This window comes from Dermacentor silvarum, chromosome 7 (assembly GCF_013339745.2).
Source record: "Dermacentor silvarum isolate Dsil-2018 chromosome 7, BIME_Dsil_1.4, whole genome shotgun sequence".
NCBI lineage: Eukaryota > Metazoa > Arthropoda > Arachnida > Ixodida > Ixodidae > Dermacentor > Dermacentor silvarum.
Window position 1 is genome coordinate 111531634 of NC_051160.1, and position 72089 is coordinate 111603722.

The 72089-nt window shown below is 46.2% G+C and overlaps 1 long non-coding RNA gene across 1 annotated transcript; it reads right to left on the reverse strand.

The window, feature by feature from the left end:
* Positions 1 to 3801: 3801 nt before the first annotated feature.
* Positions 3802 to 58175, reverse strand: LOC125946926 (uncharacterized). The gene is made up of 6 exons (XR_007467999.1): positions 58052 to 58175; positions 57670 to 57746; positions 46483 to 46583; positions 15911 to 16120; positions 15235 to 15442; positions 3802 to 4315 (listed from the first exon to the last, which is right to left on the reverse strand). It is a non-coding gene; the product is annotated as an uncharacterized LOC125946926 (long non-coding RNA).
* Between the last annotated feature and the right edge of the window lie 13914 nt (positions 58176 to 72089).

The window sequence follows — 72089 nt, forward strand, 5'->3', positions numbered from 1 at the left end:
CTTCCACCGAAGGCTTACTTTGTAGCGATCGTCGCACTGCTTGACATTGTTGTTAAATTCTTTCCAAACAATATTATGATGTTCAGACGAATCTGGCTGATCAGTTATACCCAAACTCTCAAGCTGCCAGAATTTCTGCAGTGATGTTGATAGATCGTCGAACATGCAACACGAAGTACGGAGCACACACACATTCGTCTGCGTCCGTCGATTGAGACATCTGTCGTTGCTAATTGGGCCTTGCAATACCCATCCAAGTGCCGATCTCCTAGCAACCAGTTCTTTGTGGGCCTCATCCCATGTTACTTCTTCTCTTAATATTTTCCAACTCTGGTCTGCCCCGATTAGCAAACTAATTCCTGGTTCCTGTAGTGTTCCAGGATAATCAACCGCGTCAGCGAGGGGCCTACAACGACTCTTTATTATCTTCACAAAGTCGTTGTCATGCGGAATCTCCACAATATCCTCGCTAATGTGCGGGATTACAATAGCCTCAATTTCCACAAGGGTCCCGTCAAACTGACTCTTCAGTGCAAGCTTAACTATCTTTCGTCGAGCAGTGCGGCTGTGACTTTGATGGCCAAAGACGCGTATGCATAAGTCGACTTCATCTATGACTTCGAGCTTCAGTTTGCGCGATAGTTCTTGGCTAACAAAGGTACGTTGGCTGCCGCTGTCAAGAATGCCTCGTACGTAGCAGCAAAGATTGCTGCCCCGCATCCAAGCTCTAAATGTCTGAAGTAGAATAGCAGTGTCAAATCTGCAACGGTTCTTGCTGCCTACTTGTGTAGCATGCATCGACGCACTGCTGAGAGACTGCTTTGGTTCAGGTGTAACCGCCTGTGATCTGTTCTTATAAAACATAGATGAGGCATGTCTGCCAGCGCAGTGTGTGCAACTAACCTTGCGGCGGCAATCCTGGGCCCGATGCCCCTTGGTAGTGCACCGGAAACAGCTGCCGCTTGCCATGAGCAGACGCCTTTTCTCGTTGTGGTCCAAGGAGGAGACACACTCTGATGTTGCATGGCGCTTCTCGCAAAAGACGCACGTTCCAGAGGTACTGTTTTTAAGCACTGCTGCCGATGACGCGGGTGTCTGTCGGCGACCGGATCCGGGCAGCAGGTACTGTCTGCTGGATCCCTCTAATAGACCGTGAGCTGTTCTCTCCCTGCAGTCAACCTCGACGCGAAAATACTGCAGGAGATCTTCAAGGTCTTCCTCCGCTGTTGGCCTTACGTTCCGATTGTCATTTGCCTTAAGGCTTCTGTGTCTATGGTAATTTACCATGACGTCCTTGAGGGATGGCTTTCGTTAAAACTTCGCCGAGCATTGCTGCATACGACGACGCAGGAACTCCGAGACCTCTCAGTCCTCTTATATTCACCTGTACTAAGTCGTACAGGTTCCGCAATCCCGTGACATGGGTCGAAGAGCTCACCGGAGTGAGGGTACGCAGGTTCTCAAGGTACTTTGCCTCGATGATCTTGGCGTTCCCGAAACGTTCCTTGAGAATCTCAATGGCATCGGCGTAACTGTTCTCGGTGGTAAGGATCCCTGCGATAGCCTTGGCTGCCGGGCCGTCCAGAAGAGAGCGGAGATACTGGAACTTCAAAATGTCACTGAGACGGGAGTTCTGATGCACGTTGTGGCGGAACACGTCCCAAAACGACTGCCACCTCATCCTTAATCCATAAAATCTCAGGAGGTCCAGTTTGGGCAGTCTTGGTCCAAGTGCGGCAGGGGCACTCACTTGGGGATCGTTCTCGCCAGAAGGCAGCGCGCTGGTAGGTTGTATGGGCGGCGGCTCTACACGAACACCTGTACCAGTGGTCGGAGGATTAGACAGCTCCAAAGTATGGTGTCGCAGCAGTCCCAGGGCGCCGGCGGCCTGGTCTTCATATTCCAGTACGGAATCGTAGTCGGCTGCGACCTCATCGTCAGACATCTCGGCATGAAGCTAACCGTTGATCTTCGTGAGCTCATTCGTGCTCTTCTCGAGACGCTGATTGATAGTCCGGAGCGTTGCCAGGTTGAACTCGTTGGTTTCAATGAGGTCACTAATCAATTTAACAAGTCGCGTCTGCTGAGCTCTTCGAGCTGCACGCATCTTCTTCAAGTGCTCCATGGCCCATCCAAGTCGAAGTCTTGCTCCCGGGTTTCCGGCACCAAATGTAAAGGCGAAAGCCTTTTGGAAGGAAAGAGCATACTTCGTCGTCGGCGACGGACAAGCCTTGATACAAAGAGACAATACGTCAGCTCGTCTTCGGGGTTTCATTTCTTCTTTTCGAGTCCATGCACCGAATTCCGCGTGCCACGCTCCCTCCTCCAAACCTCTTTCTCGTCGGCTTTTATGCGCCGCACAGTGTAGTCTGCAGACGACGCTACCACTATATTTGAAACAGGCGTTTCAACAGATGCACTGATCTATAATGAGCTTCTCGCGGCCCGATAGCTTCTGAATGGTTTCCTGCATGCCACGTTGTTCATTTGCCTGACGCCTCCACTTTTTCGAGCTTCCGCTGACACGAATGAAGTTGTTGCTTCACACTGCGAAGTTGGGCCTTCACCCTTTGCAGCTCTGAAGCAAAGCAAACGGCGTGCTCTGTTAGGCACTCTGCATCAGCACCGCCAAGGCGATTCACAGTTCGTACTTCATCTGCAAAGAGTGACCAAGAACGAATTTCGTAATGAGAGTGATGCCAGTTTTCCTGCATAATGAGCAAGTAGCATACTCCAAAGGTGTGTACGAGACTTACCATGAATTTCTTCTTCGACTGCATCGGTGACTTCTGCAGTTGCGACGGCCGCAACTTCGGCTGTAGCGCAGTTTGAAGATACCTCTCGGCGCCTTTTCGCAGGTGGGCGCCGTGTCGGCGCACGCGACGCCTTCGAAAATCCTCGGAATGGCGTCTTCTACCAGTTTGGGTCGATCGCTTGGCAGTGACACAACGTTTCCATTAACTGTACACACGTCCGCACGAATAATCTCTCCGGCATCAAAATGTTTTTCGCACACGCGAAAGTACTTTGATTCGAACGAGAACCCGGTAGTCTCTTGTCGCGGGACTGCTAGCTTCCACCTGTCGCGTAGTTCCGGGTTGGCTGGTAAACAGAATTAGGAGACTTTTTCGTCGACGCCCTTGTATCCGGAGCGGCAGCTTGGCGCACAGCAAGTGTTAAGCATCACGGATATGGTGAATTACGAAGTGTCATGTCACTACATGGAGAGACACGTTCAGACGAAACAAAGAACAACCACGCACAACGGCACGCCGCGCCGACACTCCGCCATAGACTCCGCTTTCCGGCGGCAGCGGCCGCCTTCCCGTCGCCCTTCTAGCGACGCCAGCGACGCGGTGCCGCAACTGCGGGAGCTATATGAAGCTCTCCCATAGCGCTACGCGGGAGTTTCATGACCAGGAGAAAAGTATTGAAGGACCCTGGTGATGCCTAAAGAGACTAAGGCAGCATATTTTTTCTGACATCGAGCTAGTTCAATAGGACTTTCTATGTCAATATGGGAACACAAAATCGAGCAACCACGTCGGTAGCCAATTTGGCATGGGCTTAAAGTCATATTTTCTATCAGCCAATTTTCTACGCGGTCATGTAAGATTCTTTCGATGAGTTTTACTAGGTTAGATGTAAGAGATATTGGCCTAATGTAAGGTAAGACATAACCGGCACCTTGCTCTTTTTATTTATGGGATTACTTTTGCAAGTCTTCATCCCGGAGGAATCCATGAATTTTTAATAGAATGGCTTATCATAGTAAGTAATGCGTGAGACGATATCTTAAAGAAAGTTTTTATTATTGCCGTAGTAATGCCATTGGGACCTGCCACTGAATTAGGGAGCTGGCTTCGTATATTTTTCACGAACTTCTCGAGGTCTTCACCATGAGTAAGCGGCGTAGCCTGATAGGGCAAAATCGACTTAAAGCGACATTATAGACCTTTAGCGATATCCTCTAGTAATTTGGACAATTCGCAGGGTGTTGGAACCACATAGGCGACGTTTATTTATGCTGGAATGGCCTTTTTCATTCTCAGAAATCGAAAGAGTGCTTTTCTGTTGGTGGCCTTTGAAGGAAAGTCGAAGTACTTGCAATCAAAGCGGTCTTTCGCATTTGCAACTGTTCTTTTAAGTGTTGGTGCCGCGAGCTTATAGTCTCTCCAATTGCTGGGAAACTGGTTATGAATTAGTTTTCGCAACGCTGATTTCCTTATCTTGTAATCGCGTGAGCACTCTGTGTTCCACCAAGGATTAGAAGACCCACTTTTAGTGGAGCTCCTACTCGCCGAAAGGGAACCCCCTGAAAAAGAAGAAAAAGTCAGCGGTAACAATCAATACCTAAGGAGAAAAAAAATAACTCTGCTGCAACCAGTATTTCATTTCATTTGGATTTATTGCACGCACTTTAGAAAGCGCAGTTTTAGACTTTACACCTATTACAACCTCAATCTTAGCATGCAACCTGAGAAAATGAGAAACATTGACCAAGACTGCTAAAAACGATTTCCACGAGGTTGTATAAAAGATTGCTGCTCTTACGCCTGGTGTATGTAAGAAACTCTACCCGATCCTAAAATTGAGCAGAAAGCAGATTTTAGGCCGGGACATGTTACCGCGCTCAAGTTGATAATCATGGACCTTGTTTCGGTACAAAATGCTTCTCACATTCTAAGCGGCTTGTAGTAAAGATGACGCATAAAGAAAACAGTGCCTATGTTTTCTAATTATTCTTTACCTCAATACTAATCACTCCTAATGCCTTGTGGTGCACTTTAATGACAACAGTGACGCTGCATCGTGCATAATAATTACAACATGCGCAATGAATAAATAGTGAATAAAAACGTCATCGTAAAATACGTCCCAAGATTGTTTTTGCCATCGACGCGTTTAAGCAGCAGTCTTTTACGAATGACAAGTCTTCTGCATGCACGATTGAGTAAGGACACAGGCTATCTACTATTACTCCTAATTTTTGGGCACCTAGGTCTTGACGCTTGCAATACAGAGCTCAGACATGGCACAAAATGTTTTTCGAGTGCCTTCTAGGAATCGCCAAATCTGTTGCGACGGCTTTGTGTACCATAATTAGGATCACCACATAAACGTGATTCGGCCTTGTAACAGAACTGCAGAAGCGTACGCATTTGGAGTGCTTGGTTTATCACTTCAGCAGAAAACAGCGCAAAAAATAAATCGGACGCAAGGATGGAAGAGACAATGTGCCATTTTTTGTCCCCTGCTTCCGTCTTGTTCAGTTGCGCTACTTTATGCTCACCTTTATCTAAATATATTGCGTGTTCGTGCCCAAAATTTGCATAGAGAATTGATTTTGAAGTGATGCTAACTTAACCTTAACTTTGTAATGTTTGACTCAGTTCGACTTGGAGGATCAATTGAGGGAACGCAGAGAATTTGATGTGACATATTCTGATTCCAGTCTGCAGGACTGTATCTCTTCTCGACTGCTGTTGCATTCGGATTAGTAAATTATATTTCCCTGAAATGTCTTAAATGTACGCCCCTGCGGGCAGCTAGATCCGCTTTTTCATTTACGCATATACGGCCGTGTTCCGGACTCATCTGGAATATCATAGCATAGCCAGTGACTGGGGTCATATGATGAACGTAACCAATTTCTACATCATGATATTAGAGAGTTATAGCTCAGAGGGTTTCCGGGCCAGTGGGCCCAGCGGGCGAGTGGAAACGCTATTGCGCATGTGCGGTACGCTGGCTCGGCCAGCGTGTTTACCGAGCGGGCCCTTCGCTCCGCTGGTTTCCTCTCCCCATGGGGAGAGGAAACCAGCAAACACACTGGTCCGCTGCGCGCGCTTCGCTGCAGCGAAGCGCGCGCAGCGGACCAGCGTGTTTGCGAAACAAACATGGCGACCACCCGCGCGAACAGCCCTATGTCGTCGTCGTCGTATTCAAACGCGGCGCTGTCTCGCCTGCAGGCGAAAAAGTGTCGGATGTGTTTCACCACTGATGAGGACTTCTGTATACTGCGAGAGGTTTCAGCAACGAGGCCGTTTGACGACGATTTGAAGTGGATGACCGCGATCGTGAAACCGAAGCGAGCGCTTGGCCGCGAGCTGACGCTAACTCCAACCTTGTTCGACAGGTGGCGCAGCAAAGCGCTCAGTTCAGAGAAATCAGGGATTATGATCTTTAATGAACACACGAGTAACTTCGTGGTGTCAATTCAACAGCAAGTAATACCCATAGTGAAGCAATATAAGTACCTCGGCGTACACATAAACGAAGGAAAGAATTACTCAAGCAACCACCAAGATAATCTGAAAATAAAGGGGAAGCGGAATGCAGCATTAATGAAACACAGAGCACTGTGGGGCCACAATAAGTATGAGGTGGTGCGTGGAATCTGGAAAGGAGTAATGGTGCCAGCGCTAACATTCGCAAATGCCATTATATGCTTAAAATCGGATATATTGGTGGGTTTAGAAGTTAACCAAAGATCAGTAGGCCGGTTGGCTTTGGGAGCACACGGTAATACGAGAAATGAGGCAGTGCATGGAGACATGGGTTGGGCCTCTTTTGAAGTCAGAGAAGCACAAAGCAAAATTAGTTTTGAAGAAAGGCTCAGGAACATGGATGAAAATAAATGGGCGGCTAAAGTGCACAAGTATCTCTACATGAAAAGCGTGGACACAGAATGGAGGAAGAGGTCAAGGAAGTTGGCAACCAAGTACAGGATAATCGAAACTGTAAATAGACAACCAGGGGTCATCAGAAAGAAAGTAAGAGAAATAGAGACCGTGAATTGGATGCAAAGAATGGAAACGAAAAGGACAATGGAGATTTACAAGAATGAGAAGAAAGAAATTAGAAGGGAAAATCTGTACGATAACACAAAGGGCAGTGCCTTGCTATTTGAGGCTCGAGCCGGTTGCCTAAGGACGAAAACATATCGGAACAAATATTCGGAACTAGATGAGACATGTGTATGCTGCAGTAAAGATCCAGAGACCACTCAGCACATCCTAATGGAATGCGACGGGATCCACCCAGCGAGAACCGTAGGTAACGTGCAACTCCCAGAAGCGCTTGGGTTTAAAGTGGAAGGAAACATAAACAGATCAGCCGTAGAGATCAGCAAGAGACGATTAGAGTAGTGGTGGAAAAAAAGCAGGGAAAAGATGGATACGACCTGATCTCTTAACTCACCCGTTTCAAAGGGGATGCCAATAAATCATCATCATCATCTTCTTCTTCTTCTTCTTCTAGGGTGCCTCGATGCCAGCGCCGCCGTTCAGGGTGGTGCCAACCTTTGACCGCCCCCGCGCCGCCGCTTTCTCGCTGCGACGCCATATTGTGTCACAGCGAGCCGTTGGGATTGCTTGGTGCCGGTGCTGAGTTCGAGGCACAGTGCGCGCGGATGCTTCGCGGACGCTTCTACTTGCTAGACAGTGTTCAGCCGCATGACTGACAAGCTATCAAGTGCATCGTGTCGACATGACGGGCTGTTGTGTTCCCAAGTGCGCCGGATCGACGCGTAAAGGACTGCGTTGTTTTCGCTTCCCCCGGGACCCAGAGCGACGGAAGAGATGGGAAGCCCAAGTAAAGCGCGATCACTGGAAGGCAACGGATAACTCCTGCATTTGCGAGGTAAGTGTCAAGAATGTTTAGACTACCGCACCGTGTTTTTCATTTAAATAAGAAAGTATTCTCTGATCCGCGCTCACGTATCTACGTTCGCTCACGAACTAAGTAAGCACTGCACCGATGCTGTCTGAGTAGCGTATGGTTTGCGAGCGCGCGTCGCATAGGCTTTTTTCGTTTTGATGGGCGCAGTCTGTACCCTTATTTTAAGGACTGACGAAGATGCTTAGCCGCGAAATAGTCTTACATTAGCTACGAATCGTCACGTAAGCCACCTATTTTCCTTTTTCACGGGAAGCACACATCGTGTGTGTCTCTTGTTTCTTTTTTTTTTCTTTTTTCGGTACTGGTTATTTGGGACTAAAGAACGCAGTGCTTCGTCTGGGGAGAGCGGCTGTTTTGTACGTGGTAAGCGAAACATTGTGATTTTCTCTGATTTCTCAGGAGATATCTTGCGGACCTCAGGGTGTTACGTTACATAGCTGATTTTTTAGACTTGTACATATTTGTAGCGTGGTGATCGTAAGCCGATGGTCATTCGTGCTCATTCCCGATTGTAGTGGGTACTGTGACGGTCTTTAAATGCCTGTGCACGGTATGCCCAGGTGTAGTAGAGTTAAGGGGCATCATGGGACCAAAATGTTTCGGCGCTTTCTGGCATGGTGTCTGTTGTAGCCTGTGCATTTCTTCGAAACGTGTGAAGCGAGGTAATACAGCATTGCTTCCGCTAAAATTTATTTTTAAGCACTGTAATGGGTTCTCTGTATTTACAAGGCAACTTTTCATATCAATAATCACTTTTGTTGTTTTACCTGTACTTAGAAACACTTTGAAGAGGACCAGTACGAGGGAAATCGACAGGATGGGCGCCGTCTGTTAAAGTCAACAGCCCTACATCATCATGGACTATATTTTCGAAGTGAAAAACATTGCTAATCTGTATTTGACTGTCTTAGTTTCATTTACGGTTTTTTTACGTGATATGTATGCAGTGTTGTTTATTTTTTCAATGTAGTTATCAGTGTTCTAATGGTTATTTATGAAATGTTCTGTACTCGCCATCGATGTGTTTGGCTGATGCGACGTATTCGATGGTAGCTGATGCATGTATTCTGGCTAGATATCTGGCTGGATATCTCGATTAATATTACCCGCGGTTGAGTTTTCTTGTTTGCATTCTTGTTTTCGATTTATATTCTGTGTAATAAGGTTGCTGTACTCACTTGAACCCCCCTCCCCCCCATGTAATGAATAAATTTAAAAAAAAAACTCTCTATCCCGAATTCTGTGTCGAGCCTACCTTGCGAATAAATTTTTTTATCTCGTCTTTCAACATAACCTTCAGGCGCCACACAGTACATATAATTTTTCATGTACATATCTCTTTCATGATTGATTGTACTAGACATTATAAGTAAATGTATTTTGTGCATCGTTTGATTTCTTGTGTGTACTACGCAAGATTGACACAGACAAGTTACGTTACATTTTTCTCTACAGCACTAACTAAACCTTATTTTCACATCGCAGTTATTTTTACACCAGCTTAATCCTGTCAGCACACAGTTTTGTGGGCAAAAAAAGCAAAAATTGTGCGTAGATATCGTCAAATAATTGCAACGAACGCGAAGAGCACGCGCAACGCAAGGGAAACTAACCGCCATGCGCGAGTGACTGGCTACGGTAAAGGAGGCGTGACGTGTAAACCAAAATACAACAGCGAAAAAGAAAAACTTCCACACACAGGGGGTCGCAAACCTTATATACCAAGCATCGAAGCGCAAAAAAAATAGTGCGTATTTTAAACATACACACGGCATATTAAATGTGATTGAATTAGGCAACTTGGAGCATGTTCCCGGCGCCATACATTTACGTCTTCGACCTTAGACGAGTTAACGGCTATTGGTTATAAAGATATGCAGATGGGACACCGATAAAAAAATCCTCATCAAGGCAAAGCACTTGGAAGCGCGCCGCGAGTAACACTTTATGAACGCAAGCGTAGCTGAGTCTCAGCTCGTGTGACACAATATGGCGGCGCCAGCGGGGTTGTCTCCACCCTGGACGGCGGCGCTGGGAATCGAGGCACCCTACTCAGTTCAACTGAGCGAGGGATCGCTGAGCTAAAGCTCTTTTCTTCGTGTGGCGCTTCGCTGCCCTCTCCGCTCGTTCTGCTAGCCCGTAAACCCGCTGAGCTATAACTCCCTATTAACAGCAACACTGACCAAAAGGTGATACGTAAAATCTACCCAATGAACTTTGCTGAAGACAAGACCCATCCGTGAAGATGTGTCGAACTGGAGTATTACTTGGTGGCATGGCCTAAGGCAATTCGTGGAATTTGACCAAGACTTCCAGATCTGCTTCCTCGTCACCTTGATACAATGTGCCATCAGTTTCACCTGAACGCGTTCTCACTAATAGCTAGCAGTTCCGTCGTAGATTTACCAACAAAGAGGGATAACTATGGGGGCACGTTGCAAACTGTGCAACACATTTTGTTGGAATTACCAGGTCGCAGAGACGAGAGGACTTTTGTTTTCAGTGGAATTCACTCTGCTTCACCCGAACCACTAGACCTACAAAGAATACTAGGTCTGATGCCTACTCTGTCTCAGCAGCGTCAAGCTTAATTTCTTTTGTTTCGTATTTCTTCATGACATTGCTTCAATGAGGAGATTTAGCCTGTATACATCACACCATCAAATTTGCCTCATCTGTACATGCTATGATCATAGAATTTCTCGTCTGGTTGACCTACCTGCCTTTCCTCTCATTGCTTCTCTCTCTCTCTATTCTCGCAAATGGGCACCTATATTTACGCCGACTGATTTTTCTACATTTCGACGATGAGCTCTTTCGCACACAGCCTCACACATCGACCATAAGTACTTCTTGTTCACTTGAATTTCTGACCAAATAGGAATTTTAATGATTTAGTCAGATATAGGTTTTCTGAACTATTTGCTTGCTAAAAACAAGTAAAGTTGTTTTGGTTAGTAACTCAATAAAACCGATCCCACACGGTGTGTGTGTGAAAACTTTTCTTATTTACAAAACTCCTGAGGCCCCAGGAGATATGGAAGGGAGAAGATGTACGCGGGCTAGCCGACCAGAGAAGCGGTGCTTGAATGTTCTCGTAATCATTAAACACTGGCTTTCACTTTTTTTACAGCGTTCTGGAGTAGCTAGATACCACCAGCGAAACATTTTTTTTTCTTTTGCAGAAGGTCACGGTTGCCACCTCTCCAAATGGTGCATTTATCGCGATTAACACTGAGTGTACAGGAATGACCGGCTTCTGTTTCACAATTGCAATATGTGCGCAAATTAGGTCTGTGAGAAGGGCATTAGTGAGGTTGGGTGTACACCCCTGCTAACAATTTTGCCAAAGATAAAATCTTTTTTTTTATTTGGTCGCTGATGACTTTCTTAGGACAACAGCAAATTGTCATCGCTGACGCGACCTGTATGTTGCGGTGCAGTTCTATTTATTTCGAACATGATTTAGACGAGTCGTTCTTGATGTTCCTACGTACTAACTTCCCTTTTCATTGGTTTACCCTAAGCAAATCACCTATTCAGCTAATAATTCCTATTTATCTCCCGGGAAGTTCTATAATAAAAGTTATTCCGGCGTTAATTGTTTGTCGAAAGCTATTATCAACTCACTTTTACGGAAGGTAATCGCTGATTGGAATTCTTTGCGCTTTGCAAGTTGTGCCTAAATAGCGGGAAATGGCTATCTGCAAATAATGCTCTGTTCTAAACACAGTAGAATACTCTGAGGTATTCATAAACACATATACTTTTCGTTATTACGTAAAAATGTTTATTTCTTAAACAGAAGAAGCTCAGAGTTTTTACATTTCAACACCACGTTGTCATTATGAAGCACGCTGTAACAGGTAAGTCCAGAATTATTTTGACCACATGAGGGCTTGTTGAAGTCCACCTAACTTTAGATACATCAGCACTTTCACATTTCGCCCTCATTTAAACGCGCCCGCGGCAGCCAGAAGCGAACCCAGGACCTCAAGCTCGGCAGTGCAGGGTCATAGCCACTGAGCTATCACGGCTGGTGTTAGGCGTGCACATGCTGCGCAATGAATGAAACACAAACAGTTTCTTTGCGCATCATCGTGGTGTGGAGGCAGTAATAGTATCGCCCAAATTGCAATACATTGATAGCGATAACAAAGTATTAGACTATTACGCGTTGCAAGGCTCGAATATTTGTGGCCAGTGTAAATTGCAGCCAGCATTCACTGACTAAACAAGCATGTAGTCACGCGCCCATAGACACTCACAGTGATTGCATTTTGGGAGTGTTGGTGTTCCAAAACATTTTCGGGAATTAGCGCAACTAACAAGAGTGAAGAAAAAAAGACGAACACGACGAAACAGGAGAGAGAGTGGGGCGCTAAACTTTCAACTGGTTTATTTCATGACACCTGTGAAAGCTATATACTCAGTTCATACAACACGTACACACACAACTCATTGTCAAGTGCCGTCAGGCCAAGAAACGCGAATTGTCAACATCATAAAGCTATTTACGGCGAGGTTACACACATCTGTCCATATCTTGCTGTAGCTTCAGCTACTTTTATTTCGCGCGTCAACTGATTATAATAACGTCTCCTAGCCACACATTTGTTGAAGCCGGGGATGTAGCCACACCTCTCGCAGTGATAAGCAAGAGAACACTTACTGTGATTTTATTTTTAATATTCTTATGCTCGTACAATCAGTAATTAAGACAGCTGCCCGTTTGCACAAAGTATTATTAGCCACGGGATAAAGCAAACCTATACACAAAACATGGTGCACAGTCTGCTTATTTGACTCGATGTCTTTTGCGCAACTTACTAGTTTATTATGATATGTGAGCCCATAAAGTTTCCGAAGCTTATTGGGAACCGAAAGAACCACGCGAACGCCCCCGCGCTGAGCAATCTTCTTTAAACTGTGGGACACAGTGTGACTGTAAGGGATCACGCTTATTTTGCTACCCGAGAGCGCTGAATTTGCGCCTTGCCTATTGTCCTTGCAAGAATGTTTAAGGATAGGTCCAGCATTTGTACCAACATTTGTACCGACCTGGGATGAGCAGCGTCAGACAGACTCTTGCTCTGATCTTCAAAAGTGGAAACCACTGCGCGATGGCAGGACTTACAAGCATTCACAGATGCACTGTGTGATCACAGCTTTACAAACATTAGCAGATCTTATGAAATAAATGAGTTGGAAGTTTAGCGCCCACGTGTCTCCTGTTTCTTTGTGTTCATTTTGTTTGCTTCGCGCTTCTGAGAGGCGCTAATTCATGAAAACGACACACATATTGGCGTGCATGAAGAGAGATCCCCCCCCGATATTGATGCCTATTAGAAAAGGGGGCACAAATTAACGAACACACAGACCCCCTTTTTTAATAGCTATTCATCATCAAGTAGTGCAACAAGAAGTAGACTATGATGGCCGTCACAATGTTGGCGTTAGGAGGGTGGGTGTCCTGAAGCAAACGCTCCGTCCAGCCGCTGGCTTAACCTTTTCAAATGTGCTCAAATGTACCCACAGTTCAGCATATCATTGTGACGTGCCGCCGTAAAACAGCTGCATGAAGCCTCTAGCCTTCTCGGCTCGTCCGCACCCTGGCACCACGTGACCTCCATACACGGCCATGCACGCGACGAATGCGCTGGGATTTGCGGGCAGAGTGGCTTCGAACGCTCGACCTCTGACATAAGGCGCGCGTGAAGACGGCCTGCATTAAGCCCACCCATAAAGTTATTATAACTTAATGTTAGAGGAAAAGCATTCCACAGCGCGCTGTTGTATTCATTCGGCAACCGCAGAGGCGCTGTTCGATACATCTATTTAGCAGCTCAGATGGATGCCCCACGTTTCTATTTAGCTTATCCCTTCTACCTTTCAATAAAATCTACTCATAATTGTCCCTTCACTTTACTTGGCTTCATTATCTGCTGACTGTAAATGGTGTTTTCTTTTAGGTCCACCTATTTTTTTAATTGTCTGTGGCAGTGAGCACAATTCTAACTCTTGTTCTAAATTACTCGATGAGGTGACCATTACATCTACGAGAAACCAGGATGCCTACTTGACTATACAACATATTTACGCTAATTCATTTTTGCTTGCATAGCATAGGATGCCAGTAGCAAGCATAGCATGTCGCAAAGCAACAAATTGGTTGCTCGAAACCAGGAATTGCCTCAGACTTCCTTCTAAGTTTATATGCCTTGAAAACTCACTAGCTACAATTCGCCAATTAAAATATGAGCCGTGAATTTATTCATAAAAACTTGAATAGTGTAATTATGTCAAATATTTAATTAAGCATTTTGATTTCTCGTAGAAGTACTGGCCGCTTCATCTACTAATTTATATCAAGGACCAGAACTGTGCTATTTGCCCCAGGCTATATTAAAAAATTCGGTGCAGCTAAAAAAATGCACCCATATTTTTAACTGCACGCAACGACACTTCATATATAATGTGGAGCAATAATGGTTCACGGTATTTAATGAACGTCCAGCACGGGTAACGTTCAGTTCTCAGTGCGAGTCTTCAGTAAGCGCTTGCTACGAGATGCGCTCAGGGCCAAAGCGCCATTTCGCGCCTTCCGGCGCCATCAGATTGCGTCATTGATTCAGGGCGCATGCGCTTTCCAACTCTGGCGCACACCAACCTTTGAGGAGTCATTAGAAAGTTTTCTTTAATAAATAAACGGAAGCAAGTTCACTTACTACAGTCCATTCGTAGGTGCCTCACGCAGATGCTTATTTTTAAATTATACTTGAGGTAGTGCAATATACGAATTATTTCAGCCGTTCTCAAATCATTTGCACAGGCAAAAATGAGAATTGCCTCATGGCGGCACCTTAGCGGTAGTCAGCATTTCGCGCAGCTTTTTCCGTAGAGCTAGTAATAGCTCATTTTTGAAGCCAGCTTTCTCGGCTCGCCGTCGCACCAGGTGCAGACCACGTGGCCGGATCACGTGACCATCAACACACGGCGGGCGCGCAGGTCGCGCATGCAACCTGCACTATAGGGAGAGCACGACAGCCCCAATGGCGACGGTGAAAACGTGTCTCGGTTGTCCGTATAATTCGCAAACATGTACAACGGATTGGTGCATAAAAGTGCAATAGCGGAATAGGTGGCACCTAGAAGGTTGAATTGTTATGCGTTGTCGAAATTTTGCTAGGCGCTTTAAGGCAATATAAATAAACGTTTGTATGATGAAATATGTTCATTTTCAAAAAGTTTGATCATTTCATATTTCTATCTCATTCGCATATTTAGTAACGTGCTAACGTGCAAACCATGCGAGCGTAAAGTGTGTGTCATTTGTAAACAACCGTTTCAAACAATGCGACACAGTACACAGCAATAGAACCGTGTGTAGCGCTATTTAAAGCTGTTTTGTGCATTATGCAGCGAGCAGCCCAAATGAAGACGCTGTTAATGCGTTTTTTTTGTGCCACGAAACATTCCTGTAGTGTATTGGGCAACAATAGATTGGTGGCCACAAACAGCGTTTCTGCGCAAAGGCCAGTTAGTACTTACTCGCATTCCATTATGCACATTGTCAAGCTGGTGAAAAAATTTGAGTCTGGTCCAAGTGGTCGCCCACAGTACTTGAAGGAGTTACATGTCCTTGACTGGGTATGGTAATAATAAGCGGCCAGTTCATAGGCATGTCCTCTATTTTGAGATTCCGAGTCTTCAGCGCAATCAGTAGGTGGGGGTAGTCCGCAAAATGCGGCTTGTTCTCCTGAAATGAGCAATACCAAAAAAGTTGTGTTTTCTTTAAAGGAAATATACATGCGGGCCTGAAAACCACGCTGGAAATGCGTCATGGCTTTGCTAACTGCCTGCCAGATCATTGGAAGCAGAAAGTGTCTCTACGAGCACTAATATCTACCTTGAGTAGATAATCAACATTGCCGGATCCAGAGTTGTCAAGCAGCTTCTGTGGCATAGCCGACAAGCAGCTTTATTTTAATTTTTTAGATGAGTGGTGCGCCATCACTGCAGTTACCTATAGCGGGATATCGGAAGCGATTGCTTTATACTGTGGACCTGTCTAGCTCGATTCAATTCCATGGTACCACCTCCACCTCCAAAATAGGGGCATGCATCGCTGGATTGCTATTGCGAGCAGCGCTAGTTAAGTTATGTTATTTATTGTTTCCCACATGGACCTATTCAGCGCCATGTACACAGCACACAATCTACTCACCTACGTTGCAGCTCAATGCGCATTCGAAGCGGGTTTGGTAGACGCCTCTAGTCAAGCAGCCATTCCAGTAGAACTTCTGGCACATGTTAGCAGTATCATTAAAGAAATACTTATTTATCTGGGCAGTACAGTCCCCCACTGGTTCCATAAGGGGCATCTCGCAACTGTACTTCCACGTTCTTCTCAAATCTTGCACTGCCTTTGGATTTCCTGCCAAAGAAACAGTTAAAAGTGTGCAATGGCTGAGTAGGCCTAACAGAAAACACTGTTGGGTGAGTTACAGACACATTGTGATGAAAGGGAACTTACAGCGAAAACAAAAAGCACACACGTTGAGGAAGACATCAAAGAACCGCGGTTACTAACAGCTACTTATTGTCATTGAGATACAGTAATACAGTAGCCGACAAAATGCATGCGCAGAAATTGTATAAATTATCGGGCAGAGAGAAAATTTACGTGCACGTCACAGGTGTTGTAATTGAGCGAGATGTCATGCTTTATTAAGCATAATCTCTCCGATACAGCCTTGCTTTCTTACTCACTTTTATGAAAGTGTGTGAGCAGACACTACGGCTAAAATTTTGCAGCGCGATTGGGGCTTTCTTCGCGTAAACGCATGTAATCTTCTTCTACAATGCCAGCATCGAGAGATAGCAAGACGCTGACCTAAACTCTCTTTAACGATATTAAAACGTCGGTCACCCAGGTTTAAAAAATCGTTTGGCTTGGGGCCACCAAATATTTATAAAAAATTTTTGTTTAAAATATCTTAAAAACAGCTCCATCTGCGGCGTCACTTACGCACGTAAAGAACATGTTTCGTTTATAAGAGCATTCTTTATTTGTTTTGCCGCTGTGTATATGTTCTTTATGTTGTATTACATTGTTGTTAGTTGTTGGTTATTTCATTGTTTTTCTCGCGCACAACAACATACCCATGTAATTGTGTATAATGAGTCTCGAATGTATAACTTTTATCTGCGGCGAAAGTACCAACTTTGTTGTGCAGTTGATATATGTATGTACATCTATTCACTCCATCGTTCACAAGCTATACCAAAATGCCAACTCGATCAGGGGGACGCACAGTGTGAGGCGCATGCGCAGTCATGTGACAAGGGCGAAAGCGATACGCCTCCTGCGCAGATGTTTTGGAATAAGCGTGGCGCCACCTTCTGGCGTGAGGAGTGGAATCGAGAAGTGCGGAGTTGGACTACCTCACGTGACTGCTTAGCTATTGCATGCGAAGCATGCATTTCTCTTGTTCTTGGCGCGTATTGCGAGTTTTTTTTTTGCGTCTGTAGCACTCAGAAGAAAAGCTAACAACCGATCTTCATTGGTAAGCGACGCTACAAGGCCACCATAAAACAGTTCCGTATTGAAAATTTTGTACGCGAATTGTGCGAGAAATGTGCGAGATGTATGCATATCGCACAGAATTGACGAGAAGTGTGCGATGTGCTACGCACATTCCACAAGATATCGTAGAAAATGTGCGAGATCTATACGCATGAGCTGCGTAGACTTCACGAAGTGTACGAGATCTATGCGAGGTGCTACGCCAATGCATGTGCGAGATGTGTGCGATGTGCTGCGCCAACCTAACGAGATTATGTACGAGGTGTGCGAGATAGCGTGTGATGTGTACGCACTGTAGTCATATGAGCAACGATATCTTTGCCGATGACTACGAATTGCATACAAAGTACATGCACCTAAGTCGTAGTGTATACAAAAGCTCGTGAATGACAGCAAGATTTTATGATGAATCGTTTGTAGCACATGCAAGGACATAATCAATGTGCTGTATGATGACGTCGAACCATTGTGCCACATATAGCTTATCAATTGCAGAGTGAATAAGAGCTCTAGTGTTGAATTTATGCAATTTCATATAATGGACACACACATCCCCATCAAAGCTCATGTCAGTCCTAATGATGCAAAGATTTTCACTTGGGGACATATTCTCGGATAATCGCTTACGGCAATACTATTGCCTTCGTGTGACGCATTGCTCAACCAGCCAATAAGCGCGCACTGACAGTGATATAGCCAAAAGCTGTTTTCCGAGAGTACGTCCCTTGTTCAGAGTGGATCACCCGAAGCTTTTAATGCAATATAGGGTTGAGTACCTTCACAGTGTCGGAAAAAAATGCTATATGTTGGTTTTTATGCAGAATAAAAGAAGCTGGCAATGCGATTAAAGCTCACTGAAAACACATCCAACAAGGACGAGTTGGCAAATGATTTTATTGCATGCAGTTTGATCAGTAACAGAAGATGCAGGGGCTTTGTCACACCCTAATCATATTGCTTGCGTCAGAGCTGTCAGTCAGACGTGGCAATGCAGAAATTTCAAGCTGCACATTTTCCAAACAGCTAAGTGTGCCCCCCCCCCCCCCCCCCCCACAAAACGAGTAATTCACGAAGAAAGTTGGGTTAGTTGGTGTTGATGCAGTTGCTGTGACTAGTGCGAACAACGGAAAAAAAAGGTGGGACAGGACAGAGCCCTCTGTCCTATCCCACCTTTTTCTGTTAGTCTTGTTCGCGTTACTAATTATGTCACAGCCCCCACAAGACTATCAAATCTGCTAGTCACTTTTTATTGCCCACATTTTAAGAGGTTGTTAGTGCCTGTTTATCCCAAACTGTAGCAGGCAGGCAAAAACTGGCCATGCATTCCCACATGTAAAAAACAAAAAGAACCACAAACTTAGTGTAAATATATTGATCAATAAATACCCATAATAGCAGCCAAAATCTATCGCACTTTGACAGAAAAAATAACTAAATTACATAACCATCAATCACTAATGCTGTCATACGATCAGCACATTTTTCCCAATTGCTGCTTGAAAAATTATTTGCACTAAGTCTTTCACAACTTGTGCACTGTATGCTGAGAGAGCTTGACGTAGCAAAAAAAACCTCCTATTTGCCGCTCAACCGTGGCAAATACGAGTTCAGCGTGGCAAGGGAGCATTATCTGTGTATATACTACACAAAACTGAATTTGAAATTAACGGAGAAATAACTAAGTAGTTCGTGCAGTGATGGTTCAGAGCAAGGCAACGCTTTGTGATTCCTTAAAAGCTGACCTCGAAACGACCAAAATGTCAATGTCCCTACATTCAAGCAGGGTCGTTAAATGACGAACATGCAGCATATCCTGGCGTTCGCGCAAGCCGGAAACAATTGAAAAAACACTTTTGCAAATCGCTGACACAATAACGACGCATATCAGACGCGCGGACGCACGCACGCACGCGCACACACACACACACACACACACACACACACACACACACACACACACACACACACACACACACAAAAACAGAACACAAGCAGTGTCCGAAAGCACTCGCAACAGACAGTGCGGACGTTCTCGCACGTTGGCTAGAACGGAAATAGATCCGGCGTGGCAGCAGCGTCCGATGCACAGACGGCACTCTTCATGAACTATACACATCCGCAAAACGGTACACAAGCCAGAACAAAGTGCGTCGACGACGCCACTCGACACCAAATGCGTCGTCGATAACGCCGCATTAAAACACGAACACCTTGTTGAATTCACAAACATTCACAAACAATACCACGATATGCTGCAATTTAACGGCCCTGACCGGTTGATACGGCTGCTCCGCAGGTTGCTGTCCTCGATGTTGAAAGAAACGTTGTTGAAACACGCCACATCACTCGCATAACATGTGAATACCAGCCGCCACCATGCATGCGATCATGCACGAATACAGTGGAGCACCGTGCCGAGGAGCCAGAGACCAACGTTGCCTGAGACGACAAAACGGTAGACGACGATGTAAACAATATGGCCGCCATGACGTTTATCCGGCTCTTGCAAAGCTTCTGGTGCCTCTATCATGACGAAATGCAATCATTTTCCCGTGTTCGGCTGTCAAAATGTTACCAGTCTAGAAACGTTGGGCTGTCGGTATGTGAGCGCTGCATGAATATTTTCCTTGCGGACGGTCGATGTGGTAGTTTAAACTGAGCGGGCAGAGGACTGAGGATCGAAGAGCACCTCCACCACTTATGACGTCTCTGTTGGCACGACGTTTATTCGGCCCGAGTAATCAGCGCAACGTAGGATGATGATGATAATATACAGATGAAGAAGACGTGCGTAATAAACGCCCACAATATTTACGCTTTGCCGAGAGAAAATGTGCTCTTTTTTGTGCGCATCAGCGATCGCTAAGCCCCTGGGCCTGTGTAACACTGCTAGCTAGCTGTATCTTTCGTGCAGTGCGGCGTTGTTGGTCATCGTAGTTCTGTTCATTCACGCTCTTTGTTCCCGGCTCATTAGCAGCCTCTGGTACTCTCGCCGATCTCGCAGCGGTTCACAGTGCGCGGAAGAATGCGTTGGAAATTGTACTATTACGTTCATCCGGAATTTGACAGTGCTTATGCCGGAAGGACAGTTCGTGCAGTCGATGCCGCCGGACCTGACAAGAAGGAGCGTTTGCCGAGTATGTCTCGAAAGGTAAGTCCGGCGTTTGGCGCATTTTTACAGTTCGTGTAGTGTGCCTTGTTAGGCGGAGCACAAGATGATTAGTACAGCGACAAAAATTATAAAAGTGATTTCCTAATGTTTGTTATTAATGCCGTAGTACACATTTAGCGATACGTTTTATGAAAATTACCCTCAAACAAGTATAGGATGTTGCCAAGAGCTTCATCTATTGTTTCTTTGCTTTCTGTTATGAAATACACTAGCGACGAGTATCGTTTACTCTCAACAGGCACAAAAATTGATGCCGCGAATTTCACTGCTTCTATAAGTAATTTCTCAGCAAGAAATGGTATATATATTTCTAGAAGTACGTTGACGTGTTGTCTTCACAGCTAACATCTGCGCGAGACGGCACCGGATTGCTCTGTCTGACTCATGAGCACATTTTAGCTTGTATGCAAATTTTTCTGCTTATAGATTGTCAAGACAACCTGTGTTTCTTGTGTTGAGTGTTCTGTATGTCTTCGTGCATTTGACAGGTTAAATAACTGCCCGTGATGTCAGAATGAGATACTTGCACAACCATGTAGCTGGCTGAGGTCTTTTCACAATTTAACGCGGTGTTGTTAAATCACAAGTTTGCAGTTTCAGCAGTGATTGCAATAAACTGAACATTTCTTATTGTTTAGCGATGTCACGATTTCGTGAGACGGAGGCATCTCTGCACCACATGGGAGCCTGTGGCAAAATGCAGTCTGAGCAGCCCGACACGAAATCTGATCTGCTTGCTTTGACAAGGTGTGTACAAAACAGTCACTGCTACTTATGACTTCTAGGTTCTGTTGGTATAATTCATACGTGCCATCGGTCCTGAATCTTTTGGTGAGATTTACGAATTTGGACTCGTTCTACAATTTTACTATTGTTGCATTGAGTTATGAGAATTAAATTCTATTGGGAATATGTTGTAAGAATCTTGAAAAATGGGGTGGTATGAGATTGCAAAATTGCATGTAAAACAATAAATTGTGATGGCACTTGCGCTGCTTTATTAGCAATGCAAAATCCCTAACGAGTATACCAGAGGGGCACTTCCTACCAAGCCCGATTCAGATCAAAATTAGTTGCTGCAATTGGCTTCCTCGCGCAGCTTGCGCAAAAGAGCCAATCACGAGTGAGACATTTGATCCGGATTGGGCTTGATCGCAATGAAAAGTGCACTGTATGACACCCGTATTAGACGAGCTTATTGAGATAAGTTCGTAAAGCCGGCTAAATCGGCAACAGCAAAAGCACTGATAAAAGCACACTGGTCAAAAAACAATGTTGTCAGTTTCTGCTGTTCCAAGTTCATGGTTAATAATGTGTCTATTGAACAATGTAGGTGCTGAGAGAAAACTTTAAGAAAATACATGCTGACATTCCAACACAGCATTGTGTCTAGGATTTTTTCAAAATATAAAGTTCACAGGCTGGCAGGTTTGGCATAACGTACAACACTTTTGCTTTAGATGCCATATTCATAACTTCCAGTTTCGACATAATATTCAAATGCTACTTGAACTGTATATTTTAAAATATCGCCTACCTTCAGTTTAATCAATATACCTAAGTAGCCTCCTCTGAGATAAGTATAATGGGGGCTTGAGTAGATATGCATGATATGCTACTTACTGACTGTATAGTGACGTATTTTTCGGGGAAGTGTGTTTTGAGGCACATATGTCCTTTTATGTCTTGTTATGAGTTGCCCGATGAAAGCAGAAGGGCATTGCAAGTTATTGCAAATATTACTGCACTTAATTCCTTACATACATGCCTGCACAGATTCTGTGTTCCTAGATTTATTTCTCTAGGTAGTCAAAAATCATGTATTACACTTTTTTTCTTTTTTTTTTGGGGGGGGGGGCTGTTCATTGATTCCCATTCCTAAAGGGACGTTGAAAGAAAAAAACCACGAAAGGTGGCTTGAAAGTGTTTGAATTTTCTATTTAATCTCTTATTATTTATTCTTCTAAAGCACTACCAGCATGGATACGTTTCTGCTCACTTTTATAAGCTAGCTGCCAAATAAGAAACCACAGTGTGAAAGAGTATTTATTTCTTTTTTTACTTGTTTTATTATATGTTCTTTATTTGGCTCACAATGTTTTTCCTACCACCTTATGCAGTACTCCAGCTGGAGCCTATGAGGTATGTTTATAAATGAATAAGTTAATTCCCGAAGCTTGCAACAAACCACGAAGCATAGCATTTAGGTGAAGTCAGTTCATCATACATACCTAGAGCAGCATAGCATCAGACTTGAAGCTGATATCTGATGTCCCATAAATTGCAGGTTTGATAATGTGGTATCACAAACTGCTGGTTACGCATGTCAGTCAGCCTAGTGCCGTGGTTGCAGGTGAGAGTGTAACCGAAAGCTGGGTATGGGGGGGGGGGGGCTTTGCCCTTCCGCATATGACATGGGAGAGAGCTTGAACTCTGCTTTTGCTTCTCTTATAGTTGGGACCATCTCTCTCACCTTCTCATTATTCTGTCAACTTGCTAATATGCACTTCTACAAGCTTAGTTATGATGTTGACTGCTGAACTTGGATGATGTGCGTTTCAATAGTTAGTGGGACCCTCAAAACCATGCTGTACTTTGTGTGCATTTCGAATGGTCAATTTGAAATATGCGATTGTCTGACATTCTCAGGGAAACAAGGTTTTTGTTCTGAATAATGCATAGGCTGCTTCCCGAAAGAGTACCAGAAACAATACTTTCTCACCTAACAAGAGTGCTTAGCCACGCCGTGCTCAGGCCATGCTGACCTACAATAATTGGATCATAATGTGCTATATCGACCGTTACACGTTATTACAAGTGGCAGACAAAAGTCATAATGCATTTGAATTTCACTGTTAATATGTGTGTGGCTACCTAACATTTAGCCTTAGCCCCTTTGGCGCAGACACCATTAGTGCAAAAGGGGCGTATATCATTACCAAGCTCTTGGGATAAGTACAGACTGAATAAGCACTTGTCAAAATTTTGAGTAGTACTATAACGTGAGACCCACGCAAAGTGTGATTTTATTTAATTTTTTTCATTTAGACCATGAAGTGACTTTTCTCTTAATCTTGTGCAGATACGTCACACTAGGCAAGTCCCATTCATTTCTCCCTTTACAGTGAATCCTGTTTTTAAGTTTTATGTTGCATGACATACAAAGACATTTAAGCAAGGCCAAAAATAAGTGGTTTGAATGTGTACACAATGACTCCGGACACATAGCTCACCGAACAAACTTACGCATTTGGCTACTAAACTTTAGGAATACTAAAGGGAGACACTGAATCAGTTTAGACGCATCATGTATTTTTTCTTTTTGTGTTAGTTTTGTGATGAGAGGTTATTTATTGCAAAAAGAAAATGAAGGTCAAACTGGCATTTCCTGCCAAATTTTGCGGCGAAACATCGTATGTTCGGGGACATCATGCATTCCAGAGTATTTTCGTATATTTTGACTGTTGCTGTTCAGTACACTTGCTCCAAAATTGCTAAGTTCAGTTCTTGCTTCTTTTAGATTGCAATATAGTCAATTTTTGTCAAAAACAAATTAACTAGGCCTTAGCAGACAGCCAGCAGGTGTGGGAACCTTATTGTGGTTTCACCACCTGTATGTTGTTCGTGTGTATTTTCTAGCTTATCAAGCCTCTACTTTTGGGTAACTGAGTTTTTCTGCGTTTGCGCAAGAGTAATTCATAATGCAGCACAAATAATTATTTTTCCCTTAAGTGTCCCCTTAAAGTTTTGTCTGATTGATGTGGCATGAGACAACACTGCCCGAAAGTTATCTTGCATGTCAGCAGTTGTGTTGCCATGTAATCACCAGTATTGTCTTTGAGGTGCTCAGAGATGTCACTGCACTTCTCATTTCCCAAGTCCCTAAGAAGCCGTAAAGAGGATCTGTTTGAAATGTCCTGCAATAAGTTATATCATACTGTATTCACTGGGGCTCTGTTAAATGCTTGCAGTAGAAAAGCACTGTCTTCTCCAAAACATGTATAGTGTGTCGGGAATTTGTCAGCGATTCGTTTTACCTCCACAGTCATGGAAATATTGATTTACCGTGTTGACTGGCAGATTTATATCAAGCCTGATCTCTGTAGCTGACTGTAGGCTTTTTTATTACACAAAAATTAAGCTGGTTTTCAATAATACCACCTTTTCACAGTACTGAAGCACCAGTTTGCAAAAATAATAGAATAAGTTTAACTCTATTTTTTGTAAAAGCAAGCTGTTGTCATACACAGCAACTTCAGTGAGTTTTTTAAGCACGGCAGGCTTAGGATGTTGGGTGAAAATTAAGTTGCTTAAAGGACGTGTTGCATCAGAGAGTATATTTTCTTTTCTTTATCTATTGTAGCATTGTCTGGTCTCTTATGTTCCTTTCCATGCTATTCACAGTGCACAGTTTCTAAGGAGATAAGGGATAGGCAGATGGTGGCATTCACAGCTCACACATTCCAAGGCACTAAGGAACACACAGAGTGTGAAAGAGGACAGTTATTTTTCACTGTCTGCCTGTCGCTTATTCTTTTGGCATGTGTGTGCCATGAACACCATCAAAATGAACTGTTACCAACTTGCCCAAGCTTCAGCTCTTGCGCTTGGTGTTTTTGTCTACAAAATGCCCATATGGCAGTAGTAGTGTTGCTGAGTTTGCGCGTATGAAAAGTGGATGCTTACTTGATTCCAGAACAATTTGATTGGTTCTACACATGGTACTGAACTTACCAATGTTATTTTAAAGGTGGGATTAGATAGGAAGCTATTGTGGTACTGTTTAAAGTGCCCTTGTGCAGGTGCTTAAAGCTTGTTTTCTGTTGACAAAAATTGGGCTCAAGCCGTAGGAGGATAGTTGTCAAAGTGTAATGAAAGCCTCCTGGTAGACATGCCGAGTTATGCTGCTGGGGACACTTATTGGTTAGCCCTATTAGGTAATGCTGCTAGGCTTATGGGTGCTTTAACATTGCAGTGCCTGCAGAATGCATGTCGTGCTATGGTATCGTAATTGGCCCAACAAGTGACCACCTTTGCTTAGACTATGTGGCTGTCTGGCCTAGTTTACTTAACCTGACTGCCACCTATACACAAGGAGGAGGAGGGAGGCAAAAAAAGGGATCTTCAATTAATTTTCTTGCGTAGACGGCTCATGCAACATAATTTTCTTATAGTGCAGCATTTGTTACTCAAAGTGAAGCTTGCTATATGGAGAATATCTACATTTTTTTCATATGTATACCGAACAAGGATTGCTTTGTTCACGGTGTCACTTTTTATATTATACTCACGTGACACTAAGCTCACTTGTATTAATGCAGGTATGGCTGGGCCTGCAGAGAAAGTTTAAGCAGACTGTGCTGTGTTGCTGATCAGTGCTGATCTCCCCACCTGAGTTGGTCCCACAACATCCAGGCACCAGCGTGCTTTGCTTCATCATTGACAAGGTAATATGATACGGAGAGCTTGCACCTGGATATCAGTTTTGAGCTTGAGTTTTGAGAAATGTGTTAAAATGGAAGACACAAGGGTTGGCCTTGATGATAGATACATGTGTGTGTTTTTAAGGTGCTCTTTTTGAAATATTCTTCGTAGACCTATCTTCAGCAAACGTTTGCACTCCTTAATTGCAAACTGCCATGCAGCTGGTTTATGCCTTAAACTAGCACTCTTTCACCAAGAAAAGGCCTTATTTAGCACAAAATTCATAGGAAAGGCAAGGAGGTGACAGGACAGAACACTACCAACACCATCGAATTTTACTGCTTGCACAGCAATATAAAGCGAGAGTTGAAAGGACGAGGTTTGGGTTTGCGTTCGTTGTACTATGGGTTTCGGAGCCTCACACAGCTTCTTTGCTAGGCAGACAAGCTTGTGGGATGTGCTTCTGCAATTTGTACAGCACACTGATAGTGCAGGTGCGGGCCTCATCTTCGGAAGGAAGTGCACTGACAGCACCATTCACGGCGCAGATGACTCTCATAGAGTCAGGCAAGGCACCAGTGTTGATGTTTGTTCCCTTGCCCAAAACAGCATGTTTAGGTTGAGTGTAGTTGTAAGAAGACAAGTTAAACATAACTTCCATGGTTTGAGTGGCCGCATTTTTCTTAGAGCATGCACTAAATTTGTTTTCTTGCAACTGCCTGCCCTGGTGTTTCCTTAGCGTCGGCGTGAAGTTGGCATGGAGTTACGCATCCGGGAACTCGTGAACAATGACCCTGTAGTTCACAATTTGCGAAGAATACATCGGCTTCCAAGCCCTTCATTTTCTGTTGGCATACTTTTACTTGTACTGTTAGCAATTTCTTCTCGGCTTGCTGAATTATCTTGAGGCCCCACGCTGACACTACTGATGTCTTCAATTGAAGACTTTTCAGGATAAGACTCCTGGCTTTGCAAGTGTGGTTTAAGAAAAGGTGGCACTTACAGGTGGCTATTCAAGATGTGAGTGAAATGAACAAGCAAGTCTTGGTTACATCTTGTGTGTAGTCGTGTTGGAGTTAAACGTTTTACGAAAAATTGTATCGTCACTAACAGGATGATAAGCACTTGGTCATTCGCCACAACTTCATAGTCATGTTACCTGGCTAAATGAATTTTCGTCGAACCCTTGACAATACCTTCTACAGAACTTATGTACAAAACATTGCTACCAAGACTTACTGATTCGTCTCACTCGCGTTCAGAATAGAAATCTGTAAGTGCCACCTTTCCTGCAAAGAACTTTATCCTGAAAAGTCTACACTTGAAAGCATCGTTAGTGTCAGCGTGGGGCCTCGAGATAATTCGGCCAGCTGGGAAGAAATTACTGGCAGCAAGAGTTCAAGATTGCTCACAGAAAACCAAGAGCTTGAAAACTCAAGCATTATTAACAGGGTGTGAACTAGAGCAGAGCATTATTCGGGTCTTCTAGGAAATACAGCTGAATGTCAACTTCACAGCGAGACTAACGGACCAACTGTGCGGGCAGTCACAAGAAAGCTTGATGTATTATAACCAAAACAGCCTGTTCAAACCAGGAAGTTATCTTGAGCTTGTCTTCCTACAAGCCCACTAAACCTGAAACTGTCATTCTGTGCAAAAGACTCAACTTCAACATTGGCACTTCACCCAACACTGACGAAAGTAAGCTGCATCGTGTAACGTGCCAGCAGTAAGCTCTTTCTGAAGCAGGAGAAGGGCCCACGAGCTTACCTTCCATGGTGTAATCCAGGAACCTGTCTCGGCTCCAGAAAGGGAGCTTTTTTGGCTTGGCTTGGGTCAATGACCATAAAATTATCATTACGAAACAGAATGCACTAACAGTTGCAGACTCAGTGTAATGTCCTTAGCTGCTTGATTTTGTGGACAAAAACTAATGAAAGGGTGCCCAATGTGACTAGTTATCCTGTCCAGGAGTCCGTGATTTCAAGAAGTTTGACAATCATTTCATTGGCTAACAATCGCAAAGCATACTTGTGCTGTCATTTGAAACAAAACCATGCACTTTAAGGAACGGTGACAATTTCTTTAGGTGTGGGGAGCACCTGCACTGCATATATAATTTTGGTTAAAAAGAAAGTAAGGCGGAATTGGCCATATAAAATTAATGGCAATAATTTTGGCATAAGTAGATTTTTGCTCAAACCATCTGAAAGTTTCTTGTTTTAGAAAGTATTAAATTTTGATAAACGTAGCTGCTGTCAGATGATTCTATATAAGCATTTGGCCTTATGCAATACTATTTGCTTTAAATAAATTTTTTTGGTTTTATTTGTCAAAACCACAATGTGATTGCTGAACAACATATTGTAGGGCAAAGGCACAAATACACAGATACACGAAAACATGTCACAGGTGCTGCTAATAACTTTATTCGAAACACAACAGGATACTGTATATATACTCTTCCCAACGCGCAGGCGCACCAGCCACTTCGGGCAGACAACAGAGGGCAATTATCCGTGCTAACACAATTATTTTGAAGATATAAAGAAAGCCAGTTCCGCGTCGTACAAAACAACAGAGGTCTAACTTACCCAAGCAGTACTTTTTTATTTAAAACGCTTTGAGTAGCTCACATGCGATTTTATCTTTACTTCTGCCGGGGATCTTCACATCATAAAATCTCACACGACAAAGGCAGGCTTTTTTTGCTGACAGATGCGCATTCAAGTCTGTCGCCATGTTTTTAGCATGCTACCTCATTCAATCATTGATGCAGCGGTCAGTTTGTCCTACATAGGACTTTCCACAAGGCAGTGGGATTTCATAAACCACACCGGGAGCACATTGCCCGTAAGGTGTTACATGTTGTACTTGGCAGCTTACCGTAGATCTGCCTATTATGCGGGGACACGTTCAGGCCAGCCTGTTGGGAACAGAGAACACTACAGGCACTCCATGCCTGTTCGCCACTTTCTTTAAATTGTGGCTCAACTTATGCACGTACGGTACAACTTGCAGTCTTTGGCCACTCGGCTCACCAGCTCTGGCCTCATTCACCAGTGTGCCCGCTTTTGTAGTGTTCTCTGTTCCCAATATGCTGGCCCGTGTCCCCGCATAATGGGCAGATCTAAGGTAGGCTGCCAAGTACAACACGTCACACCTTACTGGCGATGTGCTACGAGAGGGGTTTATGAAATCCCACTGTCTTGTGGAAAGTCCTATGTAGGACAAACTGGCTGCTGCATCAATGATCGAATGATGGAGCATGCTAACAACACGATGAAAGATTTGAATGCGCATCTTTCAGCACACTTTAAAGCATGTCCTTGTCGTGCGAGATTTCATGATGGGAAGATCCTGGGCAGAACTAAAGATAAAACCTCACGTGAGCTGTTGGAAGCATTTTACATAAAAGAAAAAAAGTAGTGCTTGTGAAAGTTGACCTATGTTGTTTTCATGATGTGGAACTTGCTTTCTTTAGATCTTTAAAATGATTGTGTTAGCCCTGATAATCGCCCTTTGTGCTCTGCATGAAGTGGCTGGTGCGCCTGCGCGTTGTGAGGAGTACATATACTGTATCTCGCTGTGCTTCAAATGAAGTTCCTAGTAACGCCTGTGACGTGTGTCTGTGTGTCTTCTGTGTATTTGTGCCTTTGCGCTATAATATGTCGTTCAGCAAACAGCAACTTCCCTAACACCAAGTCCTTCTGCACAATATGATTATGGGGGACACTATAGTGGGGACAAGGCGAAAGAAACCAGCGAAAAAAACCAAGACGCAGGACCAGAGGGAAGCAAACACGCACACAGTCGCCTGCCCAGCAATTCACGCTTCTAAGATACTATAGTGGGGAACTCTGGATTAACTTTGAACACCGGGGCTATGTGCCCAATGCACCTTATGGGGGTGTTGTTTCGCTTTGCTGCCATCAAAATGTGGCCGTTTTGCATGGGATTTTATCCTGCGCCATTCGGCTTAGCAGTGCAATGCCAAAGCGACTATGCCACCACGGTTTTGACTATGGCTGGCAGAGCAGCAGTTTCCAAGTAATTTAATTAGCTCGACCTGTTGATGCTGCTCTCTTTATGCATTTATGCATTACTCAAATAATGTCTTTTTTTACTGTAATAACACTTGTTTCAGTGATATGCTAATGTGACAGGTTATTCTACCACACTATAATGCACGTTTCCTTAGGAGTCATAAGCATTGCAGGAAACCAGTTATTTTTAATAAATTTTGTTGAGTATCGCATGTTCTGAATGCTGAAGCATTCTTACCTGTGTGAATGTCAGCCAAACTGCTTTTGCCTATGTGTTATCTTATTGCATGTGTGAAAAAAAACTGTTGGCTTTTGTTTACTTTTTCAGGTGCGGGCCAAGCTCTCACTCAAGCAACACATTCCAGTGGTCTTCTGTCAACAGACTGGGTGTATTGAAGTACCATTACAAGGTCCAATAAACAACGCTTGCGAGATGTATGACGTGCTCTTGCTTAAAATCGGAGGACTTCACTATTAATGTAAGCTTGAATAGGTGTGCTGAAGAACCCGTGTAAAGTGTACTTGTTTATTAACAAGTACAAACCATTACCTCACCTGACATTTTTTTTTCACCTCAACATAACTCCTTACTGCAGATTTCTGAACAAACCATTACAGCAACACAACACTGCAGTAAGGTCAGCACAAGTGTTCGTGCATGAACACTTGTGTTTACAAGAATTGTATTTGCATTATACTAAATATGAATGGGAGGTGCCTATCTTTTTCAGGTGCATACTCTCGCAGGTCATACAAGCTCGTCATCTTGTACGCACTCAGCTTGTAGAAACAAACTGGTTCATAATGTACGAGAATCGCGTTCAGTGACAAGAACGCGATCTCGTACACATGTGTGCGAGAAATGTACGCGATTATTGCTGCGTAGACTATACGAGGTTCTCGTAGACTCAACGAGTTCTCGCAGACTGAACGAGTTTCTCGCACAGTCTACGGAGCAATAATCGCGTACAACTATTTCTCGTACATTCTCGTTCACATTTTTTTCAATAGGGTTGATCGCATCATTCACCAGAACCATGCAGAAAGCGAAAGAGAGCGTTGCCGGCCTGCGCCCTGCGACCGGCGCTGGGCAGTATTGAAGATACATGTATCTTCGATACTATATTAGATACGTCTGCCAATACGTCTATGAGTATCTGTATTTGCGATACATGAAGGAATGTATCGTGTATCTTAAAATACAAGTTACTACTACCGCAACATCACCGTGCGAAATTATAAACGTTGGCTGAACTCCGCTTCTCAAGCTGATACTGCTGCCACTAAGCCACCTCAATAAAAATAAAGCCAGCGACATTCATTTAGCTTTCCGCCAGGGCCCTCCAGCAAGGGCAGGCGATGAAGCCTATTGGTAGAGAAGAGTCACGTGTAGGCGCTCGCGCCGTTTCGAGAAAAAAATGGAGCACGCTTAAGCTTCGCCTTTAAGCGTGGAACGCGATAGGGTTATCGGGCCCCGTTCGCATCGCATTGTTCTTTGTGTGTAGGCTTCACTGCAACAGACAACGTGAGAAAGCCAGCTTACAAAGATCAAGGGCACTATAACGTAAAATGATTCCAAACTTTTGATTCCAAATTCCTGACGTCAAATTTACGTAACCACCGACGCACGCATGGGGCGGTGACCCGCAGCGTGGTCTGAACCACGACCTACTGGAACTACAGACCTGCACAGATGTCCGGCTTCTATTGGAGCAGCTTGCGCCCACTTTCGTTCAACCGGTGGCCATAGGTGGCGCTTTTATAACCTGTTCGTCTGCTACTCGGCGGGTGGCTGGGCGGAGTTCGAATGTGTGCGCCTGCTCTTCTGTAGCGGGCTGCTAGCATATGTGACAATTTCTTACGAAGACAACAGCTAGTATGTCAAAATTGTTTAAGTGTACTCATTGTAGTGGTATGTAAGAACGCGTAAAATAGTACACGAATTCTTTCTAGGTTTGCTATTATGCAGAAATTTCGCGCCGCTCCACACAAGAAAAAACAAAACAAAACAAAAAAAAACTCACTGATGGAGTGATTGTTTACGTGTTTGTTCGGCCCGTCAAACATGCATCGCAAAGCTTTTCTGAAACTGTGAAAACTGATGCCAGAGTCCTTGCTTTGTTCTGATTTACATGATGGCACACAGCAATATACCACAATGTGATCGTTTACGTTATCCCATCTGTAATTAACTCAAGCAAGCTGCGTTCCATGGCTTCTGCAGCGTCTGCAGATTCCAGCAGTTTGTGTGTGGTCTGCGTATACATATCGTCTGCGTGATTCTTTAAATGTCCTTGTTTATATCAATACATCAAGTTCTTTATTATTGTATTTCTTTATTACTCTATTGTAATATATTTTATTCTATGAATCTTCTGGTAGAGTGTACTAGAACATGCTACTTCTGGTAATCAGATTTTTTTCCTGTACTGCGAAGGCAACGGGAGGAAATGTTATCGTCTGCCGGCTGTACTCGTTGTTTTCCTTTCTTGCACCGCTCTTCCTACTGTACCTCGTGATTGAAATGAGAAGCAATCGTTCGGAAATTTTGCTTTCTTTTTTATTTTCGTGAATTTATGCATTTACAAACAATGTAAGCGATCTGTGGCTGCAGAAATAGCGGCACGAGCACTGGAACAGATCGCAGAAGTAGACGACAGCGAACAGGTTATAACTAGCGCCACTCTGCTCGTACGTTCTGTCCCTAGCAGCAAAATGGGTGAACTAGACCAGGCGTGCTGGAGCAGGGAGATCTGTGCAGGTCTGTAGTTCAGTAGGTCGTGGTCTGAACAACCCAATCAAACACTCTCCTCGTTTATAGGAGGTCACCTTTGTTCGCTTTTAAAACGAATAACATTGCCTGCACTGAGAGGCGTTTGTTATCTAATTAGCTGACAAGAGGCGAGGAGCACGCTCTAGTGGAGAGGGTTTCCATGGGGCCGAGCCAGCACAGTGAAATAGATAACCACATGAAGAGGGTGGTGCCGGCTTCTCCGATTGGTCCGCTTCGCCTTACTTAGCTTGCGGTGGCTGGTCGAAAATCGCGGCGGCGTGCAATGGAAGGATAATAATGCCGCTAAAACGGATCCTCAGCAAGGAAGAGTTGGCATAGCGATGTCGTATACGTGTCGAAAGGGCTCGATAGCGTTTTACTTCCACGCAAAAAGGTTTATCATGCGCAAATAAATACATGCTCAACGGCAGGTGCGAGTAGCGAAGGCCTGAGCGATCGGCGGGCAGCCATCTTCTATTCCTTTCGGAACGGGGCAGTCTGTGGCTATCCAGAAAAAATTTTCAGTTTTGTTTGGCATATTAATGCATTTTTTTCGCCTACACGTCACTTTGACGTGGTGAGTTTTCGCGGTTTTGTGACGTCGCGTGACAGACAGGCGAAGTGGGCGTAGCCAGAAAACATTATACCAACAGCAGAGGGCTAATGGTGAAAAGGCGTCGAATCATGAATGATTATTTTTCTTTTGTGTGGTTTAATCATGCACAATTAGTGTGTACACGTTATATCAGATGGGAAGCTATCGCGGTTTTCGTGATCTCGCGTGACAGACAGGCGAAGTTGGGTGTGGCCCGAAAATGTTTTGACCAATCGTGGAGGCTGATTGCAGAAATTGGAATCAAAAGAGTTTGGAGTCATTTTACGTTATAGCGCCACAACCTTACACCGATCCCCTTAAAGTCGGCTTCACTTTTAAACACAAATGCATTGCTGGGAAGACATTTTACAGGGGCAATATACGCTGTCTTATATCAAAATGTGAAGGCTCTAGGACCTTTTTTTATTAGGTTATTCATTGCTTGCTGTTGCCCCGAGGCGCGCGTGTGTCCAAAACGCATTAGGCAGGCTAAGTCACAGTTTGACCTGCCGAGGAGGCGAGCGCCCTCTGGATGCTGTTTTTGCATGTAATATACCCGGGCGCGCCACTGTTGTATGGTAGAAATGCTGGAAAAGGGGTTTGTGTTTGAGTTTCCTCGTAACAGAATTATGTTTTCTCGTACATTCAAATTACAATCTGACGCTATCATGCCGGTAGGTTGTGGTTAACTCGTACTTTACGACCTTTCTGACAGATTTTACTTTGAGAAATTTAATTAGTTGACTAACAACTCTGCGCCATGCGGAGAGCCTGCGTAGTCGGGGTGGTTCGGGATTGTTTTCTCAGCCACGGACGCCGACGCCGGATTTTCGGCGACACGGGGCCCTCAACGCTCTCGCGTTAAAAACAAGCGTGCGAATGTCTGCATGCATCCGACCTTTTCTTTTCTTGATTTTTTGTTTTTAGTTGCGTCGGTGCCATGACACTTGCTCGTAACCACCGTACTGTGCTACGTACGCCAATGCGCGCGGCGTCTGTCGCGCAGATTTTAATACCGCTATATAGTCTCGTTATAGTAGTTTATTTTGCGTGGTCCTTTGTTACAAAGTCCGAGGAATACAAGAATGGGGTTGCCTTGGGTCTGTTAGCTTTCACACATCAGCGATTTGAAGAATCTCGTGGACGTAAGTTTGACTGTTGTGAACCAAAGCGTGGATGGCGCTGTCGTATGCAAACAGCCGTCATATGCATGTCGACATGCATATGACGGCTGTTTTGTGTACGTGATTGTTCCTCGCCAGTACCAAAAGCAATTTTTTGGCTACGTTGCACGCAAAGAATTCGGGGAAATATGAATAAGCTACGAAAGCTGCAAATTACGGACGCACTAGCGCTTGTTTATACGTTATGAAAGTTTGATCTGCTCGATTTTTACAGTCAACGCTCTCCAAACATAAGAAAGGCTATTTTTTGACACTCGAAATGCCAAAATTAGGCAAACAATGCTAAGAAACTAAGCATTAAAATCGTCAACTTGGCCACAAAGAAACCATGTGCTGACCGTGTCACTTTTAGGATGGGTGCGAGTGCGTTCTAACAATTCTGTCTGCGCTGCTTATACAGGACCTACTCTCTCCAATAACCGAGCAAGCACTTCCTCTCTGGAACAGTCGCGAACAATCGTCGTAAATTATTTTTTTACTGCAAACTATTACATACCTTTCGGTCGCCTGCTTCAACACATTTGTGCTATCCTTTTGCGGCAAGAAACGAATCAATTACACCCCTGGCCCGTCTAACAAAGCCTAAGATACTGCGCCAAGAGGCATAGGCCAGACGCAATAAATGCCGAGTACCTTACAAAAATGCAAGCCGGAAGTATACCGACGCGGTACGCCGAATTCAATTGCGACTACGTGTGCCCCGCGGAGCAAATGAGCTAACTGCGAAGGCGCGCGACGATGGAAAGTGCGGGCGGTGAGGAGACGAGGAAAAGGAGACTGGGCGAGGAGAAACAGCGCTACCTTTAGTTTCCTTAGCTGTGTCGGAGTTAAGAAAAGTCCAAGCAAACATTTCTCTGCATACACGTTTGCTGCTACATTACATAGATCTATAATAAGAAATTTGCGAATGTATCGAAGTATCTTAACATACAAATGGAAATTGATAGTACGCGTTTAATAGTAGATACGCTCGGCGTTTTTATGAATGCGCCGAAACAGGCAACGGCCAAACGGAGCGAGCGCGAGCACCAACAACAAACGTCTTATTCTTCGTCTTCTGCAGGCGCCCGTATTTCTCACGACAATCACTCCCCGGCGAAAAAGGAGCCATCCTGGCGACCTATAGAACAGGTAGCACTGGTGGGTCGTAGTGCGGCTTCAGTCGATCGATATGAACAGTTTCCCGTCCGCGACGCCATTAGTCCGTAGATGGGTGAATAGGCTCAATGACGTAGTTGCCCGGGGATGTCTGTCGGAGAACCCGGTAAGGGCCGGCGTACTTTGAGCTGAACTTTGTTGAAAGGCCGGGAGTAGAGGAGGGAACCATACCAGCGTTCCAGGTGAATATGATGTAAAACACAAGCCTGCGTCGCGACTATGTTTCTGGCTGGCCTGATCTTGCGCGGTAAGTGAGCGGGCAATCTGACGACATTCTTCGGCGTAAGTGGCGGCGTCGGATAGAGGAGTAGATTCTGAAGCGTCGTGGCGATACAAAAGAATCGTGTCCATAAACGAAGAAGGTTCGCGACCATAAAGAAGAAAGCAAGGAGAGAATCCCGTGGTAGACTGAGTGGCGCTATTGTAAGCATACGTAACAAAGGGAAGGATGCGGTCCCAGTTAGTGTGGTTAGCGGAAACGTGCATGGCGAGCATGTCGCCGAGAGTACGATTAAAGCGTTCAGTCATACCTATCGTTTGCGGATGATATGCGCTTGTAGTTCTATGGACGATGTTGCATTCCCGGAAGAGTGCTTCTACAGCTTCGGAGAGGAATGAACGACCACGGTCACTCAGTAGCTCGCGAGGCGCACCATGTCGAAGAACAAGCTTGCGAAGGATGAACAAGCCGACTTCACGTGCTGAGGCCGCCGGAAGCGCTGAAGTTTCGGCATAGCGCGTGAGATGGTCCACGGCGACGATAACCCAGCGGTTGCCATCTGGGGTGAACGGTAGAGGGCCGTACAAATCAATGCCGATACGGTCGAAGGGCCGGTAGGGACAAGGCAATGGTTGGAGCGGCCCTGTAATCTTGTTAGGTGGGCTCTTGCGGCGTTGGCACTTGGAACACGAGTGGACGTACTGGCGAACGAAGCGGTACATTCCGCGCCAGTAGTATCGAAGCCGGAGGCGTGCATACGTCTTTAGTACACCGGCATGGGCGCATTGCGGATCCGCATGAAAAGAGGCACATATGTCGGAACATAAACGGCGAGGAATCACTAGCAACCATTTACGGCCGTCAGAGAGGTAGTTGCGGCGGTACAGAAGCCCTTCGCGGATGGCAAAGTGACGAGCAGCGCGCCGAAGCGAGCGGTCGGTGGTGTGTGGTGACGGCTGAGATAAATACTCCAGAAGAGAGGCTATCCAAGGATCGCGGCGTTGCTCACCTGGCATATCGGTGCATGTAAGAGACGAAGAATCGTAGCTGGAGACAGACGCAGCACCGTGCTCGTCGGGCAGTGGCGAGTGCGAAAGAGCGTGGGCATCCGAATGCTTACGGCCGGACCGGTAGACAACACGGATGTCATAGTCCTGTAGACGAAGCGCCCAACGAGCTGGGCGACCAGAGGGGTCCTTTAAGGACGAGAACCAGCACAGGGCGTGGTGATCAGTCACGACGTCAAATGGACGGCCGTATACGTAAGGTCGAAATTTGGTGATTGCCCAAACGATTGCAAAGCATTCTTTTTCGAGGACTGAATAGTTCGTTTCCGCTTTGGTGAGAGTGCGGCTGGCGTAAGAGACGACGTACTCTTCCAAGCCAGACTTACGCTGGGCAAGAATATCACCGAGGCCTACTCCACTAGCGTCCCTGTGGATTTCTGTGGGAGCGTCTGGGTCAAAGTGGCGTAGGATAGGTGGGGATATCAAAAGATGGCGTAATGTGGCGAACGCGTCTTCGCAAGCTGTAGACCATGCCGAGATGCCTTGGCTGTCGGCAAACATCTGCGTTAAGGGGGCGATTATGGACGCGAAATTACGCACGAATCGGCGAAAGTACGAACACAGGCCGATAAAGCTACGGAGTTCTTTCAGCGTAGACGGCCTGGGGAAATCGGCGACGGCGCGAAGCTTTGCAGGGTCTGGAAGGACACTGTACTTGCTGACAACATGACCTAAGATGGTAAGTTGGCGGGTGGCAAAGTGGCGCTTCTTCAAATTAAGCTGCAATCCAGCGTCTGAAAGGCAAGTGAGGACACTTGCGAGGCGACTCAAATGGGAGGCAAAGTCCTTCGAAAAGACTACGACGTAGTCCAGGTAGCACAGACACGTGTGCCATTTGAGGCCTCTAAAAATGTTGTCCATGAGACGTTCGAAGGTGACAGGCGCATTACAAAGGCCGAATGGCATCACGTTAAACTCAAATAAACCGTCTGGGGTTATAAACGCAGTCTTGGGACGGTCAGGTTCATTCATACCCAGATACCCAGTACCCAGATCTAAGGTCCAAAGAGGAGAACTCTGCTGCTTGCAAGCAATCGAGGGCGTCGTCGATTCTGGGCAGCGGATAAACATGTTTTCGTGTGATCTTGTTAAGGCGCCTATAATCAACGCAAAATCTAATGCTACCGTCCGTTTTCTTTACCAGCACAACTCGGGAAGCCCAAAGGCTGTGTGAGGCCTGTATTACGCCACGATGAAGCATGTCGCTGAATTGTTCATCAATGACACGGCGCTCAGCATGAGAAACTCGGTATGGACGTTGGCGCAGGTGGGCATGGGTGCCAGTGTCAATGCGGTGAACGATGGCAGATGTGCAGCCCAAGGAAGACTGCTTATGATCGAACGACGTCCGAAAGCGGGCGAGCAGCTCCAAGAGTTGGGTACGCTGTGCAGGCAGGAGTGTGGAATCGATTGACGGGAGGAATGCCTCTAAGGAGGACGAATCGGCGGAGGTAGCAGGAGTAATGCTGTCGACGATAAGGCCTATCGTGTCGTCAGGCAGTTGAGTAGAATAGGCGGAATCAATATCCTCAAGTCGGCCTATACATTCACCACGGTATAACGTGGCTGTGGAAGACAACCGGTTGATGACGTAAATGGCGCTGCAAGAGTTTTCGACCGTGAGAACTGCAAAAGGGAGGAGGAAGTTCTTGCGAGTGGTGAAGGCTTCGGAGGGCGCAAACAAGGCGGTGGAATTGGAAGCAGAGTCGCAAGAAAGTGGCACAAAAACAGAAGACAAATGAGGGATGTCAGTGTCCGTGGCGACGACCACTCGAGAAAGTGGCTTGTCTGAAGCGGCGGCACACATCGGCGACAACTGAAGTTGGGCACGCGCACAGTCAACGATGGCATGGTTAGTAGCGAGAGAGTCCCAACCCAAAATAACGTCGTGACAACATGGCGAAAAAACGACAAATTAAACTGCGTACAAAATGTCCCGTATGACAAGACGAGCTGTGCATACCACTGAAGGTTGAATGTGGTGCACAGTCGCGGTACGCAGAGAGACATCGGAAAGCGGTATCGTTATCTTTTTTAACTTGCGGCACAGTTCTCCACTAAGCACAGACACAGCAGCACCAGTATCGACGAGTGCTTCCACAGAAACACCTTCAATATTCACGGTTATTTCGTTCGCAGGTAGAAATCGAGGCCTTGGAGTTGTCGACACGAGCGCAGTTCTTGCCTCCGGAACTTAGAGGGCTAGTTTTCCGTTTGGATTGGTGCGGGGCGACAAACCATTGCGGAAAGTGAACGGCGACGTGGTGAGGGCGACCGACGTGTGTCGTAGCCACGGCGATTCGGTGAGGAGGTGTCCATCGTTGAATTGGAGGACATCCAATCCAGAACGAAAGTAGTCCCGATTGATCCCGAGGACGGAAGTCACGACGACGGCAGAAACGTGCGACATGGCCAGGCAGACAACAGAAGTAGCAAATAGGCCTGTTGTCCGAGGTGCGCCAAGGATTAGTGGACGGTGGCGCGGGACGGCGAAAAGGTGGCGGGTTCGGGTGGACAGGCGCACGCGCAGCGAAGAAGGCATTTGCTGGTCGACCAGGATCCGGGCGCAGCGGTATTGCTGGTGACTGTCTGCGTGCGACTTCAGCGTAGGTCAGAGGAGTGGAAACAGGCGGATGCTGGAAGGTGGTTGGTAGCGTCTCAGAAATTTGCTCCTCTATGGCCTGTCGTAGCGTCGGAGCAAGCCCCTGCGCTGAGGCCGGGACGCAGGGAACAAGGGACAATTGCCGTGCCACTTCCTCTCGGACGAACTGCTGGATCTGCTGCCATAACATTGTGGTGTCAGTAGAAACGGCGCCTACAGTGAATGACATGTCGGCCGGGTCAGAGCTCGGGAGTCGTGTAGAAATGCGCTGTTTCCGCAACTCGTAATAGCTCTGACAGTACTGAACCACGTCTGCGACAGGGGATTCTGGCAATTAGCATTTGGAAAGCGTCGTCCTCAATCCCCTTCATGATGTGCCTGACTTTATCAGCTTCGGACATAGCAGGGTTGATGTGACGGCAAAGGCCCACAATATCCTCAATGTAGGGCGTGAAGTTCTCGCCGGATTGCTGGGCGCGACCGCGTAAGCGTTGTTCCGCGCGGAGCTTGCGAACAGCGGGACGGCCGAAGACTTCCGCGAAGCTCGTTTTAAAGGATGCCCAATGGGCAATATCAGCTTCGTGATTGAGGAACCATAGCTGTGCAACGCCCGCCAGGTAAAAGTTGACGTTGCTGAGCTTGTCACCGTCATTCCACTTATTGTGGGCGCTTACCCGCTCATACGAAGTGAGCCAGTCCTCGACGTCCTGCTCGTTGGTGCCGTTGAAAATTACAGGGTCTCGCTGGGGGGGTACGCCGGAGCAGGCGACCACCGGTGGTACGGGAGCACCTTGTTGGGGCACGTCGTCAGGCATTGCCGAGGCTGGGAGTAGAGTCCGGGTACGGAGTTCCAGGATGAAATGGGAACCAGCACCTCCACCAATTGATAGTACGCGTTTAATAGTAGATACGCTCGGCGTTTTTATGAATGCGCCGAAACAGGCAACAGCCAAACGGAGCGAGCGCGAGCACCAACAACAAACGTCTTATTCTTCGTCTTCTGCAGGCGCCCGTATTTCTCACTAGAAAAGTATCGTACCTCTCTCGGTGCCTAGCACGCTCCAGAGAGAAATAGTGTGGCGCCTACTACATACTCACACTTTTCTTACCCCGCACTCTTTGCACCTATTCTTTCCCGTCCCACACCTCACACCCAAGCCCTGTCCATGTAGCAGATCTCTCCCATTCATATCATATGGCATTGCCCCACCAAATCTCAACCCCCCCCCCCCATCCTCTGACTATTGATTAGTAGCGAGGAGCTTTGGGAGACTGCCTGCCCTGCTCCGATCCCACCCTACAGAACCGAGTCCTGAGGTGGGCTGAGGAGGTAGCGGAGGCCTACCACGACTGGTAGACGGACGTCTAGCCACATAAGGTGATGACGGACGCCTGCTGGGACTGGAGCACATAGACCTTATCTCCTTCAGCGAACGCACCAATGTTACCTAATAACATGCTCGATAACATGCTCCTGATAACACGCCCCTGATAACATGCTCGTCGCTTGTTCCATTGCTGTCATTGTCATGCTGCTCCAGATTATTTAAAGCAGCTGTTCATCGTATGCAAGCGCTTCAGTTGTCCAGACGCGTAATTGCGAATGGTATAACATGCATGTGTCACCGTATTGAGAGAGAGAATGGTATAACATGCATGTGTCACCGTATTGAGAGAGAGAGAGAGTGAACTTTATTGAGAACCAGCACTTTAGCCGGCTGGGCCTAGGCCTCCCACGACGGGACGTCGACGCCTTGCCTCTTCGCCGCTTCGTAGGACTGCTGGGTAGCCAGAGGTGGTCGTCGAGATGAGAGCTGCGCAGGGCGGCGTGCCATCTCGACGAGAGGGTCACGGGATTAAGGTCTGGGTATTGATGTTTGCACTCCCCTAGCATGTGGGGGATTGTTGCTGGTTGAGTTTTACAGATCTTGCGCGTGTGGCTTGTGTAGATGTCGGGCTATATCATGTGATAGCGTGTCAGGGAGGGGTATGTATTGGTCTGTAACAGGCGAAGGGTGGTTGCCTGAGCTCTGTTTAACTTGCGGTGAGGGGTAGGAAAGATTCTTCTTGCGAGGCAAAATGGCTTCACAAGGTCGTTGTATCTTGTAAGGCGGTCGCGTCCTGCGGGAGCACATGCACCATCTCCGGCACGGTTGACTAGTTCTCGTGCTACGGAGTGTGTAACCTCGTTGAGGTAGGTGAGGTGCGGTTGGACATCGCCGGCGTGTGCTGGGATCCAGACGAGGGTGATTTGGTTTTGAGATGAATGCGGGGCTTGATGTAAGATACATGTGATTGTTGAGAAATACGACCCTTGATGTAGTTGTTGATTGCCGTGCGAGAATCGCTTACTATGGTGTGACAGGCTGGGTCAAGAGTGGCCAGGGCGATGGCCACTTCCTCGGCCGTCTCGGCATTTTGAGTAACGATGCCGGCAGCATGTCGGAGCAAGCCGCCTGCTGTGGTAGCCGCCGCAAAGCGACGTCCATCTTGGTATTCAGCTGCGTCGACGAAGGTGACGCTCGCGGTGTTGGCACAAGCGTTGATGAGGTAGGTAGCTCGAACCTTCCTGCGTTCTTTGTTGTGGTCTGGGTGCATGTTTTCGGGAATAGGATCGGCGTGTATCCATTGCTGAATGTCGCGTGGTATTGGGTGTTTGTCTCCATATTGGCGATGGTAGGTTATATCAAGGAGGAGGAAAAAGAAGAAAGGAAAGGCAGAGAGGTTAACCAGACGCACGTCCGGTTTGCTACCCTACACGGGGAAGGGGTTTAAAGAGATGAAAAGAAAGGAGAAAGAGGGAAGAAAGTACTCGCAGTATGAACATGTGCGGTTGTCCAATAGTTCACAATCGGTCACTGACGCCAGTCGACTTCATGAACTGCAACGATGCCCACGTCGCTTTGTAAGCCTGCGACACGTGGGGCCGCGGTCCAAGAATCTTTGTCTCTGAAAACGGTCTCCTGTCTAATCGGTTTAGCACACTTCGGAGAATGTCGCGTTCGCTCTCGTAAAGATGACAAAAACACAACACGTGTTCCACCGTCTCCTCACAGTTGCACGAGTCACAGATTGGTGTGTCGGACATGCCCAGAAGGAATGAGTATGCTTTCGTAAAAGCCACCCCTAACCAGAGGTCGCAAAGTAAAGTTGCATCACGGCGGGGGAAGTTCGATGGAATTTGTAGCCTCAGTGTAGGATCCAGCCGGTGGCGATGACAGTTTGTAAAAATCGGGCTGCTCCACTGCTCCAGCTTGGTTAGAATGCTGCGGCCAGAGTAAGCCACTGCAGTTGCGATCAACGTTGCGCTTCAATTAACTCGTCTAGAGCGTTGTGGATACCTTATTGTAGTACAAGTTCCGTGCTGGTGTGGTTGCTTAGTCCTAAGGCTTGCTCCTCTGATGATGGCGTCCAGTTTAGTCTTTTCAGCTTTCTACCAGTTGAAAAATGGCGCAAAGTAAGTAATGTGACAGATGATAAGAGATTGGACAAGGCGGATGAGGCTTTCTTCCTTCATACCCCTTCGCCGGTTGGTCACTCCTTTCAGCAGTCTGGATGTATTAGCAGTCTGTCGAAGGATCCTGGAGACAGCCGTAGAGTTGGCGCTGTTGGCTTCTATGGTCATACCAAGAACGCGGATGCTAGGGACCACCGGTGTGGGCCTGCCATCCCTCAGGTGGAGTTAGATCTCCTCGTAAGGGCGTTTATTCGTGGAGCCCCGTGGGGGGCATCCACGTATTATGGGGCGGTATAGGAGAAGCTCCGACTTTTCAGGGGAACATCGGAGTCCCGTGCCTTGAAGATAATTTTCTACGACATCAATAGCGTCTTGTAGGGCAGTTTCGATTTGGCCGTCACTGCCCTTTGCAGCCCCGATTGTAATGTCGTCGGCGTATATGGTGTGTTCAATGGCGTCGAGTTTTTGTAGTTCTTGTGCTAATCCAAGCATAACCAGATTAAACAGTATTGGGGAAATGATAGAGCCTTGTGGTGTGCCCGCGCTGCCGAGGGAGAGTTCCTCCGATCGAATATTTCCGACCGAGAGGAAAGCCTTCAGATTGGATAGAAAATCTCTCACGTAGTTGTAAGTGCGTTTTCCAAGGTTGAGCAAGGAGATGCGTTCGAGGATGGTGCAGTGCCTGATGTTATCGAAGGCGCGCTCGAGGTCGAGGCACAAGATCGCTTTTGTGTGACGGGATTGACTACTAGGATTTGATGCTAAAGTTGGAGTATAACGTCTTGGGTGGAAAGATGCTCTCTAAAGCCAATTATCGAGTGGGGGTATGGAGATGTGTCTTCGAGGTGAGTGCTTACACGGGTTAGGAGCGGGTGCTCCATGACTTTGCCTACACATGAAGTTAGCGCTATGGGCGGAAGATTGGCGAGGCTAGATGGCGTACCGGGTTTGGGGATGACAATTACTTTGGCCATCTTCCATGTCGGAGGGATGGATCCTTGTCGCCAGCAGTTGTTGATGTATTCGGTGAGTTGTTTCACCGAGAGGTCATCTAAATTTCTTAGTCTTTTATTCGTAACTCAATCTGGGCCTGGGGCCGAACGGCTGTTCAGCTTGCGCAGGGTAGCATGAATGTCTGCCACGTTGAAATCCTCATCAAGGCTAGCGTTGGAGATCCCCGCGTATGGCCCGTGAGGTTAAGTGGGCGCTGGTGGGATGTACTTTTGACACAAGGTATTCTTAACATGGTCCTGGCCGTAACACAGAAGTAACACAGAAGATAGTAAATGGTATAACAACGTGAAATAGTAGCAATTTATGGGTAATTATAGTGAATGAAAGTGAATTAAGGTGAATTACAGTGAAGTAAAGTGAATCAAAGTTAGAACAAGTAAGGGTACGGGGACTTAAGGTGCAGAAAAGTGAAATAAGGTGAATTAATGTGAATTAATGGGAATAAAAGTGGATCAAAGTGGTTGAACGTGGAATAAAGTGAATTAAGGTTGGTACTAATTAAAGCAACGTGGATTAAGGTACAGTTGTGAAGGACACGTAGCATCGTGTGACGTAACGTATCATGGACGTAACCAATTATTTAGAGAAATCATAATGCTTTCACATTCAAATTACGTAAGGATACTTAAGTGACTGCAAATTTTTTTCTTATAATGGTTGTGATCCTTTCTAGAACAATTCTTATTTCACGTAGTGACATCTTCGTTCACAATTATACCATTTATTTTACTTCCTCAATTGTTTGCTATAACCACTCCTGTCTGTAGTGTCCTTTTGACCTTGAGAGTGTTTTAAATATTTAAAAAGTAAATACACTTATGCTTTCGGTGAAAGACTGAAGTTTCAAGGCGTTGCTAGCTGCGTTTTCATATTTGTTCTTATCCACGGTCGCGATAACGCAAAATTATTCCACTTTGAGTTTATTTCGAAATCCGCCAAAACCCCTCGTTGAAATGTAATAATTTTTGGCTGTGCCTATGATGCCTGTCAAGCGATGACAGCATCATAGACGCAGCCAAAATTTTTTGGACTAATCAGGGAGCGCGATGGTGGATTCGGAATAAACTCAGAGTGGATTAGCTTTACGTTATGGTGACCCAGCGTTCTGTAAAACCGAAGAAGTGGCTGCCACTGTATGTATTTTATCTGCAAATGAACCCAGCAGGTCATTGAGCACTAGCTGCAGGTGTCGCAGCCTTCCTGCGTCACCGGTGAAGGGTCAGGAGACAGGTGGTCGCTTTGCTCTTCGCATCTCAACTACAAATTCTATTGAAACTCTGCCAAACGGTCTTCGATTGATTCTGCATATTTGGCGAAGTGCTTTATTCTCAGCGTGAATGAAAGTCTATTTTTCAAATTTAAGCGATCTGGCACTAGGAATTATTCAAAATAATGACACTTTTTCATGGAAGTACGAGACGGACAGAAAACTTTACGGCGTTCACCGCTAGAATCGACGAAATGTTGACATATCTGCATCCGGATACCGATGTTTTTAGTAGGCCAGCAGCTTGTTGAGACATATGCTGGTCAAACTTTGCTAGTATTGCTTCGAGTTCTTCAAGATGTGCCGATGTGTCGCGTGTTGTACGAATCGGCTTAGTAGAAACGAATTCTCTAACGACCTTGTTGGCGCCAATGTTACTAGCAGGCGCATGTAACCTTCACTGAAGCTTACTACCGATGCGCTGCCGTGTGGGTAAATATTTCGGGATGTTCAAAGGTAATTTGAACCAACTAAGCAAAAGTATCAGTGCATAGGCGCTACTGGCAGCATTCTTTGAACCCAAACGTACTTCCAAAATACGTGTTTGATTCGGTTATACACCATAATTGCATACCAGAGTAGTCTGAAATGGGCTTGCGCGTAGAAGATACGCCTCTGGAGCAACCCTGACCAAGAGCCATTAGTTCTTAAGTTGTACGAATTATGTATTACGAGCTGGGTGCCTCAACTTTTCTGTCAAAATTGGTATGTCACCCACTAGCTCAGTATTTTCACAAAGTACCTTGGAACCTTGCAAGCTCAGTAGCTTCCAAGGTTCCTATATTTATGTGTGTGTGCGGAGTAAGGCGTGTTTGTGCGCGCACATGCGTTCTGTTGCTCGTAAATTTAAAAAAAAACTAATAATATTCTGCCAGCGTTAACCGTATGAACGCCGGTATATGTGCGCGAACTTGAGGAACAACACCCTTTATTTTGGCTACACAAGATACTTGGCTTTTTTTAACATGCATGCACCGATGGGTAGGAGGAGGATGGGGGGGGGGGGAGGAGAAAGTCGGATACCATGAATAGAAAGTTCTACAAAATCTTGTGTTTACAAAAGCTTAAAATCATTTCACCGTGTCTTGAGTGGCGCAGCCTCTTCCCTATTTCTAGAGGGAATTTCTTAGCTTATTCTATGAAGCTTGTTATGTCAGCTAGCAAACAATTTAACACCACAACGTTTGTTTCCAACGATCTAGTTATAAGTGCATCAATGAGGTTTACTCACCACCTTGTTCAGATAAACAGAGTGATCGTGCAAGCACCAGTAGCGCTAAGTAATATCCACTTCCCATTGTCATGGCAGTCTAGTGATAGACGCAGATATGCCTGGAAAGAAATTTAAAACATGTACGTCTCCAAAACTTTGGGCGCATAAGCTGGGACGCATATTTGATGAAAATGCCAACAAACTACAGCTTAAGCCTACTGTTGTACCAATAGCGCGGAAAAAACGTTTGCCCAGAATGTTGTATTTTTGTTTATTCAGGTGTATTTTATTTTGTACCAAACAGTTGTGGATTTCAATGCCGCCAGGCACAGTAAAAAACGCTGTGCATGTTTAGAAAACAACAATGGCTATTTCTGCATCAAATACAATGGTTCCGTGACGTCCGTGCCTGGCGCAATACACTTTCGTGTTTAAAAAATGTTAATAAAGTCGCAATAACTGCACTCACTAACATTACCACCCACTGCGACCTCTCTACTAGCTGTTTACTACCTTGGATAATTCGCCTGATAAGGGCGGCTTTCACGAAGCAGTTACTAGGTTTTAAAGACGGGTTAGTAAAAGCTAACTACCGGTCTCAACCGTAGTCTATTATGTTGTTGTTTAGATAAAAGGTAGTTGTTATTCTTACGTTGGAATAATATAGATGCGTTGTAGCGCACGTATATGCAGACTATATGTTCTACGAATATAGGTTCACAACTTTGTTTTCTTATCCAAATACCTAGGTACGCACCGGTACGATCTGTGCTCTTGATGACTATAAATACTGATACGGCCGTTCCCGGAAACATGTCACTATAGTTTCTAAATCATTGTATTGTGTGATTCGCTGTTCCCATTTGTCGTTTTTTTTTCTGTGTAGTACTGCTGATCACACGCAACATAATGTTCCTGTCACACATGTCTCTTACGTGCTATTATTTGATAATGTTATAAATATCACTCAACGTGAGGCAACGTGGTCCTGTTTCCTTTTTTTTCGCAAACGTGTCAATAATACACTTTCGTATCAGAATCGGCCTAGTCTTTGAAACAGAAGCGCCACTTGTAAACAAAACAGGTCCCGTGATCTTATTTCAGTAGGAAATTCCACAGCACCGGTGCCATTCCTATCTATGGTTCGTAAAATGACTATCAGTGCACGATATTCATATGCACGATTTTCTTTGGGTGGTACGCAACTACCGGGGCTGATACTAACTGCTCTTACTAGAATCCTAGTTATATTTGTGACAAGCACGTAATCACTTTCCGTTAGTAACCGACGCGCCATTTTTTTTACATTGCAAGAAGTCATTGAAGCGTCGTTAGCGCCAAGGGCCTCTATCGTGCCGTTGAAATGCCTTTTTCAGGATGCCATGCTCGCTTCATTTTGTTGCGGCTGCAGCGACGCGAAATCGACGAGGGGGGTAAACCAGCTCGTTGCTAGCGCTCTCCGTGTGAGCCTTTGTCTTCCTTACGCAAGAGGAGATGCTACGTAAACGAAGGAACGAATGTTTTAGCTTAGAAAATACTGATTATATCGCTTTACTTACGACGTGCATGTTTTTTTGCCCTCCATGTGGCAGCGTCCTCGTCCACGATTCTTATATTTGTGGAACATGCCAATGTCGCTAACTGTCGAAAAATTGCACGTCAGACGACAACGTGATGAAAAACAAGACAGCTGTCAACTATTTATTCGTTATAGTGCTAAGGGGTGGCTCTTTGTGAGACGGTGTAAATGTAGTGAGGATTGTGAGGCATTCACTTCGCTCCTTGCGACCATTTTACGTCAGTACGCAGTTAATGACGTAAAAGAGGCAACATATAGACGAAATACAGTGCCGAAACATGGCCAATAAACATCGCTGAACACGCGACCCCAGCGCCATTATAAGGACCTTACAAGACATGACTACGGGAAAAGCTGCTGGAGAAGATGGAATAACCGTCGATTTAATCAAAGATAGAGATGATATCATACTTGAAAAGCTTGCGGACCTCTATACGCAATGCCTCACGACTTCAAGTGTACCAGAGAGCTGGAAGAACGCCAACATTTTATACTAATTCATAAGAAAGGAGATGTTAAAGAATTGAGGAATTATAGACATATTAGCTTGCTTTCAGTACTATATAAAATATTCACCAAGATAATTTGCAGTACAATCTGGGCAACACTTGAATTCAGTCAACCAAGAGAACAGGCTGGCTTCAGGAAGAGATATTCTACGATGGATCATATCCATGTGATCAAGCAGGTAATCGAGAAATCTGCGGAGTACACTCAACCTCTTTATATGGCTTTCATAGATTATGAAAAGGCATTTGATTCAGTAGGGATACCAGCAGTCATAGAGGCATTGCGTAATCAAGGACTACAGAAGGCATGCGTGAATATCTTGGCCAATATCTACAAAGATTTCACGGCTACTTTGGTTCTCCACAAGAAAAGGAGAAAGTTACGTATCAAGAAAGGGGTCAGGCAAGGAGACACAATCTCTCCAATGTCTCCTTGCCTTACCCCTTTCATACTTCATGCTTAGAAGAAGTTTTCAAGCTCTTAGACTGGGAAGGTTTAGGAGTGAGGATCAACGGCGAATATCTCAGCATCCTTCGGTTTGCAGATGACATTGCCCTATTCAGCAACAATGGGGATGAATTACAACAAATGATTGAGGACCTCAACTGAGAATATGTAAGAGCGGGGTTGGAGATGAATATGCAGAAAACAAATATAATGTTCAATAGCCTGGCAAGGCAACAAGAATTCAGTATCGCCAGTAAGCCTCTAGAGTCTGTAAAGGAGTACGTTTATCTAGGTCAATTACTCAGAGATCATCAGAACGATATTTACAGAAGAATAAAATTGCGTTGGAGTGCATAAGGCGGGCATTCCCAAATCCTGACTGGGTAACAAACAAGCTCGAGAACAAGTTAAAGAGCGCACAAAGAGTCATGGAACGAAAAATGTTAGGCCTAACGTTACGAGACAGGAAGAGAGCGGTGTGGATCAGAGAGCAAACGCGGACAGCCGATTTTCTAAGAGGAAAAATGGAGCTGGGCAGGCCGTGTAATGCGTAGGATGGATAACAGGTGGACAATTAGAGTTGCATAATATATACCAAGAGAAGGGAAGCGCAGTCGCGGACGGCAGAAAACGAGGTGGGGTGAAGAAAAATTTGCTTGCGCAAGTTGGAATCAGGTAGCCCAAGACAGGGGTAATTGGAGATCGCAGGGAAAGGCCTTTGTCCTGTAGTGGCCCTAAATATAGGCTGATGATGGTGAGGATGATAATGATCGTTTTCAGTGCCTTTCAGACCATTCGGTTCTTCTGAACACCCAGAAGACGCGTAATTGGAGACGCATAGGCACCGACAGCGCTCAGAGCTCTACGTATATACACGAAGGTGCATCCACTTAGTTGCACTATTGTTATATTAGCTTATCGGCCACCGAACACTGCTCATTCAGAAAAACAAAATTTGACAGTCACTTAAGTATCCCTAGGTGATTAGAATGCGAAAGCCGAAGGACTTGTCTAACTTATCACCTTAAATTAAATATCCACCTTGCTTTAACGTGTACCAACCTTAATGGACTTTAATCCACCTGAAACCACTTTAATCGAGGTTAATCGAATTTTGCGAGAGGGCCAGGTCCGACGCCGTGGCTGTTCACCTGGGATTCCGCAGTGCGAGTCGTAGCAGGCCCAGCGCGGGGAGCGTGACGTCATCGTTTGGTCACGTGGGTTTTGTACCATCGGATCACAACAACGGACGGCGGATTTTCCAATTCATGGTGCATTTAATGCTTTCGCATTAAAAGTTCACAAGTCAATCATACTTAGCACCTAGGGTGCCTCAGTGTTGTGTGCTTCAAATACTCTGCAATCGGTTGAAGATATTACGTTATTCTTTACATGCTATGAATATAATTAGCAGGGAAACAGCACCGTTTCTGCTGTTGTGGGTCCTAAAATATAGTAAGAAGCTTATGTTTACACGGCCAAGAAGGCGTTCTCGGTTTATCGTCATCACTGCATGCGCAATCCACTGCTGTTATCCGTACGGAAGAGCTCTGAGTAGTAGTCTCTATCTGCTTATAAAATGCGCATCGCCAGGCGCGAAATCTTCGTTCACAAGCATCGCCGCGCAGCGACATGGAAGTGAACGAAAGCGCACTCATCCGTTCCTAGCTCACACACGGTCGTAACTGATCATGACGGGTTCATATCGCAGCCAAGCATCTTTTTATCAACGCTGAGTGTAGCTGATCTTTGCACATACTCATGCATCTATGACCTACGTACAACCATTTATTTGCTTAACGGTACAGCACACACGCGAGCTCCCGTTTTCCATTCTCGCTTCTCTAGTGTAGACGGAAGTCGCATAGTGTTGGAGTATACGTTCAATGCGATTAGCACTGTTGGCCTACTTTTCAGCAAATCTATCTAGCTAGCTATATACCTATCTATCTATCTATCTATCTATCTATCTATCTATCTATCTATCTGTCTGTCTATCTATTTGTATATCTATCTATCTATCTATCCTTTTACGCCGACCAAAGAGCCCAAGTTGTCTAGTAGTTTGGGTATCTATGTACGTGCTCGAGGTCATGATGCTATCGTAGACTATGCACCGCCGTCATTGGATCGCTCGTGATGCTCGTGATGCCGTCACGCAATCGTGGTCATACAGTCGTCATGCCTTCGTTAATTGTCGCAACGCCGTCGTGATATTATCGTGGTGCTTCAATCGTCACTATTGTAGCTTCGTAATATAAGACTGGCGTCTTGCCTTCTACTTTGACCAAGTGACTAAATTTGTCACAGCTTACAAATGTAAAGTTATCGAGCCTCATAATCGAATGCGAGGAGTTAGGTGGGCGTTCCCAAGCGTCAAAACCATTTTTAGGAGCCTATAGGATCCAAAACGAAAGAAAACAGGTACTAGCTGAAAGAAGCGAAAACAAAAGCTCCCTGCACAAAAGGCACACGTCGCCTTTCACATTTGCAAATGCAAGGCTTCCCCTTACGGCATGGACGTTACCATGAAAATATATAAATGCTACCATATCTGCAGAAAGTTTTGGCGGGGTCAAACTTGGCAAACTTGCGAACGAGGAGGACCGGCGCATTTTTGTCTGCCCCTTTCTTTTTGTACTTCCAGTAGAAAGGGACATTTTTTATTCACGTCTGTCAAGGTGCGTTTTCAGCATTTGGGATACGAAAATTGAAAAAAACATTCTGAGCAATTATTTCTACTGTACTTCCAATAAAGACGCTAACAATTAAGCAAGATTTTTTGCATCATAGCATATTGTCGCGGTAGAACGCCAAGGGAAGACACGGAGACGTTCTTCCTGAACAACAGGGCAACCTGCTCAAGCGAAACAGATCAGAGACACGTATTCTTCGTCGTCGGCAAAATCCCACCGTCCCACTAGACGGAGTCCACTAATAAAGGTAAGTCTCCGCCAGTAGTAGCTTTGCCGCACTCTGCCCAATGTTCGCGTTTAGCCTAAGTGACCAGAAGTCACCTCGTTGTAACAGGCTTGAAGTACTTCCGTACGAAGACCTGCAGGAATGACGAGCAGGTAGGGGGACCCCGTCGAAGAAAAGTTTCTTTTGTAAAGGACTTTGGCCCGTAAACAAAACGATGACAATCCTCTTGCGAATACTCTAGGTGCTTTCGCAGATCTTCCTTCTAAGTAATTGATGAGTGCAAACAACTCAGGGTCGTTTCGTTGATGTTGCGCGATGTCGGATGCGTCAAGAACACAAAGAAATTCTGTTTCATCTTCTTCGAGTGAACAAGCCGACTCTATCGGCGATCGAGACAGGCAGTGAGCATCCGTATGTCGCTTCCCTGACTTGCACGTGACTGTCATGTCATACTCTTGCAGCCTTAGGCTCCAACGCACCAATCGTCCAGACGGATCTTTAAGGTTATTCAACCAGCACAATGAATGGTGGTCGCTGAGAACTTTCAAAGGGCGGCCATACAAATATGGGCGAAATTTCATAACCGCCCATACTACGGCGAGGCATTCTTTCTCAGTTGTGGAATAATTTGCCTCGGTGCGAGAGAACGTTCTGCTTGCATAGGCAATCACTCTTTCCGTGTTCTCCTGCCATTGCAAAAGAACAGCTCCCAATTCAGTATTGCTGGCATCCGTATGGAACAATGTAGGAGTGGTCTCATCGAAGTGGGCAAGCACTGGAGGTGTCTGGAGACGTTGCCGAAAGACGTTAAATGCACGCTGCTCTTCGTCGCCCCATACAAAAGCAGCGTCGTCTTTCGTGAGGCGAATTAACGGCGACGCAATGCGAGCAAAGTCTGCAATAAACCGCCGGTAATAGGCGCAGAGGCCGAGGAACCGCCGGACAGTCTTTTTATCGGATGGTACGGGAAACTGTGCCACTGCGTGGTACAACGCCAAGAGAAGACACGGAGACAATCTTCAGGAACAACAGGACAACCTATTCAAGCAAGTGATCCTTATTAGACTCCGATAATTGTTTTCCTTCAATCACCCGATTCTTGGCCAATCCCCCATAGTGGGTACGAGCCACTTTAAAGGCAAGCAAGCAAGCAAGCAAAACAGATCGGAGACACGTCTTCTGCGTCGTCGGCAAAATCCCACCGACCCACTAGACGGAGTCCGCTAATGCCCCCCATCGTCGTTGTCGTCTGCCTAGAGCACACGCGTCAATATGTTGCGACTAATACGTGCTCAAATAAAACAATAAAACAGGAAAGTAATGAGAACGAGCACATTTCTGGCTGTAACAAAATAGTCAATGGTGCTGTGAACAGTGTACAGAAAATAACAAGCAATTATTATTTGAAAATTTCAATTCCCGCAGACGGAGCCGCGGCTTCTTGCCGATAACTTTATGAAAGATCTCAATGGTGTTCATATGTAAAATCCTGCGTACATAACTTCTTAAAAGCCAAGCTTCCTTTGGGAACCTCGCAAGGTTTCGTGACCGTGCCGGCGGCCTGGTTGTTCCCTTGCCGCATAGGCCAACCAATCACAGAACATGCACGCCGCCCGCGCCGCTGGTTTTTTCCTTGCAGCACTACCAGATGGCACTGGCCTTCGCGCATCAGCGGCAGCGGCGGTGCCGGCCTTGCGGGGCAAACAAAATAAAAGAACCAGAAAGCTCGCCTTCTAGCATCTTCGACTGTACGGTAATGTGAAACTAAACGCTTCTTGCAGATAGAATGGATTCGAATTGCGCTACGTACGTAAGCGCATGCTGCTGCTGCTGCGTGTGTGTTGTGCGTGCGTGTGTGTGTGCTCGTGTACAAAGCTTCGCTGTATATCGATTCCAACTCGTTGGATCTGCGCCAACCTATTTGCTTTGAGCTGTAAAAATAGCGAACTTCAGCATTTTAAGAGGAAGCTTTAGCTCGGGACCAACTCTGATGCGGCCTATTCAAATACATGTAAAGCGCAGAAACACTTTTTTGAGATAACCACTGGACCGATTTTAATGACATTTGTTGCGTTTGAGAGAGAAGGTTAATTCTAGCGACTGTTTGAAGCGGGTGTTAGTATAAGGGCCTGAAATTTAAAAAAAAATAAAAAATTCGAAAGTTCGAACAAAAATATAAGCCTGAAGCTTGCAAATTAATAGCTCTGCATCAATAGCAGCTATCGCGATTCTGCAAACGCCATCCATTAGAGCATATCCAAGCATGTTTTAAAGTATGTGCCACCTTGCACATTCTTCCTGCTTCGCTCTTCCTGCCAAGAATCTTCGTTTCGTGCAGTAGCCAGCCATCGGTGTGAGCTTACTTTAGCTGCGGCGGGGTATTCGCCCGACGAGAAACTAGATTTGCTTTGATGAGGCATGTATCGCTAATTCTTGCGCTCGTGCTGCTGGTCCCAAGGCAATCGCTGGTTACCGTGATCTGGGTTCATTTCGCGGAGCAGTTTGTACGAGTGTTTTCTCGTGACCAGTGAAAAGATACCTTGCTCAATAATGCAATGAGTTGCCATGACTCTAGCATCCGCATTGAATAAGGCATGATATACATTAAATATTTATGCGGCATGAAATAAGGAATTGTGCACATATGTAGTACTTACATCGTTAATTAATTTTATTGACATATTGGTGCCTAATACGTGTGTTCTTTCTGTTCCGACAGTCCTGATGCCACTCCCTGGGGGCCAAATTGAGAGCAGCCGTGTGTGCGCGCCCAGCGACCAACGAAACCAGCCGCAATCGTCACCGTCTCTGCACATCTGTGCAAGCATGCATGACCACTTTGTGACTGCATCATAGAGAAATAAAAGTGACTAAATTACTGAACTCGATGTGTACCTCTAACTCGATGTCGTACACAATCTTGTTGGACAACTCCGACACGCACTTGCTTTCATTGTCACATCACCGCCCACAATTTGTTCAACACCACACACGTGTGGAAGCAGACGCTCCCCTTTCTTGAGGTTGCCGCCCCGAAAGAAGCTGTTGGCGTCGGCAACCGTCTTGAAACCGCACTGCAGTCTTTGCATCGCTGTTCAGCAAGCCGGCGATCTGCCGCCGTCGAAAACGGAGCGCCGTGAGCACGAGCAGCGAAAGAAAGCGCGGGCGAAACAATGCAAACAAAGCGGAGACTGCATCACGGCGCGACCGCGCTGCTTGAAATTTCCACATTGGGGGCGCTGTCAGGAGGCGCAGCAGCGCCTTCAGGCGATCGTTTTCTCGTCTTACGACATAGCCGGCGTGCCCAGCTGCGTCGGGCGCGCTCAGCGCCGCTGGCGCGGAGATAGAACATGTTCTATTTCACGCGGCTGCCGCTAGACCAGAATGCACTGCGCGCTGTAGGGGCAGCGGGCAGAAGGCAACATGGCGGCTTGCGGCGCTCGTAGTGGAAGCGCGGCTGTGGTTTTCTCAAAGTCCGTGGACGATGACAGCGCAAGTGCCGAAAACCGTGGACCATGTACATGGTCCGCTTCCGCTTTTGACGTAGCTGACGCGATCTTCTGGCTGTCAGGACAAGTTAACGCCATGCCGTGAAGGCAGTGAAACAGCACACGGAGCGAGAGCTGTGTATAAGGTATTTTTTGTGTTTGCGTTTGTAAAAATTCACGATGTGCTTTCTTTTCGAACTTATATTCATATTTTATGCATGACTGGTCATTCATGTGTGTGTAGGCGGGTGATCGACGCTCTGTCATGTGCCTTTACGCCGATCCCCTCGGCAACTATGTATGTTGGTTGTCTAAAATAAAGTGTCTTGCTTTGTAAAAAAAAAGCGCGCTACTCGGACGGCGCAGGCACATGCTGTCAGAAAGCGAGAATGCGCATGCGCCATGGATATAGCTGTTCGTTCACGCGGCCGTGAGGTTGCGCTCCCACACAGAGAGATGGCGCCAGCCTCGCCCGCCGAACTGTAAGGACGCAAATTTCTTCCACGGGCGGGCGTGGCTGGCGTAGCGTATCCGACTTCGCCTGCCGCGGCCTGGCGCGCCGGAAACGCTGGACTATATCTTGGCCTTGAGAATTCGCTTCCATCTGAAGTTGTTCTTTATCCGTGCCTGTTGAGACCTTGCATGGCAATAAAATTAAAATCGGGTCGAGTTATAGTGATTCGTCGGTAAACTGTGGCGTGAATCTCAGCGTTTTTTTTTCTTAGGTTCATCGTATTTTGGACATGATGCAGATGAACAATGAAGCTCCTATATACCTGATAATGTTTCTGTATTTAATCTAGTGCTCGATATATGCATAGAAACTAAAACTCTCCTAACCAATAGTGATCCATGCTTACATAATTCAGTGCCAGCGTCCGTAAATATGACTCAGTGGAAAACCTCCACAGTGACGTCGCGTTCTGCTGCTAAACACGACGTCGCGGTTAAGCTTCCCGGCCACGGCGACCACGTTTTGAGCGGGGCGATGTTCTCGTGAAAAAATCCCACGTGGTCGAAATTAATCCGGAGCCCTCCACTCCTTCATAACCCACCGCGCAATTACGGGAGGACAAGGTAAACAATTAAATTTATTCCACGGACGAGGTACTCTCAAAATATTTATAACCTAATGAAAGTTGGAAACACGAAAATTTCCTTTCATTACCCAATAAAAAGTTTAATGTACATGTCAACGAGCTCGAACTACACCTGCGACTAGAGAAGTAGTACGCCCATAATAGGCAAAGATTTCAGCATAAGTTCCCTGGGCTGATATATGCGGATGACATAGCACTACTAGCGGACAATGCAACGAATTTGCAGGTACGTGTGGCAATGACGGGACACATGTAGGCCCTAGATTTAGCACACATCAATGGGAAATTATGATTTTTATTGAAGAGACAAACCACGGTCTGGTATCAATTCAACAGCAACTCCTACTTATTGTAAAAAAAAAAATACCAGGATGTACACATAAACGAAGGAAGTAACTACTCCAACACCCACCAAGGTAATTCGATGATGGAGGTGACGTGTAACGCTGCAATAATGAGGCATAGAACACTTGAGGGCTGCGATAAACATCAGGTGGTGCGAGGAACTTGCAAAGGAGCAATGATGCCAGCGCTAACGTTCACAAATGTCCTTCTGTGCGTAAACCACAGATCTTGCCAGAGTCGGAAGTTAAGCAAAGGTCGTTTGGCCGACTATCATTTGGGGCCCATGTAGAAACAACAAATAAGGGATTGCAGAGTGACATGTGTTGGGGCCTGTTTTGAAGTCAGAGAAGCGTAGATCGAAATAAGTGTTGAAGAATGACTCAGGGACAAGGCTGAAAAAAAATGAGCGCCTAAAGAGCACAAGTATTTATACCTCAAAAGCCGCGACACAAAAGGAAGGAGGAGGTCAAGAAAGTTGGCAATCAAGTACATGGTAATTGAAAGTGGAAATAAACAACCAGAAGTTATGAAAACTAAAATGGAAGAAACAGAGACGGTATATTAGATGGAAAGAATGCAAACATAAAATACCATTAGGATTTACAAGTATGACAACAAAGAAACCAGAATGGAAAATCTGTATTATGAGATAAAGGACAGTGCCTTGCTATTTGAGGCTAGAGCTGGTTGTCTGAGAAAAAAAAACACACACACACACCGGAGCAAGTTTTCGCGACAGGACGAGGCATGTGTATGCTGAAGCAAAAAATCACAGACATGTGAGCGCATCCTAATGTCAGGCGAAGGTACTCACCGAGTTTGACCCTTAGGTAGCGTCCACCTTCCAGGAGCTCAGGGAATCAAAGCGGGTTGAAGCTTTAACTGCTCAGCCTGGGAGATAAGCAAGAGAAATTTAGGGCTATTGGTGAAAAAAAGAAGGGTAGAAATTAATGTAACTGGAGTCCTTAGAGGCATAGGTAGCTGTACAATATTAAGATAAATGTTTTCAATCAGGATAGAAAAGATGAAAGAGAGGTAGGCAAAAAATACGTCGGGTATTATATACGTGTATGTAATATCTGATCAGCTCAAGCATGCTAAGTGACTATATTTCGCCGCCCGCATTCGAACCACATGCCAATAGAAAGCATTATCACAATATCATTACAGCCTCACTTACAGCCACACTTGCTCACCGAAATCACGCTGAAGAAAACCAAAACGAGTAAACCCAGGAAGTGGCCAGTGCACATCGCAATTGAACCCGGAAGATGGTAGCGAATAGGCAGTCCTCCTTTAAAATGCGCAGTTCGCGGTCAGGCCCCGAAATACGAGAAGCAAAAAAAGAATGTTTTTTTGGGCGTCGATGCTATAAACCGCTCTCATTGTCCTGTCTAGTCTATCAAAACGCTGCAGCGTGACAGCACCTTACGTAGTGCTATTTTCGAATATCCCGGGTTCTTTTGTACAAAGACGTGTGTAGCTCTTTTGTTTTCTTGTGCAACAGGTTAAGTCATCGCCACATTTCGACTTATAATGCGGGCCTCACAGTCTTATTGAGCCTCCTCTCCTGAAGAAATACCGCTATCGCTGTTGCTATATTGTTCGGGGAACACTTCTGTCAGCCGCCGCGGTGACTTAGCGGCTACGGTGTGGCGCTGCTAAGCACGAGGACGCGGGATCAAATCCCGGCCGCGGCAGCCGCATTTCGATGGGGGCGAAATGCAAAACGCCCCTGTCCCGTGCAGTGGGGGCACGTTAAAGATCCCCTGGTGGCCAAAATTAATCCAGAGTCCCGCACTAGGGCAGGCCTCATAATAGAATCGTGGTTCTGGCTCGTAAAGTGCCTAAATTCAGTTCAATTCAGTTCAAAGACACTAACGTCCTAAGACATCGCAGGTGGAGTGCTCCTACAGATGCATCGGCAGAGACGAGAAAAATGTGCGTAGTTCTTTCTTGTAAACAGGATGTGCGTTCACTGTGGGACAAAGGAACTCGCATGCACCTTGCCAGTGACGATTGTGGCCGGTTTATCCCGAAGAAATTTGCGCACAAAATAAAATCGATACGATAACACAAAGGGCGGTGTCTTGCTATTTCAGGCCAGAGCTGGCTGCCTGAGAAAAAAAAATATACTTGCCAGAGCAAACATTCAAAACAGGACGAAGCATGTGCCTGCCACAGCAAAAAAAGAAAAAAATAATTTCTTTCGTTTTCGTCGTTGTATTGCAGCGGTATTATGCAAGTAGCTGGCGCCTCCAGCTGTTGCTGAAATCTCCTTGAACACACATTTTATATACAATATTTCTGTAGTGCTTTCTGTTGAGTAGACACATATGCATGCGGGACCTTCCAAAAAAAAAACCCTTTCCCTACAGGAAAATGGGGCCAAGCGAAGCTTGTCCTGGATGCACCTGAACTAGCCATGATGCGACGACTGCAACGGAGAGCACGACGTCGCTTACGGTATGCCCTCAGTCCGCCGTTATCGCTTGCGTGCGATGTCTGGAGTTTGCTCGGCTGCGTGGTTAGCATCATTCACCCGTCATTGCCGCTTGCGATTCTTCGAAATTAAATTGCTTCAAAATTAAATCTGTCCGTTACGTAAGACAATGAATGGCTCATACCCCCTTAAGCAATGGCTCATACCCCCGCAAATGCGGCCTCCCCATTACGACGACAGAAGAGAAGTGAAATTCTACGCTGTAATGATGAGCGATAACGCAGCCCGCTGTGGAAGACGACGACGACGACGAACGCGTGAGTAGTCGCACGAGCGGGTGCCGAGGACGAGCACGAGCGCAAGCCGAGGGGCGCGAACGAGCCAGCTGCGGAAGAAGACGACGACGCTCTAGCCACTGCTGATGATGATAGTTTTTTTTCGTTCACGGACGCCGCCGAAATATGTGCCTTATAACAAGCACGGCCGCTGGCGCGGCCGTGTAAAAAGCTTCGCTTGAATAAACTGGCCATGCGACGCACGGCATTTTCTGAGAGACAGAGCTTATGGCGTCTGTCCTTCACTACGTGCGCACACACAAATTTCGTCTCGTGCACCGTTTAAGCGGTAGGGAAAGGGAAATTCCTTCGGTCCACACGAAGGCACAGTTTGCACGCCTGGGAAGCATGCAAAAACCCTCTCCGTTCAGAAACAGGCCATAAGTAAAAGCTGCTGCAAGTCAGAATATGGTGAGTAAAATACGTCGTTCGTGCGCAGTCATTTTAATAAACACTACGGTGGTCGACGTGAAGCTCCATTTAAAGCTTGCGGGTGCCACTACAGAGAAGAGAAAACATAACTTATTCAGTTCAGTACTCATAATTTATGCGCTGCTTTAATTCTTGTGTTCATGTTTTATTTTCGTGAAACAATATTATTCAGTAAAGGGAATAATTACCATTCTTCGCTGACGTCAAGCTACTCAGCGAAGTAAGCTACTTAGCGAAGTAAATTAGTGGCGTTGAAAAGAAAACTTGGTACATTTCGGTATGGGTGGGAATCGAACCCGGGGCTCCGGGGTGCGAGACGAGCAGACTTCCTTGAAGCGACGGCTGCTCCACGGTTCTGGCTTACTTAAGGCTTACCCTAGGCTTACCCTAGTGCATGCCTGATTGGACACGTCACGTCACAGCCATCTCGCTGACGCGGCCTGCGTCATTGGGCGGCACAAGTGATGGTGCGGAGGAGGTGGCGCCACGTCTTGAGTGTATAAAATGAGCGCGTCGATGACGTTCCAAGGTCTACAAACGGTACAATGCTTTCGCATTCCCACACGTAAGCAGTCTGAAGTGCCTGCCTAATTGTAAGTTAAGTAATTGCGGTCGCGCCAGGTGTTGTTGCCCAGGAAAGCGGGCGCGAGCACTCTGCGCATTGACGTCACAGTCAGAGTGACATCCGCGGCGGTTGTCGGCTGCGAGCGATGGAGGAGCGTGAAAGCTCATGCGGCTCGCGAGTACGGCCGCGCAAGTACGCCACCGCGGAACAAGTGCGTGCTGCTGCACCATAGTGATGAGGTCGCCTAAGTGCCACACGTATACTGCCCATTGTGGCTCATTCTGTCTTGGAAGATGTCTAGCCCCGATTCTATAGCTTAATGCATTACCAATATGCCTTAGAAAAAAGCGTAACCCCGATTGTGTAGCTTCATGTATTACCAAATGTGCAGCGGTGATCGCTGCACGGGTCTTACAAGAGGGCAACACCTGCCAAATTTTGTCTTTTTTTTTTGCCGTACGCAGCTATCATGGATAAGTTCCAACTTACTCGATTCGCCATCTTTTTTTAAACGTCTTTATTTCTGCATTTATTAAGTCAACCCTCGCGGCAGAAAGGGGTGCTCTAAGGGAGAGGGTGACCGGTGTTCTCTTCTTCGTTGAGGTGGAGATATCCTGAGGTCGGCTCTGCGGCCAGGCCCTTCCTTTTCCCTGAAGTAGTCCAGAAAAGCACGCCCAAACCGGAGTGAGTCCTTGGGCCCGATGAGCGATGTTGGATTGATCCACTCCTGCGGGGTGCCCGGTCAGTGCCCGCATAGGGAGAGAAGTGTCCTTTCTCGGATCGTGTCAAAGGCAGAGCAACTACACAAAACGTGTTCAGCCGTACCTCCGGCTGAGCATGCCGGGCACTTGGGGCTCGGGTATGCGCGCGGGTTTATGACGTGTAGTTTTGCTGGTGACAGAAGCTGGCCGGCCTGGGCTCGGCACAGAAGGACCGCCTCTATCCTTCGGAATGTGCTGGGTGGGCGACGATTCATCATCTTTGTGCAGTTTAACCTTGGTGCTTACCTTCGTTCAGTGCCTACCGAATGGGAAAAACTATTCACTTTGGCCTTATTTATGGTGGATCGTTAAAAAGATTGTTTGGGCGAAGCTTGACAAACAAGCTTAGAGGGCACTTGGGGACTGATCTAGGTCTTACGTCGGCCAACTGCCAGAGTGTTTACATAGCGCCAACTACTTTATTTATTTATTAACAGCGGAGGTGTTTAAGCCGGGCGTAATGTCTCTGCTGAATCCAAAAATGTGGGCCGATCCTGGTGGTAGAGCAGAAAGGGTCCAAGCGCAATGGCACATACCCCTGTGAACTAGCGAAGCTGAGCCTGGCTAAGTCTAGCTAAGCATGGTTGGGACTACTTAAGCTTAATCCGTCTTCGATAACCAATCGATAGCCAATCAATAGCTAATCCGGAAAGCTCCTGAAAATGCTGGGGATGACTTGATAGTGCTTAGCTTAGCCCAAATACGTGGCCAATACCTTGCGATAGCCAATCGATAGCCAATCAATAGCTAATCGATAATCGACAAATAAACAATAAATTTCGGAAAATGCTGGGGTTGACTTGGTAGTGCTTAGCTTAGCCCAAAAGCCAGGACTAGCTAGGTGCCCAACAGCTCCGCTGTCTTCAGCATTGCGCCTCCTGTGCAAGCTACGCCAATTGTTTGTGAGATGCTGAGAACCGATCTAAAGCTAATAGGTTCACTTGAAAAAAGTGTTGCACGGCCCCTTTGGGAGAAATTGCTTTACACGGTACGCTGTTATGGGCTCATTCCAACAGCCGCTTCGGTTACCGATGGTATCCGCCGCCGGTGTCCGGTGTCCGTAGCAGCTTTCGCCGGGAATGGGAAAAAATACCCAGTTCCGCCGGGATCGAACCCGGGCCCTCTGCGGGGTAGTCAGGTACTCTACCACTGGGTCAAGCAAGCTTCTTCTTTCTTTTTTATTTAATTGCCGGAACTTTCACGTAGCAAACACAAATTGTATCAATATTATTCTAAAGAAAGCAATACATAATTATACATATAAACACGCTTTCAAACTCGCATGCATACGTATTGTACGGTCAGGCACATTGTGGCTGGCTATGTCATGTTTAAAATTCTTTTAATGTTTCGAGAGGCTCAATCCTCATCAGCCTATACGAAGGGGGGGGGGGAGATTCTTGATCTTTATATACGTCAATGAACTTGGAAATAACCTTCCGGAATAGTAGTCGTGCGGGCCGTCTGTCGGGCTCACCAAGAAAAAAAAATCTGCCACTCGAGCCCGCCATAAACAGTGGAGGCCCATTAGCATAATTAGGTCCAAAGGCAGTGCGTACTCATTTTCTACAGTTGAAAATTTAATACCTAATGGATTTAAGGACAATTATTTATGTAGTATTCTTTGAAGAACGACCCATAAACAAACTCCTTTCCAACAATTCAAAAAAAAAAAACGTGGTCGATTGTTTCCAGTTGTATACATGTAAGGCAGTTTGCCCCCCAAAGTAAATAAAACCCCCTCTTTAGTAACAAGGCCCATACGGGCAAAGCCCCGGTATGTCTCTTAAAGAAAAAAAAGGCTTAGGACCTTGCTGCACCTGCATTTTTTTAAGCACGCTTTAGAACGTACATAGGAACTACATAGGAACGTACATAGGAACCGGTATGATGATGTCCAGTGCATCCCTGTATAATTCCCTCCGTGACACCGAAAACAGGTAATCATTAGAAAAGCGTACGAATAGAAAACGGACACAATCAACTACTCCCCTTAGGTATCCTCGAAAAGCACCAGACATTTCTCACCACATAAGCGGCAGATGCTTGCTCCGTCGCAATTGCAACATCGTGCGCAGAAAGGGGTCACACAGTCTCGATAGAATGTAAACCTGTTCACTAGTTGTTTCACAAAAAAAGATGTGACAGGCCCAGGCCCCCGTCTTTGACTCGCCTAAACAAGTTCATACGGCTACATCTCTCCCAATATGGTGCCCTAATGAACACAAACTCGGTGAATATTTTGCACATTTATACGAGCGCAACAGAAAAGTTACATGGCGTACCATATCTTGCTTACTAAAAACAAGTGGCATACTGTGATTCTCGCAAACGTTGAGAGATAAGTGTCTTTCCCAGTAGTTTTTTTTTTCTTGATTCGCTTAACTTCATCGAGCTCATTCCGACGGTAATGTTCGAGTGGCACACCCAGGTATTTAACTGGTCATTTATTTCATCTAATGTTGGCGAACGTTTCCGGTCTTGACTGCCATTCACCATGCCAAAAACCTAGACGCTTGCTCCAATTTTCCATGCTCCCTGTAGTGTTTACAAAATGTTTAACAATGACTGCTACTTCTGTAACGCTTTCTTTCGATGTACAGCACACCGCTAAATTATCTGCACATGCTGGGAGTTTCACTTCAGCTTCCATGAGTGTGAAGCCCCTTATTATACTGTTCTGAATGATTGCCAAACAAAGATTTCTTGATAGATGGCAAAGAAAAGCGGGCTGAGTGTACAACACCAGAGCACGCAATGCTCTATTATAATGGGGGCCCCCTGTGGCCAAATAATAATCAGCCGAGTTGAGCCGTTCCGGTACGCCAGAGCTACCCCATCAGCAATGATTGACCCTGCATTCACATGTTCAAGAACTAACAACAAAATATCATGAGGGACAAACTCAAAAGCCTTTTCTAAATCCATCTGCAGAATGGCAACGCCATATTGAAAATCGCCACAGCATTCCAAGGCGCCTCTCATCGTGTGTATATTTGTTCGATACTGCGTCCCTTTATACCATGCTAGGAACGGGTTGGCGTTTCATCTCAGCGCTGCCATCCGTTGTTGCGGGTCGGAGATTATTCCGCCGCTGCTGCCAGTTTGTTGAGACTCGGGTAGCGTTTAGGCTGGTGATCCTTCAGCCAAAGGAATGAGTACCTCCGGGAGTAAGAGCGAGAGAAAAAAGGGTTTATTTTACATATTTACAGTGGCTCCAAATATCGAAGCCCACTCCATGGGGGAGCACTTTGAAAGTCTAAGCTCACTACATGTCTGAGCACATGTCAGAACTCGTCAGGACACACCACTGCACGCAAGGTGTCTCCTTATAAAACATTGGTCTTCCCTAGTTGACCCGACTAGGGAATCAGATGACCTTGATGCGGCCAATCAGTCTTGTTCGCTGAACTCCGCCTCTAATGTTGCACCTTCGAAGCAAGGACGAGGCAATCCGGAAACAGGGGGTTGACACTCCTTCCACGAAAGTCGGTGACCTGTTTCTTGCCCTCCGACGGTCATCTTGCCAGGGTCAGGAGAATGGCCTTTGCACTAATCCCCGTGTCTAACGAAGGGTGGCGCTTGTGGTCGGTCGCTTCTAGGTGAGCTTTGTCCGAACGTAGCATGCCACTGTCGGGCCGCGTCGCCAAGTAGGCGGCCGCTGATGAAGGGGGTGGAATCGGGGGAAGCACTCAAAGAATGCGCACTGCCGAGTTGGGGCGCTTGTTTGCCTGTCTCGTCGGTGTCTGGCACTGTTGCCGTCTCGGCGACGCTCATGAAAGGGCCTACCTCGATGGGAAACAATCAAAGAATGCGCCCGGCCGATTCGGGACGCAACAACCACAAGTCTGGTGTGGTCCTACAAGATCCCTAATTACCAACTGTAGTCCGCCTGCAAGAACTTTCACTAAAACTGTGTGTAATCCGTCTCGGTTAATGAAAAGGGCCTGTATGGTTTGACCGTTCTCAACTTTGCTTTTTGGTCCGTTTTTCCGCTGCAAGCTACCAAGCGCTGTCATGACTCAGGATAGTTCCCTATACACCGCGTCCTTGCGTGCGAGAAGACCCGATGATGATTAATTGGCATCCCTTTTTAAATGCGACGGTTATAAATCGTCACCTAGCCTGCTCGAGTTACTCAGGTCTGTCTGTTTTACATGTTTCTTATTCGAAAATTTTTCTCTACAGCTCTTTCATTTTTTTTTATTACTTCCTCAAAACTTCTCTATCTCCTTCTCTATCTGTAACACGCGATGGGATATGCGCACCACGCAGCGTCGATACATGCACACTTTGCATGGCAGTCTCATATTATTACACCAGGTGGCATGCCATCTAGCAATTGCATAGGTAGTTGTTCAAGGTAGGTAGAGAATGTTTGAGGAAGAAAATGAAGATTAAGGAGCTTTATACAAAAATGATAGTTCTACATCTGCTACAATTGATTATTTGCGGTAATACAAGCATCAACGTATATAGGGTGTCCCAGTTAGCGTTAGCCACGCTGTTCAAAGAAGAAGAAGAAGAACGTAAACTTTATTAGCAAATTGGGTGCGAGCCATAGCAGAGGTACATCATCATCATCATCATCATCAAATCGATAATATTTGAGTCTGGCGTATTTTTTATTGGGTCTGGGCACCCGCCGCGGACGCGGTTCACAGACCTTGTCTCGAAGCGGCTTCCTCGGCTCGCTGGACGGCCCAGACCTGTACTGTCAGGTTCGAGCTGAGCAGTGCGGTCATCCAACGCGAGCGGAGGCTGGCGGTGGAAGAGACGGAGGTGTCGGCACTGCCCGAACTGTTTGTTATGTCCTGACATTCCCATGACATGTGATTAAGTGTGGCAACCTCGCCACAGGATGTGCATCTGTTTGTAGTGTACATGTCTAGATACATGGCGTGCATGAGTCTTGGGTTTATGTAAGAATCAGTTTGTAATTGCCTGTGGTGTACTGCTTGCGCCCTGTCTAACCTAGCGTGAGGGAATGGGTATACGCGTCTCTGTAACTGGTAGTGTGTCGTGATGTCGTAGAACCTGGTCAAACGATCCTCCCACGCCCAGACGTTTGCAGTACCCCGCGGGGGCTCTTCCTCCGATGATGCTCGGTGAGTGAGACCTCGAGCAACGCGGTGAGCCGCTTCGTTGGGGGTGCTTATTCCAGTGTGTGCCGGGATCCATAGCAAGTGCCTTCGGTTATCGACGTCGACCTCTCCCTGGTGTATGGGATGTCGCTTGAGTATGGGATACGCCTCTTGCGATATGCACCCATTTGCAAAATTGCGAATTGCCGTTTGCGAATCGCAGATCACGTATGTAGCCTTGGTTTGTGTGAGGGCCAGTGCTATATATGGCCGCTTCCTCTGCCGCTTCGGCATATGCCGTGTTCACGGTGACGCTCGTGAGGTGGTTACCTCGGTGGCTAGTAACTGCCGCCACGAAACTCTTCCTGTCTCGATAACGGGCTGCGTCGGTAAAGACTGCCTCCTTGTCGTTGGAGTAACTTTGGTTAATGTGTTGTGCCCTGGCTTTACGTCTCCCCGTGTGGTGTTGGGGGTGCATGTTGCGAGACAATGGGGGCACGTATAGTTGCTCGCGCATGGTTCTTGGAATTTCCACTTTGATGCCGTGCTGCGTGTGGTATGTAATGCCGAGCTTTTCGAGCACGTGCCTGCCCGGGCGGGTCTTGGATAGGCGCTCGAGTTGGGACACTTGTTGCGCCTCCACGAGTTCCTCGAGCGTGTTGTGCAAGCCTAGTTCCAGGAGCCTGGTGCTGCTCACTCCGGGCGCAAGTCCCAACGCACATTTGTACGCCTTGCGTATGAGGGCGTTCAGCTTGTTTCTTTCCGCAACCGTCCAGTTGTGAAATGCTGCCGTGTACGTTATTTGAGAAATAACGAAGGCTTGTATAAGTCATATGACGTTGCCTTCGCGCTTGCCCGCAGGTTTGTTGGTGATGCGTCGGATGAGCTGCATCGTGCTGGTGGCCTTTGCTGTTATCTTGCGAAGTGCTTCACCATTGCCGCCCTTGTGTTCAGTCATCATTCCTAGTACCCGAATCTTGTCTACCATCGGGATGGGTAGGCCGTTTGATGCCGTTAATTTGATCTCTTCCTTTTCCGGAGGGGTGTAGCCTTTAGGTGGCCGCCCCTTTCTGACCGGTCTATATAGCAGCAGTTCGGATTTTTCGGCCGAGCAGGTGAGTCCCGTGCCCACCAGGTAGTTTTCCACGCACTGGATGGCCTGCTGTAAACGTTGCTCGATCGCTCCGTCGCTGCCCGTTGTCGTCCAGATCGTAATATCATCCGCGTATAGCATGTGGTGCAGTCCTTCGATTTGCAATAATCGGTCGGGTAACCCCAGCAGGAAGAGGTTGAAGAGCATCGGCGAGATGACCGAGCCCTGCGGGGTGCCCGAGCTCCCGATGTTGATTTGATCCGAGTCTAGTTGTCCCACTCGCATGCGAGCTGTTCTTTCCGTGAGGAAGTCTCGAATGTAGTTGTACGTTCGCAGTCCGAGATTTAGCTTGTCTATTTGTCGTAATATGGCATCGTGGCGAACGCTATCGAAGGCCTTCTTCAGGTCCATCCCGAGGATGGCTCTCGTCGAGCGCCCCGGACTGTCTATGAGTTGGTGTTTTAGTTGCAGAAAGGCGTCATGCGTGGAGAGATGTCTTCTGAACCCAATCATGGTGTGTGGAAATAATTCGTTGTCCTCGAGGTAATCCGTGAGTCTATAGAGAAACGCGTGCTCCATCAACTTGCCCACGCAGGACGTGAGGGAGATGGGCCGCAGGTTCTCCAGCTGTAATTTCTTGCCGGGTTTTGGAATCAGTATGATCTTTGCTTCTTTCCATTGCTGTGGTAGCTTGCCGTGCGCCCAACACTCGTTAATGTATTTTGTGAGTTTCTCAATTGATCCTTAATCGAGATTGCGTAGTGCCCTATTGGATATTCGATCGGGGTCAGGGGCCGACTTGGTGTTGAAGAAAAAAAAGGATTTAAGACACCCTGTTTGGTAATGAGGCTGTTTGGTAGCTGTTTGGTAATGAGGCAGGTTCGAGTAGTGCATAACATTGATGAGAAGGCCACTACATTTTTTTGGTTGCTTGCTCCAAATGCGGAATGCGGATAAGCAACAATACGTGCCTAAGGTGGGCAGACCGCTTAATGATGCGCATGGCGCGTTGCCAGGCAGTCGGTTGCTTTGGTGATGGAGCAGTCTTGTACAGAATTGTAGAGCTATATGGAAGTTGAATATATGTGCGACGATACCATCTCAGTCTATTAATGGAAGCTGAGCATGTGATTTATATTTAGTACCGCTGATGGCGAGTTCATACTCCGAGTAAATGTACTTTGCCGCGATGTTACGTACCGATTCTAGTGTCCTGCATAGGTTAGATAAAGAGAGATCCCATACTACGCACGCATATTGTTTCTTTTATACATACGCTAGTTCTTTAACCAACGGACAATAACTTGGAGATTCCATCTGACACAGCCGATAACACTCTAGGTGCCATAAGTAATCTTACATATGCGAGTGCTCCAAGAGAGTTTATTTCATGACGCGACATCAAGATACTCAAGTAAACATGCGGGATCAAGTCTCGACTGATCACTTCGAGACACGCATGGTTAAAAACGTCATCGTTCGTGATGTCTCGAATGTTCGCAGCAGCATCGCACAGGGTAAGAAAATTCGTGGGGCCGCAACATTCATATCGGGATGGATTACCAGCGAATCTGTTCAGGCTGCATACATGGGCTGCATGCATTGTAAAATCATGCATTTGAGTCAGCTGTGCACAAAACATCAGAGGCATGGCTGCCACTTCCAAAACTGAGCCATCAGTGAACAAAAAGGAAATGAACGTATGTCAGTGGCACTTAATTAATTATCAGGTGGCGATAAGCTAGCTGTGTAAGGGCCGACACGGAATAATTCCCCAAGATATTTCTTTCTCTAGCATTGACTCAAGCAACATTAACTATTTCAGTACTCGCATGCACATATAGAGGTATTATGAAACATAGTTTTACGGCGCAAATTTAAACGGGACACAGCGAGATGCATACATAATACTCGTAACCAACTAGCCCAGCTTAGTTCCTTGCACACAGATAGAGATAATTCGCAGCCGTAATATGTCGGCGATACGACCATTTCCCCACCTTGTTGACAAAAAAGCGAAAACTTCTAACTACGTACCACTTCAAATGAACCTCGAGTTTCGACCAAGAAATGTCGTTGACAGCGCGCAGTTTTCATACATTTTCAGCACTTCATTTTCTAATATTTACGCTAGCTGCGCCGTTACCGACCATATCAGTTGCAGCGACGATCACAGGGCAGTATTTACCAGGCTCCTATAGCCATCGCCTCAGCACCCGATTTTCGAAGTAATGCTTCTATACACTTGATAAATTATCGGATAAAGATAGCTTTTTCATCTGTCTGACTGACCCGCAGGCAGAGCAGTCAGTGACGATGCGTCCAAGCAGCGGCAAATGTCGTAGAGGTAAACCTGGCAGAAACAAAAAGGCCGCCGAAACGAAAGCCAGAGTTCCTTCATGAATAAAAGCGTATCCTTACCTTTCTTGGCTTGTCATTGTCGCGCCAGAGTGAACTGAAACCTAGAAATCAGCTGCATGGATGGAACCACATTGCTGGTCGACAAAGCGGACGAAAGGTTCACACGAGTGACAGTTAAAACCGCGTAGAAAAACACGTTCGCCAGGCATGCCGCCGATGCCGCCACGTCGTCCGTCGAACCGGAAGCTGCTAGCAGACGGCGCGCCCCACAATTCCCTGCGATTGCTCGTTTTACGGGTCACCTATTCCAGCAGCGCCTGCACCTCCTCCACGTGTGACGTTATAACCACAGAAGAGCAGGCCACGTGCACAATCGCCTCCATTCCTGTCGAATGGTATCGTCACCATTCCTGCCGGTAACCACCGTGGGAACGCGTGATGGAGATGCATACGGGGGGGCTAGAGGTAAACAGCTTCGCTGTAAACCTCTGCAGTAAGCTTTATTTATGACCTGCCCAACTTGCTTACCTAGTCACTTATGACATTGATTAGACCATTTGGAACGTTGATTTGCTTATTCTTATTAGGTCAGCCAACCTTGGGCGCGCCATACTTCAAGCTTCCCGCCTTGGAAACTATCCTTGAGTAAGGATAAAGTTCAAAGGAGACTACCTCCTGTAACTTGTGAAAGTGGTCACTTTCGCGATGTGGTCGGACCCTTCATTTCAAGGGCGCTGCAATTTCTAAAGTGTTAATAACTTGGCCACGTGATCAGTGTGTATATTAATGTGCCGGTGTAGTCTTGCTGTGGCGCGCCACACTTTACGGAGGTCTGTCAGGACACTGACTACAAACGCCCAAACTGCATTGAACCTCTTCATGCATTGTCGAAGAACTGCCCGCGAAATAGACTGCTGCTTCCTTTCCTCGAACAAAAGGCAAAAGACGGTTTTCGCACCGCGAAATCGCTGCTGCCGTCAGGCGATATCGCACTGGCCCTGTCTCTGACGTTCATGCAAAAGTTCTGAACAGGCAGCATACGGAAGAGCTTCGTCCAGAGCACAAAAAAGAGGCGGCCTCTTGCTTATGCTCTGCAACGACTGACAAGCGCGTACTCTCGGAGCACGAAGAGCAAGCAAATTCAGAACAACACATCACATGAAGCATGGCCTCTGCTGCTAGAGACAAGCACGCCTGAACTGCGACCTAGATCGGCGCCGTTTTGTACCGCGTGTTATGTAGACAAGTTGGCCGAGCCGGACCGCTAGCTCATGGTGGTGCTCGGGACACTGGCAAATACGCTTCCTACAATCCGCATGCTCGTGGACAAGAGCCAAACACCTGCAGCTTGACGTGCATCTGCAACTGCTGGATTCCCTCAGTCTTCTGCGCCCAAAGCTTGGTAAGGCTCCATGGCTTGCCCGTTGGCTCCGGTTTGTGATGGACGCAAATTATTAATTTTCCATTGTATGAAGCCAACATATGATGACACCACGGAAATGAGGTGGCAGATTTCTGGTTTCCTTAATTCATATGTAAAATTGATAAATAAAGGGAAATGAAAGTGGACGCGAAAACAACTGGCCGCAATACGAGCTCACGTCTTCGCATTATACGTGCAGTTAGGCTCGTGTATATTGAAAAAAAAATGCAATATACCTACTGAGGAATTTACAAAGTCTTGGGTGGTTTTCGCGCTGCTGCAAAACACACTTAAGACTTCTGGACTGTATAAGGAAGGTGTAACGTCCTACACTCACTTTTACTTATCAGAGTTCGTAACGAGCGTTCTATGGAATTTCCGTGTTTTGAACTTTTCTGTTGCTGCTTTCATAGAGTGTTTGGTGACCATTACCAATCCAGCTACCGCGGTGCCTTTTTCCCGTCTACTATCTGGAGTGCTGTATCTGTACTAGATCAAGTCCTGAGTGTGTTAGCCAGTGCGACAAGCCGTTTCCTTGGCGCCGAATGTGTAGTGAGTAAGAACTTTATTAACCGAAGGGGTGAGGGGTAAGAGAGGCAAAGCTACGTAGGCTGCCAGGCTGTGCTTTTGTATTATTGTTTGAAGTCATGATGGTTCATGATTTTACAGCGAAGCTGCATACCTCCACCAGCCAAGGAAATTTTCGTGTCGTTGGCGTAAGGAAAAAACGGCAAAAA